The sequence below is a fragment of the Acomys russatus genome, chromosome 19 (assembly GCF_903995435.1).
Source record: "Acomys russatus chromosome 19, mAcoRus1.1, whole genome shotgun sequence".
Lineage (NCBI taxonomy): Eukaryota > Metazoa > Chordata > Mammalia > Rodentia > Muridae > Acomys > Acomys russatus.
This window is the reverse complement of record NC_067155.1, coordinates 60,970,939-61,036,639: the sequence shown is the minus strand read 5'-3', so window position 1 is coordinate 61,036,639 and position 65,701 is coordinate 60,970,939. Positions and strand designations below refer to the sequence as shown.

The window sequence follows — 65,701 nt, the reverse complement described above, 5'->3', positions numbered from 1 at the left end:
AAAATTTTTAAAGCAGATGAGGTGGTGCACGCCTATAATCCCAGCACCCGGTAGGAAGAGGCAGAGGCAGGCGGATCTCTGTGAATCAAAAGCTAGTCTGGTCTACAGAGTGAGTCCAGAACAGCCAATGATACACAGAGAAACCTTGTCTCAAAAACAACAACAAAAACTGAAAGAAAGAAAGATTGACTTTGTTTTGTTTTGTTGAGACAAGGTTTCTCTGCGTAGCCCTGGCTGTCCTGGACTCACTCTGTAGACCAGGCTGGCCTCGAACTCACAGTGATCCACCTGCCTCTTCCTACCAAGTGCAAGAAAGATTATTTTTATTTAGTACTGGCAGGTCTTTTTGCCTGCATGGAATCACTGCATCCATGTAGTGTCAGAAGAGGGTGCAGACCCTTTGGCGGTTGGTTGTAAGATACCACGTGGGTCTGGAAACTAAGCCTTAGCTTAGCCCCTGAAAGAGCAGCCACTAATGCCAACCGCGAAGCCACTTCTCAAGGCCCGAACATCCTCTTGAACATCTATTTTAACTTTTGTCATGTGGTGGCCCACACCTATAATCCCAACACTCAGGAGGGGAAGACAGGAGGATCTCCCTGAATCTCCCTCAGTTCCAGGCCAGCCTGGTCTACAGAGTGAGTCCAGGACAGCCTGGGCTGCACAGAGAAACTCTGTCTAGGGGGAAAAAAAAGTTTACTTTTATTTTTAACCACTGAGCCATCTCTCCAGGCCCTATGTGGGCCATTCTTATTCAAGCCAGTAGAATGTGTTTGGGTGTTTTGCCTGTACAATATTTGCAAGGAGGCCAAAAGAGGCCCCCACATCCTCCAGCACTGGAGCTACAGACACTTGTGAGCCACCACGTACGTGTGAGGAATCAAACCCGGGTCCTCTGGGAGAGCAATGAGTGCCCTTCATCATTAGGCCATCTCCCCAGGCCCAAACACCCTCTGGTATTGTCAAAATTAGGAAGTCAAGAAAGAAAAGGGGAGAGGCAGAAAGAGATGGCACAGAGATATATTATATACATGTATTAAATTGTCAGAGAATAAAATATATATAAGATATATACATAAAATACATATACATACATAAAATACATAAAAAGAATAAAATAGATTTTTTTCTTTCTTTTTGTTGTTGTGATTGTTCAAGACAGGCTTTCTTTTTTTTAACAGTCCTGGCTGTCCTGCAACTCAATGTGTAGAACAGGCTGGCCTGGAACTCACAGAGATCCATCTGGCAGCCTCTGCCTCCTGAGTGCTGGCATTAAAGACGTGTGCCACCACTGCTCAGCACAGTATTTTTTTTTTTGTTTTTCGAGACAGGGTTTCTCTGTGTAGCCTTGGCCATCCTGGACTCACTTTGTAGACCAGGCTGGCCTCGAACTCACAGCGATCCGCCTGCCTCTGCCTCCCGGGTGCTGGGATTAAAGGCGTACGCCACCACGCCCTCAACACAGTATTTTATATTTGAGGGGTTTGTTTTGTTTATAGATTGATTTATTTTATGAGTCTTCGATTTGCATGTACAACTGCATGCCAGAAGAGGGCATCAGATCCCAGTATAGATGGTTGTGAGCCACCACGCAGGTGCTGGAAATTGAACTCAAGACCTCTAAAAGAGCAGACAGTTCTGTAAACCCCTGAGCCATCTCTCCATCACCTTGAGGTTTTTTTTCCTTAAATTTGTTCATTTTTATTTTGTGTGCAGTGGTGTTTTGCTTACATGTCTGTCTGTCTGAAGGTGTCTGATTCCCTGTAACTGGAGCTACCATGTAGGGAGTGGGAATTGAACTTGGGTCCTCTGGAAAGCGGCCATCTCTCCAGCCTGATATATCTTTTAAAACTTTATTTATTTTATGTATATGAGTACTCTATCTGCATGTACACCTGCAGGTCAGAAGAGGCCATTATAGGGTATAGGTGATTGTGAGCCACCATGTGGTTGCTGGGAATTGAACTCAGGACCTCTAGAAGAGCAGGCAGTGCTCTTAACCTCTGAGCCATCTCTCCAGCCCCCTCCAGCCTGATATTTTAAAACTATTTAATGTCACTCAGGAGGCAGAGGCAGGCAGATGGCTGTGAGTTTGGGGCCAACCTGTTCTACAAAGCGAGTCTAGGACAGCCAAGGCTACAGAGAAACCCCGTCTTGAAAAACAAAAAACAAAACTATTTAATGTATACTGAGGGAGAAATAATATAGGGGTTGTTTGCCAACTATCAAAACAAAACAAACCCCAGATCCAACTGTTCTGGAAAGGCCAGGTTACAAACAACCTGGATTCTTTATTCCTGATGATCTATTTCTGCAGCCAGACAGCATATGACATGACTGCTCAATTCTCACTCTAACCCAAAGTCTATGAACCGGAAATAAGCGAATGAGCAGGTCTATGCAATAAAACTGCTGGTACACACGGAAGCCGAGTTTAATAACCACGTGTAACAAGAGCTTAACATTTACTTCAACCACTTGAAAGGTTAAAACCATTCTCAGTTTGAGGGCTACATAAAAGCTCGCACGTATCAGGGAGGCAGGAGAAGAAAAGAGGCCAGTCAGATCAGGCCAACACAGCGCGCACAGAAATGCTGTGGCCTTGTCTGCTGACGCCCCCCCACACACAGCAGTTTTTCTAGCTCCTCCTAGCTATCTTAGCATACGTGTGTCAGCTGTTTCGTGGTTTACAAGCGGGTGGTCTCCCCAGTGAGGTGACACACTTGAGAGCTACTACAACTCAAAAACTGGTGGCTTGGGTTCTGTCTTTAGAAAGTGCTCAATGAATAACTTGCAGAACAGAACTTGAGTGACAAAATCCAAAGGTCACTAAGCTCTTGCAGGGTGGGCAGACCTGAGAGCTCCTAGCATAGTCCACAGGGCCAGGCATTTGAGGGTCCTAACCCACCATGGCGGCAGACAGGATGTCAGGGGTCAGGTGCTCCCCAAATGAAAACTGAGAAGTGAAGCGGGTCTTTACTGTTCCGACTGACCTCAGAGACTCAGACTGTCTATAAAGTTGTACTCAGGCAGGCAAAAGAGAGGCCCAAGCCAAACAGTGTTGGCAAACTGGACCACCAAAACACCCAAAATCAAACTGAAAACCTATTTTAGGAGATGGAGGCTTCTTCCTTCTGCACAGGCTGAACCAGTCAACAACCACTTTCCCTAACTCCCGTTTCCAAGTGGCTGGAGCCGCCACTAAACACACCTCACAGCCCTGGGCTGACTGAAGCAATCCTGCCGACGACGCTCTGGCATCCTTTAGGGAAGCAGGGTTAGAAGTCGCTAGGGCAGGGGAGGTGAGGAGGTCAGGCCAAGGCTAACCAGGCGACTGCAAACGCCTGGGGAAAGGTATTTGCAAGGGAAAGGGTGTCAGGTCAGGGCTTGGACTGAACAGTTTCCAGAAGGGATTCCTTACAGGCTAAAAAAAAAAAAAAAAAAGACAAAAAAGCGACTTCTTACGCAAAACCCACACTTCTGAAACCCTGACACGATTGTAAATTCACTAGAGAGAAAAAAAAAAGTATCAAGACCAAGATCCCCGCGAGTTTGTACACACACTGAAACTTTATAAACTTTTTTTTTTTTTTTTGGCGGCACAGCTTAAGTCTGCAAGAGATGCCCCAGCCTTGTGTCTGACGGAAGCAAAGGCTACCTGTACACAAAGGGGCGCCGCAGGGCTCCCAACCCAAGAGGGGGTGGGGTGGGGGTGGGGGTGGGAAAGCAAAGCATGGCCGAGTGGGGGAAGGGCTGTCAGAAGCCAGAGCCGAGGGAAAGGTGGAGTCAGCAGGTAGGGGCTCTGGCCCAAAGGGCTGCGGAAGCCGGGGGTAGACCAGCAGGAACCCGGCTAAGGGTTGGGGTCCCCGGCGGGCAGGGTCCGGCCAGGCCCAGAATCGGCCGGACTCGATGGACGCCCTTGCCCACCGGGGCTGGGAAAGGGGCGGCCAGGAGCGGCCCCGGCGCCACCGCACGGCCCGGCCCGCCCGCCTGTCCGCCCGCCGAGGGCTCCGGGGCCCGGTGCGGGCGCGGCCCGCCCGCCACTCACTCTCTGTGACCCGGTTGAGGCGCAGGACGTGTTCAGGGCGGATCGCGTCCAGCGCCAGCAGCTCCTGCTCCGTGACCGCGGCCCCGGTGCCGTCGTCGGTGTGTGTGGGCGCCTGCCGCCGCGCCTTGAGCCGGTTCAGGACGCCGCCGCCCGCCTTCTTCTTCTCCTCCTTGCCAGGCACCAGCCCGCCGGGTCCGGCCGCCGACCCCGCGGTCGCTGCCTTCGGGTTCGACGCGCTCATCGCTCCGCCGCCAAGATGGCCGCCACCTCACGGCGCCGTAACTATGGAGAGCGGGGGCGGGGCCTGCGCGTCTGGGGCGGGGCCTGAGTGTATGGGGCGGGGCCCGGGGCGGGGCCCGGGCGCCTGCGGGCGGAACCTACCGGGAGCCGCTTACAGGGTGTCAACTTTGGTCCTTTCAGGTGAGATACCGCTGGACACGGTTACCTTTGATATTTAAAACAAATCCTTTTTTTTTTTTTTTTTTTTTTCTTGGTTTTTCGAGACAGGGTTTCTCTGTGGAGCCTTGGCCATCCTGGACTCACGTTGTAGACCAGGCTGGCCTCGAACTCACAGCGATCCGCCTGCCTCTGCCTCCCGAGTGCTGGGATTAAAGGCGTGCGCGCCACCACACCCGGCTTAAAACATATCCTTAAAAAGCAAATAAATAGGAAGAAAGTGAAATATATTCGTAGTCAAATGAACTTCTGTAGTATAAAGCGTGGGCATTTTTAGAATATGTTAATAGCCATTGTCATAGATTGTTTAAACTGCTTACTGTGCGAAGACAAACTTCAAGATAAAATTTTTCGTTTACACTGCTATCTTTGGACTGGCTCAGGAGTTAAGAGTACTGGCTGCTCTTTCAGAGGACGGGGTTCCGTTCCCAGCACCCAGGTGTCAGCTCACAACATAGACATCTGTAATTTCAGTTCCAGAGGCTCTGACATCCTCTCACACAAGTGATTACTGATCGTGCAGACAAAATACTCATACCCATTAAATAAAACTAAATAAACAAAATAGATTGCTAGTACTAGGTTCCAGCTATGTCAGCCACTGGACTAAGACATTGGCCTAGGTAGGCCACGTGGTCTCAATTGAGAAGAAAGCCCGCGTAATTCTTCAGAACCTTCCATGGTGGAGCCCCCACTTTGCCAGGGTCCACAAGCCTATTCTGTGACTTTTTTTTTTTTTTTTTTAATTCTTTATTTATTAAGTACACAGCATTCTGGCTGCATGTGATCCTGCTGGCCAGAAGAGGGCGCCAGATCTCATTATAGGTGGTTGTGAGCCACCATGTGGTTGCTAGGAATCGAACTCAGGACCTCTGGAAGAACAGCCAGTGCTCTTAACCTCTGAGCCATCTCTCCAGCCCTCTGTGGCCTTTCTTGAGGTGGTTAAGTGCGAAGCAGCTGTGCTCACTCCTGCTAAGAGGTGTAGCAAGGGCACTAGAGAAAATCACGGAAGGTTTCACAGAGGTGAAACTGGACAGGTTAGGGAAAGGTTGTACTCTTTTCTACCACAAATGACTCCTCTCTGGGTTCTGTGTGTGTGTGTGTGTGTGTGTGTGTGTGTGTGTGTGTGTGTGTGTGTGAACTCTGTGCACTCACTTCTCTCCGCCCACCTTTACATGGGTTCTGGGAATCGAACTCAGCTCCGCAGGCAGGTCTGGTCTTCTCTGCTTGCTGTTGTGAAGGATCCCATGTTAGGCTAGTGTGAAATCCAAGCGACTTGCAGACTGTCAACCCAGACATAACTTACACCAGGCCTTACAGGAACCACCTCACCTTATACAAAGATTTGGGAACGACTGTTAGGCCTTCATTGTTCCTAGACAAAAAGCCCGACCCAATCCTACCCAGCTGCCAAGTTCCAATCTGTAAATGTCATCTTGCCTTCTGGTGCTGATTACCAGACCATTCAGGGAGACGTTAATGTGGAAAGAGAATTCAAAGAGGTAGGCGGATCATTGTGAGTTCAGGCCAGCCTGGTCTACAATAAAAAGAGAGAGAGAATTCAACGTCTTTTTTTTTTTTTTTTTTTTTTTTTTTTTGGTTTCTTGAGACAGGGTTTTTCTGTGTAGTCCTAGCAGCAGTCCTGGAACTCGCTCTGTAGACAAAGCTGGCCTCGAACTCACAGAGATCCACCTGCCTCTGCCTCCCCAGTGCTGGCATTAAAGGTATGTGGCACCACACCTGATTCTGAAACCACTCTTTTTTTTTTTTTTTTTTTTCGAGACAAGGTTTCTCTGTGTAGCCTTGGCTGTCCTGGACTCACTTTGTAGACCAGGCTGGCCTCGAACTCACAGTGATCCGCCTGCCTCTGCCTCCTGAGTGCTGGGATTAAAGGCATGCGCCACCACGCCCGGCTCTGAAACCACTCTTAACTCTTAAAAACTCATTAGGATTAGCTGGGCTACAAAGCGAGTCCAGAACAGCCAAGGCTACACAGAGAAACCCTGTCTCGAAGAAAACAAAACAAAAACCAAAAAACCTCATTAAGATGGTGGTGCACAGGGGCTGGAGAGATGGCTCAGTGGTTAAGAGTGCCGCCTGCTCTTCCAGAGATCCTGAGTTCAATTCCCAGCAACCACATGGTGGCTCAAAACCATCTATAATGTGATCTGATGCCCTCTTCTGCAGATAAAGCACTCATATACAATAAATAAATAAATCTTTAAAAAAAAAAAAAAGAATGGTGGTACATGCCTTTAATCCCAGCATTCAGAGGGAGAGGCAGGCAGATCTCTAAGGTCCCTGTGTACATTTTTTTTTTTTTTTTTTTTTTTGGTTTTTCAAGACAGGGTTTCTCTATGTTATTTTGGCCATCCTGGACTATCTTTGGAGACCAGGCTGGCCTCAAACTCACAATGATCCACCTGCCTCTGCCTCCCGAGTCCTTGGATTAAAGGCGTGCGCCACCATGGTTGGCAGAAAGTAGAGAATTACTGCCTTAAACAGTAACTGGCCTCCCTCTGACCCCCAGCTCTGAGTCTCTCCAGCCCCTGTGAGAGGTGTGAGTGTGGCTGCCTTCCAAGGCGGTCCCAACGGTAGCCAGGCAGTCTGCCTCAAATTAGGCCAGGCAGATGGGGCCTTGAGCTGGTGGAGCCAAGGTAAGCTTGATGTCACAGGGCTTTCTCCACAGACAAGGGAGGGCAGTTCCGCTGTTTCTCTAAAGATGGCTTGCCTCAACTCAGCAAGCTGGGGCTGGACGGCAGGCACACCTTGTGGTCTGGGACCAAAGACTAGTAATTTTCCCAGTATCCAAGTTACTTCACTCTGAGGCTGAGGACTGACTTTTTTTTTTTTTTTTTAAGGCATCAATTCATTATTTATATGCTACTTGTTCCCCCTAAAAAATATTTCTAGCATATCCCAAAGCCACATGGTACATGATTGGTGAAGACAGCTTTCATAGCTCTGCATAGGGGTAGCATGTATTGTTTGACCCAGTAACTCCTGAAAGGAGTGTGTGCTGCTTTGAATAATGACTCTCATAGTATCCTATATCTGAATACTTGGTTCCCAGTGGATAGAACTGTTGGGGAAGGGTTAGGAGGTGTGGCCTTGGAGGCACTGTGTCACTGGGGGTAGGTTTAGAGGCTTTTTCTGTTTGTTTGTTTGTTTTTGTTTTGTTTTGTTTTTGAAGACAGGGTTTCTCTGTGTAGCCTTGGCTGTCCTGGATTCGCTTTGTAGACCAGGCTGGCCTCGAACTCACAGTGATCCGCCTGCCTCTGCCTCCCGAGTGCTGGGATTACAGGCGTGTGCCACTGCACTTGGCAGGTTTTGAGGTTTAAAGGCCCACACCAGGCCCTGCTAACTCTCTCTGCATCTGGTTGTGTGTCAAGATGTGAGCTCTCAGCTACTGCTCCAGGGCCATTGCTTGCCTGCTAGCTTACTGCCATGTTCCCTGTCAGGACGGCCACCAAATCTAACCCGCTAAAACTGCAAGCCCCACATTAACTCTCCCTTCTATAATTTACCATGGTCATGGCATCTTGTCACAGAAATAGAAAAGTAACTAAGAGAGTCCTCAAGAAACACAGAGAAGAGAGTACTCAAGAAAACAGGCTGGGCGTGGTGGCGCACGCCTTTAATCCCAGCACTCGGGAAGCAGAGGCAGGCGGATCTCTGTGAGTTCCAGGCCAGCCTGGTCTACAAAGTGAGTCCAGGACAGCCAAGGCTACACAGAGAAACCCTGTCTTCAAAAACAAAACAAAAACAAACAAACAGACACTAGCATATATGGGTGTGCATTGCAGAAATTTGTAGTGAAAAAAAGAAAACAACAACAACAACAAAAACAACCCCCCCCAAAAAAAAAAAAAAACCCAAAACAACAAAAACCCAAGCTCTCAATGTTCACTGTTCAAGGGGGATTGGTAAAATACGCTACAATCTTGTCATACGACTGTGCAGCCCTTCAGATTGAAGAACTCTCTACACTAGTCTGTCTCTACGCAGACTCTAGGATGTATTTAGGGGGGAAAAGAATGATGTGCAGAGAATAGCTACGTTTGTTTAGAAGTACATCATGCCGGGCGTGGTGGCGCATGCCTTTAATCCCAGCACTCGGGAGGCAGAGGCAGGCGGATCGCTGTGAGTTCAAGGCCAGCCTGGTCTACAAAGTGAATCCAGGATGGCCAAGGCTCCACAGAGAAACCCTGTCTCGAAAAACAAAAAAAAAAAAAAGAAGTACATCATGTTGTGCTGGCAGGACAGCTGAGTGGGTAAAGATACTTGCCAAACTTGAGGACCAGAGTTTATGCCTGGGACCAACATGATAGGAAGAAAGAGCTATTTCCTGTATGCCGTCCTTTGAGTGCTACACACATGCCATGATGCACACACACACACAAAATGTAATGAAAAGTTAAAAATACTGCCAGGTGTGGTGGCGCACGCCTTTAATCCCAGCACTCGGTAGGCAGAGGCAGGCAGGTGTCTGTGAGTTCGAGGCCAGCCTGGTCTACAAAGGGAGTCCAGGACAGCCAAGGCTACACAGAGAAACCCTATCTCCAAAAACAAAAAAATACTATGTGAATACATTAGCAGATACATATCAAATAAAAGATACAGATCAAACTGTCATCCGTGTTATCCTGTAGAAACTAAGAGGGACAGAGGCAAGCACGACTTGCCGGGCAGTCAGGTGTTGGAGATACAGTACATCTGTAAATTCCTTGCCTAGTATATGTGAGGCCCTGGGTCTAATCATAAGTACAGTAAATAACTAAAACAAAAAGGCCATTTTCATATTTTGTTCCCAATGTAATTTTTAAAGTTTTTGTTTTGTTTTTTGGGTTTTTTTGTTTTGTGGTTGTTTGTTTGTTTTTTCAGACAGGGCTTCTCTGTGTAACAGCTCTAGCTGTCCTGAAACTCGCTATGTAGACCAGGCTGGCCTTGAACTCACAGCGATCCACCTGCCTCTGCCTCCCAAGTGCTGGGATTAAAGGCGTGTGCCACCCCCCCCCCCCCCCCCCCCCCCACCCCAGTGGTTTTCAGACTTTGAGGCAGGCACTTTTTTTTTTTTTTTTAATTTTTTGAGACAGGGTTTCTCTATGTAGCCTTGGCTGTCCTGGACTCGCTTTGTAGCCTAGGCTGGCCTCGAACTCACAGCGATCCACCTGCCTCTGCCTCCCGAGTGCTGGGATGAAAGGCGTGCGCCACCACGCCCGGCTTGAGGCAGGCACTTTTATCATGGCATTAACAGCACAGGTTTTGGCTGGACGTGGTATTATACACCTATATAACCTAGCACTTGAGGGGTGAAGGACAGGAGTATCCCAAGTTCAAAGCCAGCTTGGGTGACACAGATTTTTGTTCAGGTCCTCGGTGCTGTCAGATAGTCACCATAGGCCCAAAGTTGTTGTGACGATGAAATGTAAAACAGCAACACACAGTGCTGTGTGGATGCCAAGGAGGATGGAACCAGGAAATGGTCCTTCCCCAGGGAGCTCTCCAAAGGCAGAGGGAACACAGGGAGCTGGATGGGGGAATGCAGGTGCCTCCACCAGAGTCAGGGGTAGGCAGAGACAGCTGGGGCCAGGTCTTGAGGACAGACAGGTTCAAGCAGAAGCAGCAAGGAAGTTCACTGAGGACAGCAGCAAGTCTTTCTTTCTTTCTTTTTTTTTTTGGCTTTTCAAGACAAGGTCTCTCTGTGTAGCCTTGGCTGTCCTGGACTTGCTTTGTAGACCAGGCTGGCCTCGAACTCACATTGATCCACCTGCCTCTGCCTCCTGAGTGCTGGGATTTTTTTTTTTTTTTAATTCTTAATTTTACTTATTTGTTTGCTTAATGTGACCTCATTATATAGCCCTAGCTGGCCTGGAACTTGCCATGTAGACTGGCCTCAAACTTCAACCTTGCAGTGATCCACCCACCCTCTTGCTTCTGCTTCCCAAGTGCTGGGATTAAAGTCTTGACCCACCACACGTCCTCAAACATTTTTTAGTACAAGGCCTGAACCAAAGAGGAGGAGGGTTTACATTTTATTACTATAGGTGGCTAAAAACTGAGACTCTTGGGATTGCCCACTCCGGAGCCTCCATTGCTCCACCCCTTCTGCCTTGACCCCTCACCTTTGCTACAAGCTTTCCAGTGTTAGACTATTACCTCTTTCCCTCTATGGAGGCTGGGGGGGGGGGGGTTAGGGGTGTCAAGAATGGAGGAAGGTCTGACACACAGGCTCCAGCCAACTGGGAGCCTGATTTCCTAAGTAAGATTACTATCTACACCCACAGAGAGGTCCAACCCGAGAGTAGCACTTGGCCCAAGACACTCACCAGCCAGTTTCCCTCCCTCTCAGTCCCTGGAGTAGTGCTTTTTCAGGTCCCTTCCCCCTTTGGCAGGCCCCTGCTGTGATGGGACTTAAATAGTAACATCTACCTCTGCTAATAAAGAACTCTACCTTTGAGTGGGCTCTGGGAACAGACTCCATCAACGCTGGCTTTATTCTTAGAGCTGAGTACTGAATTCTGCCATTGAAAGGATAACCCAGCAGGCAGGACAAACTCCCCCTTCATTACACACAGCCAGAAACTTCCATCCCTGTTTGAAGGAGCAGCGGGTATGTTCTGGAGACATATTACAACATTCTGGGCTGGGTGTGGTGGCGCACGCCTTTAATCCCAGCACTCCTCGGGAGGCAGAGGCTGGAGGCTCACTGTGAGTGGGAGGCCAGCCTGCTCTACAAAACAAGCCCAAGACAGCCAAGGCTACATAGAAAACCTTGTCTTGAAAAGCAGCAACAACAAGAGTCTAAGAAGACTAGACATGGTGGCCACACTTTTTAATTTTTAGGGTTTTTTTTTTTTTTTGGTTTTTCAAGACAGTGTTTCTCTGTGTAGCCTTGGCCATCCTGGACTCACTTTGTAGACCAGGCTGGCCTCGAACTCACAGGGATCCGCCTGCCTCTGCCTCCCGAGTGCTGGGATTAAAGGCGTGCGCCACCACGCCCGGCTCTAATTTTTAGGGTTTTTTGAGGCAAAGTTTCTCTGTATAGTCTTGGCTGTCCTGGACTTGCTATGTAGACCAAGCTGGTCTTGAACTCACATCAATCTGACTGGGTGGCCACACTTTTAATCCCAGCATTCAGGGAAGAAACAAGCAGAGCTCTATGAATTGGAGGCCAGCCTGGTCTACATAGTGAGTTCCAAGCCATGCTGGGTACACTCTGATACAAAAGTAAACAAATAGTCCTGTTTTTGCCTTTCTTGCTGTGTGGCCTTGGGCCAGTCACTCTCAAAGGGGAAACATTAACTGAAATCAGAGTAATATCTGTAAAGTGCTTGCCATAGCGTCCAGCTCATTTTAAAGGCGCACCCGAGGAGAGCTATAATTAGAATAGCTGGAGAAATATGGGCACTGGTGGTAGATAAGACAGACTCTAAGCCATGGCTTGACCATTTACTAACCACCCTGAAGGAAATTATTAACATGTTGAGCTTTTATTTATCTTCTAAACAGATTTAATGTACTTTTCCTTCTGTGTTCTTTGTTTTGTTTTGTTTTTGAGACAGGGTTTCTCTATGTAGCTTTGGCTGTCCTGGACTTGCTTTGTAGAGTAGGCTGGCCTCGAACTCACAGAGATCTGTCTGCCTCTGTCTCCCAAGTGCTGGGATTAAAGGAGTGTGCCACCACTACTGGTTCACTTTACTCACTTTATTTTTCTTATATAAAACCCCTATGTGGTAGCCAGCCAGAGCCTGGGTCCTCTGAACAGACTCTGGTGTGGGTTTTCACAAGATGAGCAGTGAATGCCTGATAAGGAGACTTGGTGAACACTGTCTATTTAGAGGTTGGGTGTTAGGTAGCTGTAGGTCTTGGAGATGGCATCAAAAGTGGCCTTGGCGAAGTTGACCAGGGTGGCAGTGCAGCCCCTGGCTGATGTGTAGTAGTCATCAATACCAGCCATCATCAGTAGCTTCTTGGGCACAGGAGCAGAGGCAATGCCAGTGCTTCTGGGGGCAGGGATGAGGATGAGTGAGATGCACCAATACAGAGCCACAGCAGCCTGTCACCTTGCACAGAACAGTGTGTGGCTTGTCAATCTTGTTCCCCCAGTAGCCCCTCCGCATAGGGACGATGGAAAATTTGTCCTAGATGATGGCCCCTGGGATAGCAGGGGCTACCTCCTTGGAGCACTTAACACCAAGACTAACGTGACCATTAGCGACAGAAGCCTTGAACCTTGTCAGCTGGCCAGGCTGTGTCTTGTTTCTGCACTGGCATGATCTTGAGAATCTCAACTTTTAGAGATGCGCTCAGGAAGAAGCCAATAACCTTGGATTCCTTAATGGGCAGGGAGAACAGGTAGATCTCCAAGGACTTGATCTTCATGTCCGTAACCAGGCGGCCCAGCTTAGTGACAGGGATCCACTCCTTGTCCTCGGCTTTACCTCTACACAACCACAGCTCCTAAGACTGCGAATCCTCTGAGGAAGCCTCTGCGGCCTCCTAATCCTGGGGCTGCCAGGCCCTCCTGCTGTACTGGTGTCATCTGCCATTTGGTGTTTCCTGAGGAAGAAGCCATTTTGAGCTTCTTGTACCAATAGCTGTAAAACATGGCTGATAAATTTTAGGGGAAAGAAAAAACCAAACCAAACCAAACAAAAACAAAAAAAACCTTCCTGCATTCTGGCCTTCCACTTGCCAGGAAATGGGAAAGCAAGAGAAATATCCCATGGCTTTGCTTGTAGGTTGCCTCTCAGTAGAGGAACAGGACAAGAAGACAGGTGGAGCCTTTGTAAGTCTTTGAACAGAAGAGTCAGGGCTGGGTATTCCAGTCAGATTCAAACAAAACACGTGAACTTGACTAGTCCTGGAGTGCACTGCTGGTTGAGTGTGTGCCAGTTCATGTTTGGAGGTCAGACACCAGCCTGTGGGGATGCTGGTTCTCTCCTCTGTGTGGGCTCCAGGATCTAAGACAAAACATTAGGCTTGGTAGCAAGGACCATCTTGGTGAGCCATCTTGTTAGCCCCAGGTTAAGAATATCATTGCCTAATCCTCTGTGGTCTCCTGTCCCCTTTCCCACATTACTGTCTACTATTACTTTGGGGGTACACTTACTTACCTAGTGGGGAGTTACCACAGTGCAGAGATCAGTTCTCTCCTTCCACACTGAGGATCAAACTCAGGTTATCAGTTTTGGTGACAACTGAGCCACTCACTATTTAACTGATACGATCTTCAATTCAATCTCAACACAGAGTATCACTGCAAATTGTTTATTAAAACACAAAGCAATGGACAGTGAAAAACATCCTGATTTTTTACTTTTTGGTGGGAGTAGGGCGGGGCATGGAAGGGGTAGAGCCCGATGGGAGACAGCCCAGAAGGAACGACAGCTCTGTCCACCCCTACTGCTTCCCTGGACAGCCAGGTTCAAAGCCCCTCGAATACACCTCGCCACGCTTCTATAAATGATGGTGTGGCCAGTCCGTCTGGCCTCAAAGGGAAGGATGGGAAGGAATAGGAGCCGTGGGGGCTAAGGACCTGATGCCTTCTCTCCGATACTTGGTTCCACACAAAGCAGGAAAGGGTTGATTTTCTCAAAAGCCGGGCTGGACCAAAAGTGGTTGAAGGAGCTTACAATGGACAGCCATCCTACCCCAGGGGAACTTTGTGAAAAGGTAATGTTCCTTGCCTCCAAAGAAGGAACTAATCCAGGGTCAAATTTCTTTTCATTCCCCGGATCATGGCACACCAGGGAGGAGAAGAATCAAGAACATCTCTTTTCCTGGTTTTGCCACGACATCTCTCTTTGCCAAGTCTCCCCTCCCACCTGGCACCTCAACTCTTTCCTGACAGTTGTCCTTTGAAAGGACGGAAAGCACACTTCAGTTTGTTGTTGTTTTTTTCTCATACTGAAATAAAGCACTAAGCTCAAAATAGAGGTGAGGATGGAGCTCGCTTTTCCCAATGCTAAGTGCTCCTATCACACAAGACTGCCTGGATGCAAGCGTGCCAAGGCTCTCTCTGCCAACTTCAACAGGCACTACTGTTTCCCTGGCTGCCGGCACAATCCTGGCCCCTTGTTTTTACACTCCTGAGATGCGCCCGTCCCAAGAGATCCAGTCTGTTCTTTTCCTGCCTATCCAGTCAGTCCCCAAATCTGCTCTTTATCAAGCCATATCCTACAAGGGACTAGCCCTCCTGGGCGCTGACCACCAGCCATACTAGCCATCTACCATCATGGACTCTAGCCCTTGCCCTTCCCCTGTGGTGAAGTCCAGCACAGATAGTTTCATCCCCACGTGAAGAGAAAGCGACCCTGAGCTTTCCGGCATGAGCAATAGGCTTCTTTGAAATGTTCTTAGTGCTCTTTGATCTCTAATGACATCTTCCCTACAAGAGAGTTCTTCTGCAGTCTCTGAGCAGATCCTGGGTGTCTGCAATTTTGCTTGTGTATTCTCAGTCAGTCTTACCTGAGAGTCACTTTCCTCAGAGGCCACAGCAGGAGGCCCTAAGTAACCTCCCCAGCTCTGCCTTTTAATAGCAGGAGCGTCTGTTAGACTCTCACTTGAGAAAGCTCACTTGCTCTCCTAGGTCCTTATAGAGTCACAGGGAAGTGTCATACGTAGCGGCCACAATTCCATTAAGGTACCTCAAGGCAAGAAGACACTTGAATTATATCAGAGGAGGCCAGCAAGGAGAGAGAGAGTGAGAAGGAAACAGCCCCATGACAAGGACTGAAGGACCCCTGCCCAGACTTGAGTCTAGAGGGAACACCTGCCTGACTCAGGGCAGGAGAGGAAAAGGCACTGTGCTGACCCGGGTGGGTCCTTCCCCAGTCCCCAGGGAGGAGAGTGAAACCCATGATCCCTCCCTGGACTCCTCAAGGTGAGCCAGTTTCTAAGGAGAGGGGTCTGAGAGCTAAAAGGAGGAGTACTGCTGCTGTTTTCTCAGATTCTCAGCTAAGACTCTAGACCAGGAGAAATTCCTTAAAACAGAAGCTTCTCAACAAAATGAAAGAGGTCAAACCACAGTTCTAACACTGCTCCCTGGCACAGAATGCAGGTGGGCACCAAACACAACTCAAACCTTACCAGGCCCATCCAGGCAGACGCACGTGAGCCTGAGGTCTCCTCAACGGGAACAAGAAAGCAAGGTCTGGACCTGAAGAGCTGGCCCCTCCAACACCGGCACTTGAAGACTACCTTTGAAAATCTTAGGACCGTGGGCGTCCTGGAGCAGCTCTTCCTCAGGATTGGAGACTTTCCGGAACGACAGACTAGGTTCTGGAGACATGAATCCCACAAATCACTTCTTGGCACAATGTTTAAGATAGGCTGAATAAGACTAAAACAACTCAGTCAGAGGCCAGCAGGCCCCTGACCTAAACCACGCTAGACCTGCAGACTCAACCTAGTTGTCCTTGCTTGTGACTCCCAGAAACGTTAAAAGGACCACACCTCTGGCAAAAAGGAGCTGTCTGCTCCAATCTTTTTCTCTACAGGCTGTATCAGTGGGCTCTAAAATCCTGGGGCAGAGTATAACTCAAACAGAAAACCTGAGCCTCTCCTGCCCAACTCCCTAACCGTTACCACTCACAGCTTCCAATCCCAGGCAAACTCCTTGCACTAGCTCAAAACACAGAGAGGGGAACAAACAGTGCAAAAAGCAAAAGGAACAATGGAGTAACTCTTGACACACACAATACAAAAATAAAAATAAGCGTGCCCCACCCAGCCCCTTTAACCTAAACCTCACGTACCTACTACATCATCTTAGAGGAGGGGAAAAAAAGCTTTCAAGTTCAGCATTATGAGCTAGCTGTCGGCAGCTCTCAGCAGCTCTCACTAGCTGGGCAGGCTTGGCTTGGGGGATGTACCCCAGCCCCCACCATACTCCTTCCCTTCTGTTTCCTCACTTCCTTTCAGTTTTTGTTAGCTACAGAAAGATGTTCCTTCCCGTTTGGACACAACTAGAGAGGAAAGCACCCATCCCTATCCCTACGGGAAGGGGTGGGCTTGGAAACAGAGGCAGGAGCCGGGCCGCTTGGCTTACAGTACCATTAGGAAATGGCCCCAGGAGCCAGGGTTTCCTTCTGAGACTCTGAGTCACCAAAAGGATGAGTTGGGGTGAGGAGGCAGGACCCCTCCTTCCTCAGAGACCCACGCAAACAAGGCAACATGGAGACAGCTCTTCTCCATCTTGTTTAATCTGCTGACAGTGCCCCACAGGTCTGTAAACAGCAATGGACCAGGAAGCAAACCACTGTCAGCAGCCCCACCAGTCAGCACATCTGTTGCCCTAGGCAGGTGGTCCCCAGACCATACCAGTACCTCATCCTGTAGAAGCGGGAACTTTGCAAGCACTCCAGGAAGTGCTCCTGACAGCAACCTCAGGCCACAGCCCTCCAGTTGCCAACTCAGTACCCTAGGGTCAGCAGAAGTTACAGAGAAAATAAGAGGACAGTTCTCAAATGACTAAGTGCTGGCCTGGAGTCATCATTAGGAGCCAAAGTCAAGATATGGCCCTTAAGCCTCTTACTTTGTCACACAGCTCAAATATCTAATAAGGCAAACTCAAAACTTAAACACCTTCCGAAACATGGGCCTGGCCTGAGACTCTATGCCACTCCAACTCAGGCTGAGGCAAATCCTGCTGCCTCTGACCTAGAAAATCCCTTTTATCTCAGCCGGGTTGTTCCTCACTGTGTCTTAACTGACAAACAGATGAAGGTGACCAAAAGAAAGATGGAGGACACAGAAACTTCACCCCCTACAAAGGTGTTTGCTGGGAATTTGAGACAGACACTTTGATGCTAAAGTTAGACACCCAGAGCCGGCAGAACCACAGCTGACTAGGAGTCTTGTCAGGCCCATAGTAAGGGAATGTGACTGCTACGTGGATACGGGGATGAGAGGGCAGTAGAGCATACTATTATGATCAATGAATAAGAAAAACAGCTGGGCTGCTGCATCCAGTCTTAGTTCTTTGGGGCAACTCTAGGCATAAACCCAAACTAGCTGAGGGAGGACAGAAGACATGGGATAAATGAACATCGGATTCTGGACATTCTAAACAGTGATCAGTCACTTAGCAGGGCTCAAGTCTCTGAGGTTGCTAACATAAGCCTTTTCTAATCCAAAGACCAGAAAAGACCTTTAAGGTCAAGTGTTCTGTTGCTGCAGGCTGGAAAGCATCCCTGTCCCCTGGCAGCGAGACCCTATGGAGGAGCCAGTGAGAGCTGCTGGGTCAGGGACTCAGGGAGGGAGGTACCAACAAGGTGAGGTGGTGGAGGGTAAGACACTCAAGCAGAGAGCACTCCAACCCCCTGCCTCCTGCCCATGTTTGACAATAACTTAGCTCTATGGTTGAGAGTGAGAAGTAAGAAGCAATTTCAAATGAACCAGATTAAGAGAAAAATCAAGATCCTCAACAGACACCGAAATCAAAATGATTTGTTATAGTAACAAGCGGTAGGTGATCTGAGGACCTGACAACCACTGGTCGTCTTGGATAGCAGACAGTCCTCTAACTGGCACACATCAAGGAGATGAGAGGTGACAATGGAGACACTTGAGGTGGAGCCATCAATACCACAACCAGAAAGGCTTCCAAACAAGGAAGTGCTGGCTTTCTTCTTTTCCCCTTGTCTGTACCATCCAGCTTATTTGCTTCCACACACATATTCTCAACACCATAACTTCTGAAATCACATCTGGACATAAACTCAGAACACACCCAACTCCCAGTGTGGTCTTCCAGATTATGTGACATCTCCCTGCTGTTTGTTAATGTCTAACCTAAAAAAATAGGAACTGTGACTGCTCGGAGTTCAGAGTCCTCTGTCCTAGGTCTGTAATGAGGGTCCTTGGAGAGGAAGGGCCCACTCACCTAAGTACCCCAGAGATGGAGCTGGGGCCAGCCACAAGGAGCAGGGTGGGACTGAGCAGCTCTAGGACCAGTGGGGGGCGGGGCTGGCTGCCCCAATTCATTCTGCTTCTTCTTGCATGTATGCGTGTGCATGAGTGTGTGTGTTGTATGTGTGTATGTGTGGTGTGGTGTGTGTGTGTGTGTGCGCATGTGTGTGTGTGGTGTGTGTGTGTGTGGTTTGCTCTCTGTTTTGCCTAACCCTGTGATAACACAGAAGCCAGCAGGTCTGGTCTCCTCCCCACCCTGCCCTGCTGAGGATGGCCATTTGCTCTCACAGCCGGCAGAGGCAGAACAGGGTTGGAATGAACACCCCGAAGGCCACCAGGATAGGAAACATGAGGCTGCTGTTGTCCGAGGCGTAGGGACTAGGTGTTCGGGGGCCGGACTGCACCCTGTTCTTGTTCGTCTGTCTTTTGAGATTAGACCCCTCATCATATTCTTCCTCCTCCTCCTCCTCTTCCTTCTTCTCCAATCCTGGATGAGGCTGCAGCTTTGGTACATCTAACAGAAGAAAGAAAATGCCTTTTAAGTACACTAGGACCCACAGCATTTATGTGAGAGTATTCAGAGCAGTAAATGAGCCACAACAGAGACACAGAACCCTGTGATGTATCCAGGGTCCACACAGGGTGGAGTAAACTGGCCCTAACCTAACAGTAGGGCATGGAACACAGTCACGTTCAGATTCTACTAAAAAAGTAGTGCGGCACCTTCCCCACAGGGAGGTTATCGCCCCTTCCTGACTCACGTCTTCAAAGCTCCAAGAGGCCCACATTAGGCAAGGACAGTGATCTGACATTAAAACTTCTTTCAAAGCCTCTTCCTCCTTCTCTAAGTCCACAGTCCTTTTGATTCAGATACTGAAGGGCTAATCCATTAGGCCCTGGCTCCCAGCCTCGCTGCACCTCTGTCCTGACTCCTAAGGAGCTCAAGCAGAGCTCGGTGTGAAATAGCACCTGCCTAAAAGTCACATATGTGCACTGAGCAGGAAGACAGAACAGGAGGCCAGGGCTAAAGGAACAGCGCCATGGTTAAGGGACCTGGCTACTCTTGCAGTAGACCTAACTGCAGTCCCCAGCACCCACATGGTGGCTCACAGCCACGCTTAACTACACTTCTAGTTTCTCTGCTGAGCTCTGAGAACATTGCACACGTGGTGGTGCATATAACACACACACACACACACACACACACAGATACACACACACACCTTATACACATAAAATGTCTAAAAAAATTAAAAGACTGTCCATGTAGTCAAGACAAGAAACAGCACAAAGAAAAGATGGACGAGAATGAGTAAGATACTAGTTTTCTTTGCAAAAATCAGTTGGGAAGCTGGTGGTCCAGGGTAACCAGGACCCTGAGCAAGAAATATATCAAGGCAGAATTCCGAAGCCAACGAGACATTACCAAACCCCACAGGGACTCCTACTTTTGCCTTTTTCTCCAAAAGACTAGAGCTCGCCCCTCAAATGGAACTTAGACACATTTCAGGTAATTCTAGTACATTGTGTGCGTGCGCTCATGAGCTTGAGCCTCGCCATGGTAGAGGTCAGAGGACAGCTTGTGGGACTCGGTCTATCCTCTGCCACGTGGGTCCTGGGGATCAAACTTAGCAGCAGGTGTCCTTACCGAATTAGCGACCTTGCCTGCCTCCAGGTAATTGCGAACAAGTGAAAAATGGTCAAGTTCCGCAAGAGGAACCATTATTAGTCCCAATTCATAGGTCAGTTGAGAATTTCTCAAATGGAGCCCAGTGTGGTAGCACACACCTTTAATCCCAGCACTAGGGAGGCAGAGGCAGGCCGATCTCTGTAAGTTTGAGGCCAGCCTGGTCTACAAAGTGAGTCCAGGACAGCCAAGGCTACACAGAGAAACCCTGTCTTGAGAAACAAAACAAAACAAAAAAGAACTTGTCAAATGGGCTGGAGAGATGGCTGAGAGGTTAAGAGCACTATCTGCTCTTCCAGAGGTCCTGAGTCCAAGTCCCAGCAACCACATGGTGGCTCATAACCATCTATAATGAGATTTGGTGCCCTCTTCTGGAGTACAGGCACACATGCAGACAGAGCACTATGTACATAATAAATAAATAAATCTTTTTTTTTTCTTCCTTCAAGACAGGGCTTCTCTCTGTAGCCTTGACTGTCCTGGACTCGCTTTTGTAGACCAGGCTGGCCTCAAACTCACAGTGACCCACCTGCCTCTACCTCCCAAGTGCTGGGAGTCTCCTGCCCCCCCCCCCACCAATAAATCTTTTAAAAAAAAATGCATTTGTCAAAGAGGCTGGGCAGGTGTGGTGGTGCACACCTTTAACCACAGCATTAGGGAGACTGAAATAGGCAGATCTGTTATGAGTCGAGGACAGTTTGGTCTACATAGTGAGTTCCAGGACTAGATTCTATCTTAAGGAAAAAAAAGGAAAATTTTTATTTATTTTTTGGCAAAGACAAACTGTTGATTAAATGGTATGCACACAGGTCTAACTTTAACCCTTTGTGGCCATAACCACATAACAGTTTGTCATTATCTGTCTGACTGAATTCCCCATAATTTGGCTTTTAGTATTTCCAAAATAAAGGCCAGCAAATGATCTCTAGCGTTCCTCAGCCATTTCCTTCAGCACTAGTCAAGAAGCAAAAAGCAAACACCCTGACTTACCATCCACCGTCCCAGCCATGATGTAAAGTGCACACACTTTGGGGTTGTCGTAGTACCCCTAGGAAATAAGAAAGCACAGTCAGCCACACGGCAGCAGCCCCTTCCTGCCTCCCTCCGACGAGGCGCTGGGACGGTTACCTTGACAAACTCAATGTAGAGCTTCCCCGTGAAGGTCGACACCTCCCCTTGCACGCTCAGCTTCCCTTTTCTGATGCTCATGGGGATGATTTCATCGTGAGCCGTGCTGTGCCCGACACGTTCAAAGATGTCCAAGTCCTTCACCACAACATGGCCATTTAACCGGACATCAAACACCTTCCAGGGTTAAGAAAGAAAGAAAGAAAATGTTAACACCAGCAGCTTCACATCCCTTCAGGAAATCAGACACCATGTACCTGCTTGGGCTTCATAACTTACGGCTCTGGATAGACTCCAGGGTAGCTGAAGTCGTTCACCCAAGCCAAATCAAAACCACTGTCCTTTCCTGCCAAGGAGGTTCCACACTGGCCTTCCAGGGAAAAGAGGAGCCACTCACAGCAAAGGACACAGGGAAGAGGACACAGGGCATAGGGGTCAAGAAGGCTCCCCAAAGGACCAAGCCTGTTACCAGCCCCAAGATAAGTACAGTCCATGGGCAAGGGGACACAGCTCCTCTCGGGTAGGAGGGGCCCAGGTCTCTGCTTTGGCCTCAGAGTACCCAACTGTTTAAAAGCAGCCATGTGCCACTAGCCACGCAGAGTCCTTAGCACGCCTCACCTTCTGCTGAGACTGTGCGAAGTAAACCTCAGCAAATTTCAACACCAGCACGTAGTCCCCCTCCTCCTTGACGGGCACTTCATAGCCGAAGGTCTCCTCATTGTACCGCTCTGTCTGGTACAGGATCTGGTCCTCAGGGCTGGAGCGCAGGATCGGCAGCTTCATGCCATAGTCTGAGGCTGAGGGCAAACAGCAAGCAAAAGCACATCAGAGGCAAGACATAAGGAGCAGAGACCCTTGAGCCTCTAGGGGCATTTCCAGGACAGTACTAACTCACTCTCCCATTAGAAGGAGAAAGCACACACAAAGACAACCAGACAGCTACTGACAGGAAAGAGAAACATCAACGAAACCAAACAGTCATTACTTCAACAGATCATTACAATTGCGTCCCAGGCTAGAAAAGGATGGAAATAAACGAATCTGGTTCTTGATGTAAAGGGAGTGAACTACTGCAAAGAAGAAGGAAGAAGAAGAAAGAAGAGAGAGGAGGAGGAGGAACGTCAGAGAGAGCCGCCTGAATACAGGACAGCCGCAACCATCATCAGTCAAATCAGGTTTTCTCAGTCTCAACCCAACAGGATTATCTGGTCAGGAAAGTCATTATTTATCTGTCTTTACTACAAATAGTATACTAGCTTTGCTTTTCCTTTTTTCAAAACTTTTATTCAAAAAGTTTTCCTAAGCTGAAAAAGAACGGACTCGTAAAGAGGGCAGGTGCTGTGCAGCCCCCTCTGACGCAGTGGTCCACCTTCTTACACACACAAAACTCCACCTCCCTGCTCCTAAACCAACAGGAGGAAAGTCCTAGCCAGGCTCTAGATTGGCAGCACTTGGTGCAGACCTGAAGAAACTAGACTCAAGTGCCTGCACAGCAGCAGGGCCAGCCGCACTGAGGACCACAGCGCTCTGCTGCAACAGTGGCTGCCTTAAGATGCTCAAGGCTCAAGAAGCCATCTTCCCACTTCTCAGACGATGACAAAGGTGAAGGAGCCTCTGCAGCCCTCAGTCCTCCTGGGGACAAGTTGTGCCTTTTTCCACAAACACACTAAACTAGGGTCTTTCCACAGATGACACAGCATCCTCCAGGCCCAAGAGACGCACACCCACGCATCCTGACGAGAACAATAGCCTATGCACACAAGGAGGATCCCCAGTGTCCCTTAAAGTCCCTCCCAAACTAGACAGGAATGTGCCTCTTCTCAGCATGGACTGAAGACTGTAAGGCCACCTTCCACTTGAACATGTGACTCTGAAGACACCTGGCACCTGATCCTTTGACAATGGCAGATCAGACAGCCATGCCACCCTGAAGGTGTCTGAGCTCCTCTGACTCACTCCTAAGAGCATATCCGCACAGCTCTATCCTCCAGACCATCATTTCAAAGCAGAGAGCCCGGTGAAAGGTGAAAGATGAACTACAAGGCCCAGTGGCTAAGGTCAAGCCCTCAAAAAATAAACATAACTGTTAACAGTTCCTGTAAGTGACATTAGCCTTGTGATCAGATGCACGCATGAGACAATGGGACAGGAAACTCACTGTAGTTTTGTCTTTAGACTCTTCTCCCTGTATCTCCTCAGGAAATCAAAGCACAGCTCACAAAGGATGTGGGGCTAACACACCCTCAGTCCCTCCCAAGCTCAAAAGCTCCAGAACACACACCTAAGCAGCCTAAAAGGCTATTCCTCTTTCAACTGAGTGCTAAGAATTTCCTTTTCCCAGGAGGGCTCAACTCTTGCAAACTTGGAACATTAGCTAGATTTCATTTATAGATCCACAGAAAATGTGCATGTGTGGACCTTTTTCTTCCCCCTCACTGAAATGAAGCCTCTAAATTCCCTGCAGCAGTCTCGGTTCCACAGCTAAGAAGACAGCCATGGGAACAAGAGCTAAACACTCTGGGATTACTTTCAACTGTTCTCTCTTTAAGCCCCAAGTAGCTCTCCTAAGAGATTTGCCACAAAGTTCTAAGAGACAGAATAGCAAAAAAAAAAAAAAAGCATTTCTTCCTCATTAGCCTTTATACACTGACAGCTAAACAGGTTTCTTTAAGACAAAGGGGCCGGGCATGGTGGTGCACACCTTTAATTCCAGCACTCACGAGGCAGAGGCAGGCGGATCTCTGTGAGTTCCAGGCCAGCCTGGTCTACAAAGTGAGTCCAAGACAGCCACGACTACACAGAGAAACCCTGTGTGTCGGGGGGAGTGGGGCAGTCAGCACATTGCTAAAGATGGTGCAATACAGCTCAGTAAACCAGAAAGGAAGGAGGCCAAAGTATATCTGATGTATCTGGTACTGCTTAGCTCTAGACAACAGGGTAGCCAGGCCTAGTGGAAAATTCAACCCAGCTTTAGAGTAAAACAGGCCTGGATTTGAACCTGGCCCTGCCACCTACTAAGTGATGCTGAACTAGCTGGTTTTGTTTTAGGTCCATTTCCTCAACTACGGAATGGGGCTATCACTCACTACACAGGACTGTGTGAGCGTGAGATAGAGTGCCCTCCATGGAGACCAAGAAAGACACATAGGAATGCTCATAGGGCAGACACACACACATAGTAAGCACTAGATAAAATATACCTCTGCTCTGGGAGTTTAGAGAACAGCAGCAAACTGTGGGTGCACATCTGCATCTGGGAGGCGGCATGGACAGGTACTGGAAGCTGGGGCCCAGCCTGCTCTACACAGCTAGTTTCAGGCAAGCAGGGTTCCACAATGAGCCTCTGTCCTAATAAATAAGGAACTAAGACGGACGGCAGTGGCACACGCCTGTAATCCCAGCACTCGGAAGGCAGAGGCCAGCCTGGTCTACAAAGAGTTCCAGGACAGCCAGGGCGACACAGAGAAGCCCTGTCTCAAAAAACAAAATAAATAAATAATAAACAAGGAAACGGGTCATAAGAAAAAGGAGGTAATGAAATGAGTTAGAGACCTGCAGCAGAGATGAGCATGAACTTTGTATGGTAGGTAAGACCCACCACAGAGTGCCAAGCACTGCAGCTCACACCTGCAATGCCAGCACTCGGGAGGACTGCCACAAGACCAAGGTCTGCCACAGAGTGAGACCCTGCTTCAAAACAAACAAATGAATCGCTTCTTCTAGGCCCCTGACCACTAGATTCTTTTCTCAATCATTTTTTTTTAACTGAGGTTAGTTTCTAGTGAATAACCCCGATGACAGAGGCAAGGAACTTATGCCCTAAATCCCCCTGTAAACTTCCAGTCCTCGGGAGGCCCACAGAAGCACTCCTTTTAGTAGGAACAAACCTTAGGGTCACAGGCAGAGCAGGCAGCAATGACGGATGGGCTTCCCCACTGCCCTTTCTCCCCCTCCGGTCTCCCTTACTCTCTCCCATGCTCTTACCACCTCCTCAAGGCCAAATCCTTCCTTAGCCAAAAGGCTGCCCAAGAAAGGGTTAAGCAGTAAGTCACCTGACAGGCTCAGCCCTCTGGACACAGGAGCTGACCATTTGTAGTGCATGTAAAAGGGCACCAAGCAGAGAGTGGCACTTTGCCCCCCTCAGGACAGCAGTGCCCGCAGAGGGAAGACAGGCTCAGGGCAGGAGGCAAGGCCCTCTAGCAGGAATCTCTATGAAAGGAAGTTTCCCCTAAGCCAAGCCAAGCTCTCTGTGCCCTTAGCTAAAAGGTAGGGTCTAGTCACAACAGGTGACCAAACCAAAAGCCTGGAAAGCCAGACCTCATGGCACAACCTTGCAAGCCCAGCACCGGGGAGGTAAAGGCAGGGTAGGCAGGAGTTTAGCCTAGGCTACATGGTAAGTCTGGGGCTAACCTGAGTAATGTCCCTTGTCTCAAAACCAACAACAACAAAAAAGCCACACACACCCCAGAATGTCTAATATGCCAAATTTTCTATAGTAGTGCACTCAACTGTTGAACTGAAGCACACAGATACAACATGCCTTGTCCAAACTGTGAACACTAGCTATCCCAAGGCAGAAATGAAATTCAATTAAACATTATGAAGTGTCTTTGGAATCACAAGCCATTGCGTGCCCTAGGCCACTCAGTTGCAAGAATGTTGAACTAAAAAAAAAAAAAAAAAAAGAAGAAGAAGAAGAAGAATGTTGAACTACAAAGAAAATGAGAGAAACAGCAAGTTCAAGATGAGGCCAAACTCTTATCTGAACTATTTTGGCAACAAATACCTGAATTCACTTAGCAGAAAATGAACTTTCCTCAGCATGCTGCGAACAGCATTACAACCACGAGGAAAAAGAAAGGAAACATGCCAGTGCCTCCTGTAACCAACATAAATAGCTACAGAGACAAGGGTCTCCAACTAAGGGGCACCCTGGTCACAGAGAAGGCAGGCAGTGCGAACAGCTGTGCTCTCCTTGGCAGGACCGACTCCTCAACACAGAAGATACAGAAAGCAGGCTGCTCAGTGCAAGTCTAACTTATCTGAGGCCCAGACCTAAGGCCAGGAAACACTACTACCCTCAGGGACCCGCTGGCCCAGCCCAGAGCTGCTAACTCAACCACCCACTCTTACTACCCCTGCCTGAGTGCCGCTCACATCCAGAAGAGCCTGCGGCTGGGGACAGAAGACCTTCATTTCTACATCGCTCCATATGCTAGTGTCCAAAAATGGGACTCCACTATGAAGTCTGTAGGCCTCATGTAATTGTATTTGCTCCAATTACCGACCCCAACCCCGACAGACAGACACACACAGACGCTCTCACTCTCATTTACTTTCTCTCTCATGCACCTGCCCCTAAGGAACTACAAGCTAAGGACAGGAGAGCTTGGCTGGTTGCTGACTAGGCCAAAACAACTAAGCCACCTGCACTGGCCACGTAAAACTCAGAGTCTCTGAGCAAGGGCAGCCGCTAAGGACTAAGCCTGGATGTCCCAGCCACTCTCATGCTCTGTACTGGGGACCTCGTGGGACAATGGAACCTGGGTGAAGCTGGTGTCTAAACGCAAGAAACTATCTGCATACTGCCCTCACCACCGTTATCTCAAGAGTCGAAGTCCACCAACTGTCTGGTTTCCTCTGGGGCTCCTTCCTCTACCCACAACCATGAAGAAAGAGGAACAGTCCACAAAGGAGGCAGCAACGACCTGCTGCTACAAAGTCTGGCCTTGGCTGCCACAACCTAGAGCCCTGACTCAGCGGAAACCAGGTTCCTAGGACCTACGTGCCAGGCCGAAACAAATTCCAGGACACAGAACTTCAGAAACAGCCCCCTGTGCCAAGACCCTCACATGTATGAAAGAAGTAAACTCTGGTCTGTTTTGTTAAACAAACTTTCTCAGTGTAGCCCTGGATTTCTGGCTGACCTGGAACTCCCTATGTAGACCAGGCTGGCCTTGTTCAATCTCAGGAATCCACCGGCCACTGCCTCCCAAGTGCTGAGATTACAGGTGTGTGTTGCCACACCCAGGTAACACACACAACTATCAGGACACAGAAATTGGGAGAAACTAAGTAGAACCCTTCAGCAAACTCAAGCGCCAAATACAGACACTGGATAAAGATGCTGCCTCCTAGTTGTTTAGAAAGGCCTATCACCAACTTGGTGGCTTCTACATCCAGCAAACAGCATCAGTCTCCCAGAACATGAAACAAAAAATACCTTTCTAAGAAGCTTTATGTGTATGGTATTATGCTTGCACGTGTCTGTGCACATGTGTGTCTGGCGACCATGGAGGTCACAAGGCAGCACTGGACCCCCTGGAACTGGAGCTGTGGACAGTTGTGAGCTACCATCCAGGTGCTGGGAATCAAACCCGGGTCCTCGGGAAGGGCAATCAATGCTTTTAACCGTTGTGCCATCTCTCCAGCCCCCAGAATTTCCTTCTGCAACCTGTTTTTCAATCCTACTTAGTAGAAGAATCTAAAGCTGTTTTTCCCTAAGACTGGATTGGGGGTAACCTATAGCCGAAGCGCCCTGGTGCAGAAACCTGAATCCCAGCTAGTCTACTGGACTTCCAGCAAGGCCCAGGAACCTGTATTTTTAACCAACTGCCCTAGCAATGCTCAGACTGACACTGTAAACGGTGTAACTCTGCAAAAACCACTGTTGCTTCATCGGTTAAGTCTCAAGCACTTTCCCCCCTCAGCTAGAATCATGCTTCTCAGGGTTAGCCGGGGCAGGAGAGGGCGTCACTCAAACCTTACATAGGTTGACCACACAGGCAGGGCGGGCGGCTTTTACTTTTAAGCACACAAATTCCAAAGGAAGGTAGGGGAGGACGCCACGGTCAAACTTTCCCGGACCATCCCCTTCGAAGATTCCCTGCTATTCTGGCTAGGAATCAAGCCCCACTCCCGAGAGACAGGGCACGGAAAGCGGCCGATTTATGGGTGGGCAAGAATCTATCGGGAACCGTCGTACTGTAGAGCAGTGCAATCGATGACCTACAACCTGCGAGGCCTCCAGGTGCCAGGCAAAAGGCCACCCTTCGTCTTTACTTTTCCTGCTTGGGTGGCATGAGGGGACGAGAAAGATCTAAATATAACTTCTCGTCAACTCTATGCCTCGATGGCTCTTGGGAGCTTCGAGCCAGATCTGGGCCTTGGGCTCTGGCCAGCTCCCTGGGGGTACTGCAGAGAGAAACTTCGCTCCAAGGATGGAGTGCCGCGGTCGAGAGGAAGGGGCTGGGGGTGGGGGTGGGGGGCGGCTGCGCCCCGCTCGCAGGCCCCGGATCCCCACGGCTCGGCCGAGGGGCTCTCACCTCGGCCCACCCGGCCTTCCAGAGGGTCCTTGCGGAAGTGGATCCCGTGCACGTCCACATGCGCCTCGCCGCCCGCGTTGACTGCCCAAATGACGCTCTCTGGCAGTCCGGCCCCAGCGGCGCCGACCACGCCGAGCCCCGGATCCCGGAGCTCGGGCAACAGCAGCAGCAGCAGCGGCAGTCGGAGAAGCGCCACCGCGGCTGCCTCAGCTGCCCGGGGCCTCAGCATGGCGGCCACCACTGCGGGGGCAGCCCCTGCGGACCCTGGTCCTCGGCCGGCCGCCAGGCCGACCCCGACCTCAGTAAAGCAGCGCCGCGGACCGTCCTGCCTCAGCACCCCGGGACATGTCGCTCTCGGGCCTCCTCCTCCTCCTCAGCCTCGGGTGCCGCCTCCCATCTCGGGAACAACCTACCCCGCCGCCCGGCCCTCAGCCTGGACGCTCCAGCCAATCAGAGCGCCGCCCTAATTAATTACCCACCACCCCGCCGAGAGCGGCCCCCCTATTGGCTAGTGTGCTTGTAAGGGGGCGTGGCCACACCCAGGCTCCGGCCCAACCACCGGGCACGAGAAGGAGCGCGCGCGGAGGGAGGGAGTTCGGTTGAAGCGGCGGTTCGTGCGGAAGTGGAGGGTGCAGCGCCTAGGCCGCCCCGGAATCCCACAACAGAATAGGAAAGGTGGCCTGGGGCGGGGAAGGTTTAGAGAAGGGCGCACTGACACGTCGCCAACACTTCCGGTGCTCCAGATCTTGGGACCGAATCGGCTCTGAAGGGGGCGTTGCCATCTTCTCCATCCCTTCTTTTTCTTTTTTCCCTCAGAAAGCAAGAGCGCGGGTTCCACAGACGAAGCAATGGTTCTCTTCCCCCCCCCCCGCCACCCCGGGAGGCAGACGAGCCGGCCTCTCCCTGAGATGCCACATGCACAGGTGGCAGGACGCGAGTCCCACGAGGATAAGGTCCCGCCCTCACCCCTTAGCGGGCGCGAGGTGTGTGGTAGCGTCCAGGAGGCCGTCCAATCAGAAAGCTCCAACGCAGCGGAAACGCGTGGCCTCTGGGGGGGAGGGGCTCCAGGCTGCCTGCGTCTCCATGGCGACGGTCTCTGGCGGGCCAGAGGACCTGAGGAACGGAGCTAGGGCTTCCTCCTCCCCCTGGAGCGAGTGGTCGTGGGGTGGTGATCGCTGGTGGCCTCGACTACCTGGCACAGGCACGACCCGGGCTCCCTGGTGTGACATTTCACGTGGCGCTCTTCTACGCTAGCGTCCCTGTCCTTGTATCTGCACAAACTTCCATTTTTTATTTTATTTTATTTTATTTATTTATTTATTTTTTGTGCCCTGGGAAACCGGGCTGACTGAGTCTTTGCGTCTCACCGCAAGTTTCTGACACAGCCGAGTGGGAGAAGTTACTCATTTGTTCCATACTTATCCTGACCCTGCTACACGGGTTGTCAGATTGTGCCGACTAAATATAGGAAGCCCGGTTACATTTGATTTTGAGGTTTACAAAGAAAGAAATATTAAACAGCTGTGGGCACGATGACACTGGATGACACATTCCTGTACTGAGTCAAGAGGATTACCATGAGTTTAACGGCCAGCTTGGGCTACAAGAGCGTGATCCTAGCCGGGCGGTGGTGGCGCACACCTTTAACCCCAGCACTCGGGAGGCAGGGGCAGGCGGATCACTGTGAGTTCGAGGCCAGCCTGCTCTACAAAGGGAGTCCAGGACAGTCAAGGCCACACACAGAGAAACCCTGTCTCGAAAAAGAAAAGAAAAAAAAGAGTGTGGTCCTGTCTCTAAAACAAACAGAGGAGGCTAGAAAGATGGCTCAGCGGTTGAGAGCTCCCAGCACCCACATGGCTGCTAACCAAGAGATGGGTTGTGTTGGTCTAACCTTCACTTTTACTGTATGCACGCGGTGCATAGACCATATGTATTAAAGGCCCCGCCAGGGCTTGCCGACGCCCCCCAGCACCCTCTGAGGACTGGTGACCTTCAGGAAGTGGCAGGAACTAGTTTGGGGCTGAGACTGAGCAGGGGTCAGTTCCTTTCTTGGTGGCTTCTCAGTGCCGCCATCCTTTAGATCTTTGAGCCTTTGCTGACCCTACATGGAACCGTCCACTGAGAATTCTTCCCCCAACACTGCACCTCTGTCCTTTGGGAACCTAGGGCCCTGTTGAGCACTGTGTATGTGCTAGGCAGGTTTTCATTCTACCCCTGAGGTACATGGCCACACTTCCTTTTTTTTTTTTTTTTTTTTTTTTTTGAGTCTATCTTTTGCTAAGTTGTCTAGGCTGGCTCTCAAATCTGTGATCCTCCTGCCTCAGCCTTCTGAGTTGCTAAAATGACAAGCCAGGCCTCTGCTACCTTGCCCAGCTACAAAATATGCTTCCCATGGAAAAATGCAGGCAACACGAAAAGGAACTTGAAAAACGATCACACACCCAAGGTCAGGACTATAGCCAAGACAGGCCCTGACAGCCTCTTCTTAACAGCCATTCGTTCCCACCCACTTGACTTTCATAGCCACCCCAAGAAGCTGAAAAACAGGAAATGTCCCCCGTTTTATGGATGAGAAACTAAAAGAGTTGAGGAAGGTTAAGTAATTTGTGTAAAACCATACAATGGTGTTGAGTGTTTAATCTACTCATGTTGTGATCCTGGCTACCTATGAGGCCATATTTGATGCAAATTACAGCTCTACCAGGTATGCCTGTGTTACTTGGGTAAAGGAATTCACCTCTTTGAGCCTCAGTTTCCCCCTCTGTGATACAGAATAATTGTACATATGTCCTAAGACTGTGAGACATAAAAGAGATATATTTTAAGTGAGATTAAAAGGAGCCGGGTGTGGTGGCCTATGCCTTTAATCCCAGCACTCGGGAGGCAGAGGCAGGTGGATCTCTGTGAGTTCGAGGCCAGCCTGGTCTACAAAGCGAGTCCAGGACAGCCAAGGCTCCACAGAGAGACCCTGTCTCGAAGAAGAAGAAGAAGAAGAAGAAGAAGAAGAAGAAGAAGAAGAAGAAGAAGAAGAAGAAGAGATTAAAAGGAGCTTTAAAAAAAAAAGTCATTTGTTAGTGGGGGGTAGGGCACATAGGGGCTTGGGTGTGGAGGTCAGAGGACAACTTTCAGGAGTCAGTTCTCTCATCATGTGGATCTCAGGGATCGAATCTGGTTGTTGAGGCAGAAAGCACCTTTACACCCTAAGTGATCTTACCGCCCCGCCTTTTTATTTTATTTTTAGAGGAACCCTCATTGAAGCCAGGCCAGCCTCAAACTCAATACCCCGTTGAGGGTGCCAGCCCAAGAGCACTGTGTAACCATGGGTACATAGCTAAGTGTCAATAAATAAGTTTTAAGTATTTGGGGGCACACAGACCTGGATTCAAAGCCCACTTTATGCTTTTTAGATCTATGTGGAACTTGGGGGGGTCTTTCTCCCCTCAGAGCCCCAGCTTCCTCATCTGATGTAATTAGAATATCCACACTCAGGACTTTGAGAAATCCTTAGACGAAGGCCTGGCTCCTAGATGGTGTTTAGTACACAGTAGCTATTAATCATACAAGAAGAAATCACTGTAACATGCAGTGCTGGCACTGTAATAGTAGAAACGGCCTGGTGAACAGCCCAGGCTAAGGAGTTGGGAAAAACCCTTCTACCCAAGGGAGGGAAAAGCCAACTGGAACCAGAGTTCAAAAGTGGAAAACGGAGCAGCTGTTTATGAGGCCCTGGAGGCAACTTCACCTTGACCCACAAAACCAAAAAGAGGTGTGTCTTCCGGTAGAGATAAGAATCCTCAGAACAAAGCATGCTACTAATTAAGTCTAGTCTATTTAAAGTAAGCGGGATATTTCCCCCCTTAGGATAAGCTAACAATAAAAGCTACAAAGGAAAACAGGTGGGTGGGGACCACTTAGCCTCCTACTTGGTCAACCATGTAGTTCTCCCTTGTGAGGTGGGTGGTCTGGTCCAGAAGCCAAGTTTTTTCACGTTGGGCCCCTTGGAAGACAGATCCCAGAGGCATCAGAGCCACCCAGAGAGTCAGAGAACCTGCCCACAGCACCCCTTAGCCTCCAGTTAGGCCGGGAAACTGGGACAGAGAAACCCTACCCAGGTCTCCACCTTCAAGGGAAAGGAGGCTGGACCTGCAGGCCTTTGCTTCCCAGAGGAGGATATGACTCACCAAAGAAACTGACAGGGCCAGTATGACCAGGTGTGGGGACAGAAAAAGGACCCATCTATAGCCTTAGGCAAGTCACTTTCTACTGTGCTTGGTTTTCCTCGCCTGAGAAGTCAGTCATCCTTAGTGCTGACCGAAACTTCAGACAACTGGGTTTAAGTGTTAAGTGACAAAGTGAGTTGAGATGGGAATGCCAGGACTTTTGTGTTTTGCTTAAGACAGAATCCCATGTATGCCCCTGGGCTGAGCGCAACTTGTTCCGTAGCTGAGGATGGCCTTGAACTCCCGTTTCCACCTCTGGTGTGCTGGGGTTGCAAACACACTCGACCATGCTCGCTTTCCAGAGTGCTGGGGATCGACCCCAGGGCTTCATGAACACTGAGCAAGCGCTGTCCTGAGCTGTGCACTCAGCAGCCAGGGCAGTCTTGTTTGCTTTGTTTTGCATTTGGGGGCAGGGTCTTGCCTTCTGCCAGGCTGGCATAGAACCTGTGACCTCATGTCTCACGGCCTCCTGAAAGCTGGCATTATAGCAATCTGAAATCCCACTTCCCTTCTTAGGTGCCACGTGACACCCTCACTAGGACAGGTTAAAGCTGTGCTGTGGGCTTTCTACCTTTCTTCCAAGTCAAGAGGAAGACCTTAAATCTAGCTTAAAAAAAAAAAAAAAAAAATCCAGGCAAAGAGAACTGTATGGGTAAAGGATTTGAGTCACACCCTCTAAGCACCCTGAATGCGCTTTTTTTTTTTTTTTTTTCCGAGACAGGGTTTCTCTGTGCAGCCTTGGCCATCCTGGACTCACTTTGTAGACCAGGCTGGCCTCGAACTCACAGCGATCCACCTGCCTCTGCCTCCCGAGTGCTGGGATTAAAGGCGTGCGCCACCACGCCCGGCCTGAATGCGCTTTTTTGTTTTGTTTTGTTTTCTTTTTCTTTTTTGAGATAGGGTCTCACTGTGTAGCCCTGGCTGGCTTGAACTCACAGAAATCTGCCTGCCTCTGCTTCCCTAGTGTTGGGATTAAAGGGATTCCCCACTTCTTTCCTTCCTTCCTTCCTTCTTTCCTTCCTTCCTTCCTTCCTTTCGTGTGTACAAGCGTAGGTATATCATGCATGCCTGGTGCCTTCAGAACTCAGAAGAAGGTGTCAGATCCCCTGGAACTAGAGTTACAGCAGTTGTGAGCCCATATGTGGGTGCTGGATAGGCAACCTGTGCCCTCTACCAGAGCAGTAAGTGGAGTCTTCTCTCCAGCCCCTAAAGGAGCCCTGTCTTTGTAACCACCCCCCGCTAGGTACTGCTGACAACAGAGAATGAGGCCAGAGGGGGCGTATTAGTTTCTTTGGCATAGTTGTGACCAAAATGTCAGCCATAGAACCTCCAAGCAGGAAAGGCTTGGTCTGACTCGGGCTTTCAGGCGGGTCATCCCAAGGTTGCTTGGCCCCACAAATTTTGAAAAAACATCATAGAGTACAGAAGAACATGTGGTGGAAGCAAGCAGGGAGTGGGTGAGAGAAGACACAACAGGTTACACCCCCCATCAAGCTACTTCCTCTTGCCCCCCAGATTCCCACCACTTCCAAAAGAAAAGCTGCCAGGTAGGAACAGGTGCTGCATCCTTTGGGGGAACATTTTTTTTTGGGGGGGGGAACATTTTAAATTTTAACCAATACTCAGAACTCCATCGTTAGTCTTGAAGTGATAGTCAGCTGAAGGCAGGAGCAGGTGACACCTCAGGGAGCGAGGGGACAGTCTGGGTCTGCAGTCTGAGCTTGCCAGGTACAACTGGACCAGAGCCGCCTTTCGGACCACGAGGGATTAGAGACAGAGCCCAGATTTGAGCGGAGATTAGCATCACTGTCCATGGGAGCTTCCCGTATGGATATTAATCCCACTGAGGCTGGAGAGATGGGTGCACGGTGGAGAGTGATTGCTGCTCTTGCAGAGGACCTGAGTTTTGGTCCTTGGCACCCAGGTCAGGCAGCTAGTAACTCCAGCTCCAGGGGAATCTGATGCCCTCTTCTGGATCCTGTGGGCACAGCACTCACCCCTGCAACAGACAACCCACCCCAACTTTGCCACCTCACACATGCAGGCATGCCCATGCTCATACACAGACAGACAGACAGACAGACAGACATATAATTTAATTTTTTTTATTGGAGTTGGAGAGAGTGGCTAAGAGCACTTACTGCTCTTGAAGAGTATCTGGGTTTCCTTTCCAGCGTCCAGCCCTCTGTAACTCTAGTCCCAGAGGACCCAACATACTCTTCTGGCTTCTGCATATGCTGTACACACATGCATACATGCAAGCCAACACTCATATGCATGAAATAAAATATTTTAAAAATAGCCAGGCCTGGTGGCGCATGCCTTTAATCCAAGCACTCGTGAGACAGAGGCAGGTGGATCACTGTGAGTTGGAGGCCAGTCTGGTCTACAAAAGTGAGTCCAGGACAGCCAAAGCTACACAGGGAAACCCTATTTGGAAACAAACAAACAAGCAAACAAAAAACCCAACAATAAAAAACAAATCCAAAAAACCCAAAATCTTTTAAAAATAATGAATCTTTAAAAGTGAATTTCTTTTTATTAATAAAGATTTATTTATTTATTTTGTATACAGTGCTCTGCCTCCATGTGTGCCTGCACACCAGAAGAGGGCACTAGATCACATTATAGATGGTTGTGAGTCACTATGTGGTTGCTGGGAATTGAACTCAGGACCCCTGGAAGAGCAGACAGTGCTCTAACCCGCTTCGCCATCTCTCCAGCCATAAAAGTGATTTTCATGACCATCTTCCCCATCTTTTTTCCTCTCACGTTGAGGAATGAAGACACTTGGGAGGAGGCAAACATAAGTGAAGCCACAACAGTAATGGCGAAGGCTGTAACAGTGGTCACCAGGTGTGCTTACAGGCAGGATTCCATGGCCTTCAAGCCTACATCGTCCCTGAGGCTCCACAGAGGATGAGCTTCAGAGCTAGAATCGAGGGAACCTCAAATTCCTTGTGTAAAACTACACTGGCAGGCAGGCCATGGTGGCGCTCTCCCTTAATCCCAGCACCTGGGAGGCAGAGGCAGGTGGATCTCTGTGAGTTCAAGGCCAGCCTGGTCTACAAAGTGAGTCTAGGACAGCCAAGGCTATGCAGAGAAACCCTGTCTTGAAACACAAAACAAAATAATTTTTAAAAATACAAATAAAAAACTACACTGGCTTCCCACATAACCCAGGAACTTTCCTAAGAGCTGTACATCTTTTTTATTTCTCTGTTTTGTATGTGTCTGTATGTTGGTTTGTGCTCATGGGTTCAGTGTCTAAACTCTTAATTGCTCAGCTGCTTCCCCAGCCCCTCCATCTTTGTTTTTTAATTGTATTTTTAGTCTATGCACTTTATTTTATTTTACAGGTTCTTATTTTGCTTTGTTCTTAGAAAGTTTTGTTTTGTTTTTTGGTTCAAGCATTTATTTATTTGGGGGGGGGTCATGCCATCTCATACTGGGGGTTGGTGGGTCAGAGAACAACCTTCAGGAGTCAGTTCCCTCCCAGCGACTGAGCCCTGGTCATTAGAACTCTGCGGCAGGCTCCTTTGCAAGTTGAGCCTTCTCACTGGCCCTCTTGCTGGCTTTGATGAGCTGGGGGTGGAGGGCAACTCACCAACCTGCGGCCTCTGTGGATGATAAGGAAATGCTCTAACCACTAAGCAACACCCTAGCAATTTTCAGTTTTCTCTTAACTTTTAAATTACATTTTATTTATGAGAGAGACAGACAGACAGACAGACAGACAGAGAGTGCTGTAGTTGTGATGGTGGTGAGACAGACAGACAGACAGACAGACAGACAGACAGACAGAGAGTGCTGTAGTTGTGATGGTGTAAATATGTGATGGTGGTGGTGAGCGTGGTCTGGGTGTGAGTGTATGTGATTATTTTGTCATATAGATATATATATATCAGGCTGCTTTCCACTTCACAGCACTCCCCGTCTCCATCTCCTGAGTGCTGGGATTACAGGCATGTGCCACTGATGCCCACCTCTGCTAAGGTAACCCTTGGAGCTCCCCCAGGAGAGAGGTATTAAAGGACTGTTTTGCCTGTAAGAAGGAACCCAAAGAGCCTGGTGGGTGGGAGGAGCGAGATTGCAAGGGCGGAGCTAAGACGCAAGGGCGGAGCTAAGATGCAAGGGAGGCCGCCTGCCCCTGACTTCTTGCCTGAATATTCACAGTCCTTTCAGCGGGGCCTGACTGTTTTCTCAAGTCCCTTTATCACGGCTGCTGTGTTTATGGTGTTATGAGGCCACACACTAGGTATGGAGATGACCCAGCTTATGGTCTGCTCCGCTCTCTCCTTGGCAGGTTTCTGGAGGGCTCCCCCTGCCAGCCGACAGAGCTGTCTACAAGGGGCTCTTTCTCTTCAAATTGCCCTACAAGCCATTACATCTCTGAAAACCACTGATCTGCAGTCCCTGGGCAGAGCTAAGCCATTGGGGAACAAGCAGGGCTGCGGGCCTGCCGAGAAGGGCACAGAGCCAAGGGCTTAGTCTCAGAATTGGATTATTAGAATTTGGAGCTCCCAGCTCGCCTGGCCTCCGGGACACGGAGATTACCCAGGCATCTGGCTGGGGCCCACAGGCCTTCCCACATCTCCTGATCTGCCACGCCTAAGTAACTGGTCCTCCTTCCTCCGCGACCACCTGGGGGCACAGAAGGCTCCATCCACCTCGCTACTCTCACCTTTGCTTCCCTCCCCCGCGGCCCCCCAAGCCTGCCTCGGGGGCCTTGTGTAGCTGGAACGTTACCGTGGAGTTCTGTGGTCCACAGACGGTCAGCATCCGGAGTCATCTGAGATCGTGTCCAGGATGGAAAATTACGGCCCTTACCCCAAACACTGGCATCAGAATCAGAGGTGGGTGCAGATCTGGGACTTAGCGAATCCTTCAGGTAGGCCGGTGAGCCGGCTCAGTGGGTGAAGGGTCTTGTGGCCAGTCCTACCAACTTGAGTCTGAGGGCCAGGAACCACACGGCAGGAGGAGGGAACTGACTCCCGAGAGCTGCCCTCGGACCTTCACCCACATGCCCCCACACAAACACATGTAATTTTCAAAAAGAGTCCTTGAGGTGGTTTTGTTTTGTTTTGTTGTTTTTCGAGACAGGGTTTTCTCTGTGTAGTCCTTACTGTCCTGGACTCGCTTTGTAAACCAGGCTGGCCTCGAACTCACAGAGGTCCGCCTGCTTCTGCCTCCTGAGTGCTGGGATCAAAGGCGTGCGCCACCACACCCGGCTTGACCTTGTTCTTTATTGTCCCCTCATTACACAGGAGGAAGCAGGTCCCGAGAGGAAACCCAACAAACCCGAGGAGGCCTAACTGCCACACAGCTGCCAGCCCGCGCTCATCCTTGCAGGGTGACCTGCGGGAGAGCATTCCTCACCTCACCAGTGCAGGGCAGCCCTCCTCGCGCCCTCTGTGGGTCTGTCTGCGTGTGCTGCCTTCATCGCAGGGTCACGCTCTGCAATCATACAGGAATGGGTTTCCACCAAGTCCGCCTCCCGGATCAGCCTAAAGTCTCCCGGAAGTCAGGAGGCGGCGCTGCCCCTGCCAGGTGCTTCCCCAGCACTCAGCTCCTATCATAACCGCGTCTCTCCTGCCCTCTGCGTGAGCCAGAGCTGTGGAGATCCAGCTCGGCTGACAGAGGGCTTGCTTTGCTTCCCTGAAGCCCTGGGTTTGATCCTCAGGACTGCGTAAATCAGGGGCCATAATGCGATCCCGTAGCACCAGCACTACTGAGGTGGGGGATCAGAAGGTCAGAGCTGGAGAGGTGCCTCATAGGTTAAGAGCACTGACTGCTCTTTCGTAGGACCTGGGTTCGATTCCTAGCTTGGCAGCTTATAATTGGTAATTCCAGTTCCAGGGCATCTGGGCCCCCTCTTCTGGTTCTGTGGGTGCAAGGAATGTATACATTGGAGAGGCATACACGCAGGCAAAACACCTGTGCTGGTAAATAATAGCAGTAGTAGTAGCAGCAGTAATAATAATAATAATAATTATTATTATTATTATTATTATTATTTTCAAGCTCATTCTTGGCTTAGTGAAAAGCCAGTTAGAGATTCTGTCAATAAACAAAGGACTGAATCTTTTTTTTTTTTTTTTTTTTTTCTGAGACAGGGTTTCTCTGTGTAGTCTTGGCTGTGACAGAGATCCACTTGTCTCTGCCTCCCCAGTGCTGAGATTAAAAGTGTGCGCCACCACGCCTGGCAAGAACTGAATCTTTTGGGGGGCAGCTGACGAGCTAAATAACCACAGCAGTCTCCCTCTTAAAATACACCAATTTCCCCTAATTCCCAGCACTCAGGAAGCTAAACAGAGAAACCCTGTCTCAAAATAAAATTAAATAAAATAAATCACCAAATTTTTGACTTATGTAATATATGGGAACGAAAGTTGCTAGGTATATATAGAATACTCAGTCGATTTATGTAGCTGGCAAGAAAATCCATCCAGTTCTGGGCACACAGGTCTTGGGAAAAGGTGACCTTCCTCTAACCAGGCCCAAAGCAGAGAACACCCTCATCATCCTGTTTGTTTTTGTTTTTTTATTGGTTCTGAGATCAAAGGGCTAGGCGAGCTGGGACCGGCATAGAGCTCAGGAGGGCGCTGAAAGGCTCTGCCCTGGGGCAGACATGCTGTGTGGGGGTCTGCTGGCGGGCTCCCTGGCCCACCCAGCCAGCAGCAGCGGCTGGGCACATGGCACTCGGCGCCCTGCATGTCCTCTACCGGCACTGTGGCCTCCTCGCCGGCGGGCGCCCCCTTTTCCAGTTGCAGGAGTGGTGAGTCTTTCACAGTGCGGAGGGGTGGGGGTCCGGGGTGGGCACCTCCCCCGGGGTGCAGGCAGGCCCCATCCGCCAGTACATCCTGGGCTCTCTCAGCAGCTACTGCGGGGTGAGGCGAGCTCGGCTCGGCTCTGCTCCCCGCCTGTGGGAGTTGGCAGTCCTGGAGGAGCCCCTGGGCGGCCTCAGCGAGACATCATCCGGACAAACTCTGTGAGGGGACAGACAGTGGCCGTCAGGAGCCAGCACAGGCCACCGAGTCTCCAGGCCTCTCCTAGTCGCCCCTGCTCGGAGGCTGTGCTGTCTGCCACCCCCACGCTGCATCTTTGCAAAGCAGCTCTGAGTGGCAGGCAGACCTGGCCCCTGCAGCCATCCCCAGAGCTCGCCCCCTGATGGGGAGGCCTCACTGCGCGCCCAGTCTGATACTTACAGCGCAGTCAGTACTTAGGATTATCACTGTTTTGTGGGGTTTTGTTTGTTTGTTGGGTTTGGTTTTTTGTTTAGTTGGTTTTTTTTTTTTTTTTTTTTTTTTTGGTTTTTCGAGACAGGGTTTCTCTGTGTAGCCTTGGCCATCCTGGACTCACTTTGTAGACCAGGCTGGCCTCAAACTCACAGCGATCCGCCTGCCTCTGCCTCCTGAGTGCTGGGATTAAAGGCGTGCGCCACCTCGCCCGGCTATTGTTTAGTTTTTTAATTCATTGACTCACTCAGGGACATCTTAGCTGTGCCCAAGTTTTGGCAATTGTTAGTAAAGTAGCCATAAGCATCTATATTCAGGGGTCTACACTGACATACACTTTCAACTCATTGGGATAGTCTCTCATTTATTTTTAAAAAACATATATATATATATATATATATACACACATACATACGTGTGTGTGTGTGTGTGTGTGTGTGTGTGTTTGGTTTTTTGAGCCAGAGTTTCTCTGTGCAGACATGGCTGTCCTGGAACTGGACTCACTCTGTAGACCCAGCTGCCCTTGAAACTCACAGAGATCCACCTGCCTCTGCCTCCTGAGAAGTGAGATTAAAGGCATCCACCGCTGCCACCACCACCGGGCTATCTTTTCTCTCTCTCTCTTTTTTTTTTTTTCCTGTGTTTCTTTTTTCTGGGTTTCTCTGTGTAGCCTTGGCTGGCCTGAACTCGCTTTGAGACCAGGTTGGCCTCAAACTCACAGAGATCCGCCGGCCTCCACTTGCCTCTGCTGGGATTACAGGTGTGCTGAGCCACTGCGCCCGCCTGGCTGGCTCTTTGTTTTCAATTGTGCGCGTGCTGTGGTCTGTGCATGCTGTGAGTGCAGAAGAGGCCGTTAGGTGCCCTGGGGTTGGAGTTCCGGGCTGTTGTGGGCTGAGGAATGTGAGCGGGTCGGCAACAGTCAGAGTGTCAGGTGCTCTTAATCCCTGAGCCACCTCTCCAGCCTTTAGCCGAGATTCCGGATCCGACTGCGGAGGCTTCTACCCACTCTGTCTTCCCTTGAAGGCAGGCTGTTCCCAAAGGGGACCTCCTGAGCCCTGTGCTCTGGGCACGTGCCAGCACCCATACATCCTGGCTTTCTACGCAGAAGGCAGGTTCCCAGAGCATGAGAGGAACATGTTACTTCTTTCTTCCATCTCCCACAGTGCCAAGAATGGGGCCACCCACAGGGATGAGCAGCTGCTGAAACTCCAACCTGCCTCTGTACCCCGGCTCTGCTTTCAAATAGTTAGGCAAGTTAGTTTGCTTGTTTGTTTTGAGGCAGGGTCTCTCTAATGTTGCCACTGTGCCTGGCTTTATCTTTTCTTCTTTTCGTGTGTGTGTGTGTGTGTGTGTGTGTGTGCGTGTTTTCGAGACAGGGTCTCTCTGTGTATTAGCCTTGGCTGTCCTGGCGACCAGGCTGGCCTTGAACTCACAGTGATCCATGTTCTCAGGTTTACCCTGAAAAAATAACGGCGAGAGCCATAGCATCATGAGATTAAAGAGGTAATGACATAAAATGACCCATGACAAACACATGGTGTGTATGTAATAAAGGGTTGTGTGATTTTTATCAATTTCTTTAAAAATGCCTGCCGATTATGTCAGGTGTGTCTTGTTGGCTGACACATTTAATCCCAGCCTCAGGAAGCAGAGGCAGGTGGATCGCTGTGATTTTTAAAAGCAGCCTGGTCTAGACCAGTGGCTCTCAATCTTCCTAATGCTGAGACCCTTAAATATAGTTCCTCATGTTGTGGTGAGCCCCTGACCATAAAATAATAATAATAATTATTATTATTGTTAATTTTGGTTTTTTGAGACAGGGTCTCTTTATGTAGCCTTGGCTGTCCTGGACCCACCTTGTAGACCAGGCTGGCCTCAAACTCACCACGACGCGCCTGCCTCTGCCTCCCGAGTGCTGGGATTAAAGGCGTGCGCCACCACGCCCGGCTCAAATGTCAGGCCATCTAGGGCTACAGAGTGAAACCCTGTCTCAAAAAGAAAGAAGAATAGCTGCCTAGTGAATATTATCTATATGTAAGGTGGTTATTGTGCAGGAAATGTTGAGATAAAGAACACTCTGGGTTAAACCCTGTCTCGAGTGATGGGATAACAATTGAGTTGTAATCTGAATAAATTAATAAAATAAAATTGAAAAAATAAACCCTATCTCGAAACAAACAAGCAAACAAACAAAAGAACACTGGCTTAGCCAGGTGGAGGTGACGCACACCTTTAATCCCAGCACTTGGGAGGCAGAGGCAGGTGGATCACTGTGAGTTCAAGGCCAGCCTGGTCTACAAAATGAGTCTAGGACAGTCAAGGTTACACCGAGAAACCCTGTCTTGGAAAACAAAGAACACTGGGCTCCTCTTCTCTCAGAACGGAGCAGGGCAGCCACTGGGTACAGGGTGAGGAACAGGCATGAGGGATGGGCTTGAAATGATACAACGGCCAGAAAAGAGGAGGCTCAGTGTGCAGCAGAGAGCCGAGGTGCTCTGGGGAGCACTCCCTCCTCTGGGGAGCATTCCTACTACTGGGTCTTGGAAAATGAATAGAATGTCACTCAAGGGTGAACGAGATGGCCCAGGAGGTAAAGGCACTGCCAAGAGTGAAGACCAGAGCTCGAGCCCCAGGACCCGCTTGAAGGAAGAAAAGAACCTAACTCCAGGAGGTTGGTCCTCTGACCTTCACACTCGTGCCATGGGATGTGTGTGTGAACACACACAAACACACACACACTCGTCAACCAATTATTGCAATTAAAACAATTTCTCCCAAGTGGATGATAAAACGAAAGGCACCTGGCACAAAGAATGGCCTAGTCACGGGAAGGCCTTCCGGGCTCACATATCTTGAGCATTTCAAAGTGAAGCAATAGTGGATGCTGTGACTGGGAACGTGAGCTGTGGGGTCAGATGTCAGGGGTCAAAGGTCAGGCTGAGGTGTGGTGCTCAGAAAATAGTGGGCAAAAAGACAGACAGGGACAGTTGGACAGACGGGCACAAGGATAGACGAATGTATGAATTGATGGATCCAGGATCGATGCAGAAATGACCGAACAGACAGGGAGATCAGCGGAAATACGAAGACAGCTACAGACAGCTGGAAGGAAGCGTGTGACTATAAAATAAAAACACAGAGGCACCGGTGGACATGGAGATGTGGGCGGGAACACGGCTACTGAGGTGAACGCGTGGGTGGGTATGCTGCGGGAAGGACGGATACGCGAATGGATCGATGGTTGTATGGATGGCTTTCGGAGACGATAAAAAAAACCTGAATAAACAAATTAATTAATAAAAAATGATTTACAAGACTAACAAACAAACAAACAAAAAACCTGAACGGACATCTGCACAGACGAAGAAATGAACGGGTGAAAAATATGGGTGATGGACAAATAGATGGATACACAGACGGAGACGGGGTGGGACCAGAGGATGCCCAGGTAAGATGGGAAGGAAGAAGGGAGAAGAGCAAGGCACAAGGACTCAAGTCGGCGGACACACCCCCCGTTTCCAAGCCCCGCCTACCTTCAAAGTCCACTCGTCCATCCCCATTGAGGTCCACATCGCGGATAATTTCCTCTATGTCTCGGTGTCCCACCTGATGACCCAGAAGCTTTCTCATGGCCTCCCGTAGCTCGCTAGTGCTTATCTCCCCATCGCCATTGGTGTCAAACTAGAGAGTGGGAAAGAGGGTCAGAGGGTTGCGTGAGTGGATGGGCAGCGGGCCTCAAGGCTGGGCAGTGTCCCCAGGGCCAAGGGACTAGGACCAGGACCCGGGACTCAGCATGCCCCACCCCATGCACCACCACCACCTGCCACTCACCTCCCGGAAGGCGTCTCTCAGTTCCTTTACACCGATCATATCTGCTGTCTCTGCCAGGAGTTTAGGTCCCATTAGTTCCACAAAGTCATCAAAATCCACATGGCCACCCACTGGGGCAAAAAAGAAGGGACCAAGTTAGTCTCAACCCACCCATTGCCAGACTCTCACTAAGCAGACTCCTTGGTCTCTCTTATCTCAAGAGGTGGAGCAAGAAACCAGCTGACAGGGATTAATTAATAGGAGGAACTTTGAGTTGAAGGGTATTTAAGACAGCGTGGATAAGAAGGGGCTTTTGAGCTTTTTTGAAAAAAATTTATTATGTATACAGTGTTGCACCTGCTTGTACACCTGCACACCAGAAGAGGGCGCCAGATCTCATTACAGATGGTCGTGAGCCACCATGTGGTTGCTGCAAATTGAACTCAGTATCTTTGGAAGAGTAGCTTGTGCTCTTAACCTCCGAGCCATCTCTCCAGCCCCATGGGGGCTTTTGAGCTTTGAGCTACCAAGCTCTTTGGCTCTTAACTCTTGGCTTTTCCCTCCTGGCCTGTCAGCTGAACTAGTGAGCTTCTGGGGCTTTTTCCTCTGAGACCTGAGCTGAGTAGGAAGGTCAGCTGGGTGCTTTCTCTGCCTCTCTGAGCTAGCAGGCTTTCACCCCAGCATCTGGCTCCTGAGTCTTTATGGGTAAAAATCGAACATTTGGGATGTTCATTTATGACAACACTGTCTCCATCTCCCCACTGCTGACTGTGGCAGTCTGGGATGTGTGCTCTCAGCAGTGGGGGTCAGGGGAAGAGACAGGAGGATCCCTGGGGCTGCTGGCCAACCCCTCCCCCATATCCGCGAGCTCCAAGCATGTGCAGCCAAGCCTGGTTTGTGCGTTCCTGAGGACCGAACCCAGGGCTTTGAACCTGCTAGGCAAGCGCACTACCAACTGAGCTACATCCTGTCCTCAGTGTCCCCGGTCTATATGAGCTCCTTAAGGAGGCGTACACTCCACTGCCCCTGCGTGGGCCCTTCTCCTCCCCACTCTCCTGCTCCCTCCTTTATCTAACAAGTGCCTCGAACCCAGGTCCCTGTCTCTGTAGAACCCAGATAAGCAAACAGGCTCTCGGAACACTAACAGTGTCCTCTGACTTCTTACTGTAAGCCAGGTTTTAGGCTCACCCACGTCCTAGCATTTCTATCATCTCGTTACGAACTGTTTGTAACTGGACCACAGAACTGGATACAGGAGCTGAGCCCAGGCCTGCATGACCCAGAGGGCAAGGGACTCACGGTTCATGTTGATCTGCTGGGAGAGCTCTATGAGCTCCATCTCAGTGGGCATGTAGCCCATGGTGCGCATGCAGTTCCCCAGGTCCCGGCAGTTGATGTAGCCGTCCCTGTCCTTGTCAAATTCTCGAAAGGCCTCTCGGAGCTCTGGGGGGGAAGCGAGTGGGGGTGGGGCAGATGCGGTCAGAGATGGGACCCAAAGACCGTCTAAGGTAAACCGGGCGTGGTGGTGCACGCCTTTAATCCCAGCACTCGGGAGGCAGAGGCAGGTGGGTCGATGTGAGTTTGAGGCCAGCCTGGTCTACAAAGTGACTCCAGGACAGTCACGGCTACACAGAGAAACCCTGTCTTGAAAAAGCAAAAAAAGAAACACAAAACAACAAAAAACAAATCAGAGCCAGGCATGGTGGTGGATGCCTTTAATCTAGCACTCAAGAGGCAGAGGCAGGCGGATGTACGTGAGTTTGAGGCCAGTCAGGTCTACAGAGTAAGTTCCAGGACAGCCAGAACTATACAGAGAAACCCTGTCTCAAAAAAAACAAAAATAAGCCAAAAACAAAAAACAAAGAAACCCAAACCCAAAACCCACCCACACTTTCTTTGGGGTTGAGCTGCCCTTTCCCATGAGGGCCTGACTTTACCTTCAATCTCTTCCGGTCGTAATGATCTGTCCTGAAAACAAGAGAACACATCACATTAGCTGCAGCAAGAGACCTCGGACTTACAATATGCCCACCCAGTGGGGCATCCAAGTGGCAGCGGGCACAAGGTGGGAGGTGATGGGAACCGAGCAGAGGTCTGTCTGGACCTTGAGGGGAAAATACGCAGTCCCCAAATCAGAGGATATTAACAGAGGTACCCCCCACACAACAGTCCCCGCATAGACTGGGCCACCGAAGCGCTGCATCCTTCTCCAGACTCAAGAATGAGTTGGGAGCAAAGCCAGTCCTGAGGCAAAAACCTGTAAATAAAATAGGGCCGGGGTGGGGGTGGGGGAAGACATCAGAGAGCCAAGAGACCACCCCATGGCACCAGGAGGAGCCTAGCCGCAGAAGCCTGAAGGATGATGGGAGGGGGTGGGGCTACAGGAGGAGAGCAGGTAGAGGCCATGCAGGCAACCCCAAGAGAAGAAAGGGGGGAGGTTCAGGGTATGTGATGAAGAGCTGGAGCCTGGGCACTGGCCCCACCTTCCTCCAATGTGACCCCATGCCTGTACCCTCCCCCATTATAGGACACAGCATAGGACCTGGGGGCTGCCAGTTTCCAAAACACGCATCTGCATCCTTTAGCAGGACCCCTGTCCCCATAAGGAGCCAAGCCCCCCAACACCCCCCCCCACCCCCCCCCCCCCCCCCCGCATCCAGCTACTAAAACTACTAGAGAAAGCCTCCGAAAAGCAAGTTTAGAGGAAGCGTGGGGAAGGTTCCTAATGGTGACAGCCGTTAACCCAGGCCTGCCCAGGAAAAAGACAGGATATGAGAGGCATGTTTCAGCTCTCTGCCTCAGGTGGGGGAGTATGAGGCGGGTCTGGCTACCCTAAGGAGGCTCACAGCAGGTAATGGCTCCCCACATCATTAATAATACAGACATAAGGAGTGCTATAGTGAATGTGAGGCATCTCGGCTGTGCACAAAAGTTGTCTCAGTCAGTGGGGCCAAGAAGGGTGGAGACAGTGGCACCTCGGAGACAATGGCGCCCAGAAACAATGGCACCAGGATACGGGCACCCCGTCAGAGGGTTGCGTCCAAAGGAAAAGGTTGCGTTGAAGTTCACAGTGAATGCGAGTTTGGAATGCGCAGGCAGTAGACTCCTCAGGTCCCTGCCAGGGGGGCATGGGAGGGGATGGGGAAAAGTTGCTCGAATGGAAGTGGTCTCCGTGGTGACACTGCTGCAGGGATTTTCCCTTAAAAGGCTGGCAGAGCATATGTGGCACAAGGGTCACTCCTGCTCTCAGACAGAAATATATGTTCCGGGACATTCTTGGGTAGCCAAAGAGATGTGTTTCCGTGTACGATATTAACAGTAAGTGAAAAATAACTGAGTACAGTCATCCCTCACTATCAGTGGGGGACCGATTCCAGAAACCCCAGGCACGCCAAAAATCCAAAGATGCTCAAGTCCTTTACATAAAATGGCATGCTGATTTGCATATAATTTACATACCTCCTCCGGTATGCTTCCGATCGGGTGGAGATGACTTATTCTATTTATACAATGCAAGTGCGGTGTAAATAGTTGCTGTACTGTTGTATTGTTTAGGAAAAGGTGAACAAAAAAATAATCTGTGTGTGTTCAGGGCAGATACAAGGTTTTAGTTTCTATTTAAAAATTTTTTTTAAAGATTTGTTTTTATTTGGTGCATATGAGTGTTTTTCCATGTGCACCACCTGCATGCCTGGTGCTCACACAGGCCAGAAAAGGACGTAGGATCGCTTGGAACTGGAGTTACAGACAGTTGTGAGCTTCAGGTAAGTTTTGGGGAGTAAACTCAGGTCATCCCTGAGAACAGCAAGTGCTCTTAACATCTAGGGCTCGAACTCCAGATGCAAGGTTTTGAATGTTTATTTTGGGGTGTGTGTATGTGTCAGAAGACAACTTATAAGAGTCGGTTCTTCCAGCACTTGGGAGGCAGAGGCAAGCGGATCGCTGTGAGTTTGAGGCCAGCCTGGTCTATAAAGCGAGTCTAGGACAGCCAAGGCTACACAGAGAAATCCTGTCTCAAAACAAAGCAAAACAAAAAAAAAGTGAGTTCTTGCCTTCCAGCGTGTGAGTCCTGGGGATCGAACTCAGGTCATCGGATTTGTTACCAAGCACTTTTATCTGCTAAGCCATCTTGCCAGCCTCAGATGCCAGTTTTTAAAATATTATTTTTTGATCCACTGTTGCTTGAATCCCCAAATGTGGGGATCCAAGGAAAAGGGGAGCTGACCTTACATACAAGTGCACACAAGTATGCAAACTACATTCAGTGGGATCAGCTACTGAGCTAGAATCAGTCTTCCCCACCCCCTCAACCCAACCCCCAACCCCCCCTCCTCCCAGGCAGCTTGCTGCTCTTCCTGGGCTGAGGTCTTCCGCAGGTCTGGGGAGGAAATTCACACTGCAGACCCTCAGCACAGGCTCTTCACTCTTTTTGTGTTCCCAGATCCCAAGCAAGGCACTCCTTCACAGTAAGCCTGCAACAGCACTCCTGGTGGCCGCTCCCAGGCTCACACTCCGGCCCCCAGCCCACCTTAAGGGTAGTAGAGGGACTTGTGTTGTGTTCTGGAGTAGTCAGGGTTACACACTGGTACAGGCACCAATCCCGGGGCCGGGGAGGGCAGGCAGCCTTGGGAACATATCTACTCCCTTCCAAGTTTGTGCAGTTGGGAGAACCCAGAGCCAGACAGAGCCGGGTGCAAAGCTTGTAGCTGCTACCTCCTAGGCGAGGGTCACACACTTAGTATGTGAAATTCAATCAGTGCAATCTACAAATGTTTGTGTCCATAACAGCCCATCACCCACTTCTCTATCACAACTCAGGATGCCTGTAGGGGGATGTTCAGCACAGTAGCCACCAACCACACATGGCTACTTATATCTGAATTGGAGGGCTGGGGTGTAGTTCAGAAAATCCATAGCATACTCAAGACCCTAAACTCAATCCTCAGCAAGAACAGAGCTTTTAGCCGGGCGTGGTGGCACGCGCCTATAATCCCAGCACTCGGGAGGCAGAGGCAGGTGGATCCCTGTGAGTTCAAGGCCAACCTGGTCTACAAAGCGGGTCCAGGACAGCCAAGGCTACACAGAGAAACTCTGTCTAAAAAAAAACAAAAACAAAAACAGAAAACAAACACACAAAAAAACCCCAGAGCTTTTAATTAAAATAAAATAAATTGCGTCAGCCTCAGTTTCCCCACATGTGAAATGGGGGTGATAGAAGGTACCTGCCTCCAGGAACCGGGGCTTCCGTGAGGCAATGCACCGAGATACTTGGCATAGCATTGCTTTCCTCACCATACGGTGGGTGCATTGTAAAGTATATGCTTATTTATTTATCTATGAATGTGCAGGTGTGTGTGTGTGTGCAGACATGTGTGAGGGTGTGTGTAGACAGAGTTAAGTGTGTGTGCACAGGTGTGTGTGAAGGCGTGAGAGCTCATGCATGTGTACATGGTTGCATATGCAGGAATGCACAAGTGGAAGACAGGAGTCAACCTTAGATGCTGTCCCTTTCACCATATATTATATAACTCTGTGTGTGTGTGTGTGTGTGTGTTTGTTGTTGTTGTTTTGTTTTTTCGAGACAGGGTTTCTCTGTGTAGTCTTGGCTGTCCTGGACTCGTTCTGTAGGCCAGGGTGGCCTCAAACTCACAGCGATCCACCTGCCTCTGCCTCTCAAGTGCTGGGACTAAAGGCGTGCGCCACCACCTCCCGGCTACCTTATAATTTTTTTAAGTTATGGGTTATTTATGTACACGTACATGAGTGCAGGTGCCTTTGGTGGCCAGAAGGTGGCAGTAGATCTCCATGGAGCTGCAGTTAGAGCCAGTTGTGAGCTGGGAACTGAATTCAGGTCTCCTGAAATAGCAGCACCACTGAGCCATCTTGCCAGCCTGTCCCCAGCCCCATCCACCTTACGGTTTGAGACAAGGTCACTCACTGAGACCTGAGGTCCACTGGTTTTAGGCCTGTGAACCTCAAGGATCTTCCTGTGTCTGACCCCCAGGATTTGGCTGGGAATTACAAGCACCCATCACCATACACAGCTTTTTAGTGGGTGTGGGGACTAAACACAGATCCTTTACTATCTCTCGGCCTCTGCTTTTATAGTTATTTATTTATTTTTGGTTTTTCAAGATGAGGTTTCTCTGTGTAGCCTTGGTATTACTTTGTTTGTTTGTTTGTTTGTTTTTCCAAGAATTTATTTATTTATTTATTTTGGTTTTTTGAGACAGGGTTTCTCTGTGTAGCCTTGGCCATCCTGGACTCACTTTGTAGACCAGGCTGGCCTCGAACTCACAGCGATCCGCCTGCCTCTCCCTCCCAAGTGCTGGGATTAAAGGCGTGCGCCACCACGCCCGGCTACTTTGTTTTTAAAACATTTTTTGTAAAGATTTATTTTATTTTGTATGTGTATGCGTGTTTTGTCTGCACAAATATATGTGTATGGTATGCATGCCTGGTGCCCATGGGGGTCAAAGAAGACATTGGGTCCCCTGAGGCTGGAGTCACAGATGGCTGGTAGCCACCAAGTGTGTGCTAGGAACTGAACCCAGGTCCTTTAGAAGAACAGCCAGTGCTCTTAACCATCAAGCCATCTCTCCACCCCCCTTCCCCCGCTTTAGTTATTTCCCGGTGGTTGATACAGACTCGCTTTGGAGACATGAGCGGGAGACTTCCGGGATCAGACCGTCAAGTCGGGGGTTTGAGCATAGGGCCGCTTTCCTTCCCAGCACCTCCACACGCCCTATGAAGCCAAGTTCTTCTGGCTGCACTGGGCCGACTTACGTACAGGTTGTCTGTTCTCAGCGAAACCCTTTCGGAGGAAAATGCAGGCCGGACCCAGCAGGTTGTGCATGACGGCACAGTTCTGGGCCAGCATCGCGAGGGGTCCAGGAAGCTCACCGCCATCTGCCAGCCCGTCCTCACTTGTCTGCACCACCATGTAGCTGCTCTTCTCCTCCCGGTGCATCTTCAGCCAGCACCAAACAAACCAAAAAGAGAGGTGAGGAGGAGTCACCTCCCTGTTCCCCGGGACCCTCCCAGCACCCGGCCTGGCTGCTGAGTCTAGAAGATCCTTGAGAGTCACGTGCTGAAGTTCTGAGGGCGTTAACGCATACAAGGGCAGGGATCTAATTGTCCAACTGGTGGAGAATCCAATCCTTGGCTGAAATAGTTGTCCCGTGAAGAGCTAGACGTGATGCTTGAAGTAGGATGCACACACACACACATACACACACACACACACACACACACACACACACACACACACACATGCACACACATTTATATACAGAGAATCGTACACTGTGTGCATGCAGTTCAGAGGGAGGCAGCTACCCCTAACTCAAGAGTGTCACACAGAACCATGTCCTTTCCCCAAGTGTTCCCAGGGTCCCAGCTTAACCCCCAGGGACCTACATCCTGTCTCCCAGCCCTGATGGAATCAGACCCTGCCCTAGCTGGAACTGCTCCCCGTCCTGCCCCCCAGTCAGGACAGTGAGCAAAGTTGGTTAACAGCATCTGTAAGGAGGTCACAAGCAGATGCCATCGCTGACAAAGGAGACAGGTAAGTGGTGAGAGGCAGGGATGGGGCGCAAAATGGATGCCGTGTCCTAGCTCTAAATGGGTGGCCCTACTCACTGCACTCAGGCCCACAGGTGCCAAGTCTGGCTTTAAAAGCACCAGTGGGTCAGACAAGATCCACTGGTACCCAGATTCCACCTGCTTGTGACGGCATGACTGGGCTGTCTTCCAGCAATTTTCCTTTCCTCCCTCTTTCCCTGGCTCCATGCCCAGGCTGGCTTGGCCTCCTAGACCTCAGGAGGCTGAGGCAGGGGCCTTGCCGGCTGACCGAATATAGCTATGCTCTTGGGCCGTGGCTGGCCTTTCGTCCTCCCTGCTGATTCCCACACAGTTATAAAAAGTCAGCATTGCCCCTTAGGACAGAAGCAGTGTCCAGACACAACATGCGGCTAGACCTGGGCCTCCCAGCACTGTGCCTTGCAAGGGACACAGCCTCTCTTCAGTGTGGGAGACTGTCGCAGAATCTTCCCAAGGACAGGCAGGGTAGCTGGGAGAGCTCTCTGCCTGAGACCCAGCTGTATGCTCACCATCCCAGCCAACCTCTTCCAACTAAGCTGCCTTTAGCTAAACAAAGGTCACATGTGGATGGGGGCAGCTTGTTCTGTTGGGTCTTCCCTCATCTGCCTGTCCTCTCATGCTGTGCTTCTCCCTTAAGCCTTCGTCTGGGGTGGGGGGCGCTGTTGGTAGAGACATGTTTTTCTAAGTCCTTCCAACACCCCAAACCCCTTCTAGACCTAGAGAGGGAAAAACAGTATTTCAGGTCCTCAAAGGGGACGCAGTGACTCAGACCAAGGCTCAAGGGTCAGTTGTAAGAGACCTCTCAGCATGACGGAAGTCAACAGAACCAAGGCCCATTCTAGCTCGAATCTCTGCTCCACCGGCTCACACTTCTGGACCTATGTTGGAGCTAATAAGGACCAGAGAACCCTCCCCTCTAAGAAGCAGCAGTTCATGACAAGTCTGGGACTGGATGGGTGAAACCGGCTTCAGGACGTAATCTTATTGGAGATGTTTGTGGAAAAGCAGACTTTCTGTTTCTGCCTGAATCGCACACATGCTGGCTCAGGGGATGCACAGCCCAAGAAGAAGGAGGAGGAGGAGGAGGAGGGGGAGGAGGAGGAGGAGGAGGAAGAGGAGCAGCAGCAGCAGCAGCTGCTGGCACAGAATCCTAACAGGGTTTAGTGCGTTGGTTCTATGCACCATCTTAGGGAAAGCTCTGGCTCTGCCACTTGCTGCTGGCTGTGTGACCTGGAGCAGCTCCTCATCTCCCTGTGCCCCTTGTGCATCCTCCTTGTATACCTGGGGGTAGCCATCTGTGTCCACTAGGCTCTTGTGAGCATCTAATGAACAAGCTACTGCCTATACAGTGCTTTGCATGGTGTTTGGAACACAGTAAGAGCCAAATAAATGAAGTTGCCGTAGTTACGGCAAGGATGCCGCCACCAGTGATGACACTGGTAGAGCAAGTTAAGAGATGTCGGGAGGCAGAAGGCATTTTACTTCCGGCTCCAGAGGAAGTGGGGGAACATCTGCTCATCAGCAAAGAAAGGAGAAGGACAGAGAGGAACACGCTCCCACCAAGAATAAACCAGTGGTGGCTGGGGAATTTCCACTGCTTCTCTTGATTATAACTCTGCCTGGCACCAAGTTGCCCCAGGAGGCGGCCGTTCTTCTCCAGCCGGTGTTGATGGCACCTGACAGGCTGGTCCTGCTCAGCTTGGGGCCCGAAGCAGAGGCTACCTATTCCCATGTCTAGCTTGCACTCAAGAAGCAGAACCAGGGGCCAATAATGTCTGGCCCGGAACCAGGAGAGGCCAGCGTATTAGAGAAATATCGTGACCTCTGGCTCGCTAACAATACAAGCTGGCCGGGGCGGGGGAGGGTGGGGGAGGGGGGAGCACACACAGGTCAAAACTTCCCCCGGTCTGTTCATGGTCAAGGAGAGCTTGAAGGGTGTGTGCTTAATGAGGTGGGGGGGGGGGGCATTTTGCTGCACAGGGTAGGAAATCCGACCAGACGGCCTCGAAGGTCATATTTTGGAATTTATGAATAACATTTCTGGCCGTGGGAGAGAGAAAAAGCGTGCTCGAGATATAGCAGGTCTGACTTCACACAGTGCAGGCTCCAAATCCCAGCTCTGCTTGCTAGTGACAAGTGTGACCTCGGACATTCTTATCTCTGTGCCCAGCTCCCTGCTCTGCAAACTGGCCGAGAGGATATTCAGTAGAAAAGAGCAAGTGAGATGGCAGCTGTCTCCTATGTTGTTAACTAACCCAGAAAGAGAAATGCTGTTTAAGATTTGTGATGACTCATCCAGTGGACTCCGAGCCTCGCCCGATGCACGGTCGCCCAGTGGTAGAGGCACAGGCCTAGCATGCAGGAGGCTCTGGGTAATGAATCCTAGCTGAGTGTGGGTGCTCATGTCTCTGCTGTCTTTCTAACAGGCATCAGCTAAGACAGGAGGATCTTGAGTTCCAGCCTAGCCTGAGCTACAGAGCAAGTTTTGGGGCCAGCCCGGGCTACAAACAGAAACCTCATCTCAAAAAACAAAAACAAAGCCACGTTTCTGGTCTATCCTTCCGCTCAGATGACATTGCTAAGGACAGCGATAATCCTAACACATGTCTCGGACTATCCACCTGGCCCTGGGCAGAACGCACCATCATTTTGAGCGTTAAATATTAGGGGCTGGGCCTGGTGATACACACCTTTAATCCTAGTACTTTGGAGGCAGAGGCAGGAGATGTGTGAATTTGAGGCCAGCCTGGTCTACACGGTGAACTCCTGGCCAGTTATGGCTACATGGTGAAACTTTGTCTCAAACAAAACAAAACTAAACTAAAATCAAACCAGAGAGAGAGAGAGAGAGAGAGAGAGAGAAACAGACTGAGAAGAAAAAAGAAAAAGGTTCAAGTTGAGCTTGCCTTTAATCCCAGCACTCGGGAGGCTGAGGCAGGCGCTTCTCTGTGAGTTCGAAGCCAACCTGGCCTTCAAAGCAAGTCCAGGACAACCAAGGCTACACAGAGAAACCCTGTCTTGAAAAAAAAAAGAACCAAAAAAAGAAAGATTCAATATTATGAACCAACTGTACTGGCTCACACCTGTACTCCCAATTCTCAAGATGCTGGGGCCTAGGTTTCAGAGTAAGGCCCCTGTTTCTAAAAGGCAGAACAAAACAACAAAAGAGCAACACGGCAGGCAAGGGTGATGTATAAGGCTCTGGGATGGATCCCCGTTGATACACACCCTCTGGGAGAGGTAGGTAGCTGTCAGCAATTGGTGGGCAAAGGAACTAAGTCTCGGAAAGGTAAGTAATTTGTCCCAGATCACATGGCCAGAAAGAGGAGACTATGTGGTCTGACATAAGCCCTCAGCAGAGGGAGAGATGTCAGGAGGCAAAGGGCCCTCGAGCTTAGGACCCGCTGCGTTGGCCTTCGCCTGTGATCCTCTCATTCGGATCAGCTCCCCGAAATCACTTCAGAGGCACAAGCCTCCCCTAAGAGAACCACAGACCGTGAGACACAATGGAAGCGCCAGGCCTCGGAGCAACCCAAGGAACAGCGAAGATTAAATGGAATTTGATGTGAGCAGCTTAGCCAAACGAGGAAGGCGACAGGCTAAAAAGCCCAAAGTGCCCTAAATTGAGAGACCAGAAACCTAATGGGGGAAGATGGGATGGGACCTGAGTGAAGGCCCCACAGCCAATCCAAGACCGTACGTAAGTCACCTGACCCTCCAATCCCCGCCCCCCTCAATTGGCAACCACATTTCTTATTTGGAAAATGAAAACACTAGAGGCAAGATATCTTTCATCAGTCTATGACTTGACTACGGGCTAGCAACGGGGGTAGAGGCCCCTGGAACAAACACACTGTGGATGCTACCCAGACCTTTCTAAAGACGTTCGAGGGAGAGAAACCCTCGCTTTCCCCAAAGGAATCCTTGCAAATGAATACTGTCTTGGAGTATAAGCAATAAACCCACTCAGAAAAGAGACACTCAGATAGACTCCTGACCCACATATCTCTTGGGCACCCTGTTTCTCAAAAGAAGCCATCTTGGGCTCTCAGATGACCTGGTCCGATGCGGTTCCTTCAACCCCACAGGGTTCAAGTCTTAAATCAGTGGTTCTCAACTGCTGGGTCTTGACCTCTCCAGCAAACTTTTATCTCCAAAAAATATTTACGTTACGACTCATAACAGTAGCAAAAATAGAGTTATGAAGTAGCAATGGAAATGACTTTAGGCTGGGGGCGGGGTGTCACCACAACAGGAAGAGCTGTGTTAAAGGGCCATAGCGTTAGCGTTAGGAAGGTTGAGGACCGCTGGCTTAGAGAGCACAGACCCTCTGAGCCTGGGACCTGCTCCTGAACGGTCTGACTCTTTAGGGTCTAGGGTGGCTACGTACTGATATCCTGAGACTCCAGCCTTTACACGCTACACTCCAGAAGCCCCAAAGTCACATGAATTCTTTCTTAGCTCGTGTGTAAATCCCAACTATTGGCCTTCCCAGACCCCACTACCCATCACCCGGGGCAGTCTTAAGGCCTAACTTTAGCTCTGAGTCCGCCTAGAACGTAAGAATCTGCGTGCTGATTGGGGGGGGGGGGCTGTCTTGAAGTTGGAATGGGGTTATGGTTGTGGACAGACACCCTGGGGAGGACAGAGACCGCCAGCTGCCCACCCGTTCCGTGCCCTCTGAGGGAGGCAGCAAGATGCCGCCTCCAACCTCAGCCCTAGGACTTGGGGGGCCCCCGAAACATACCTTTCTCGAGAGGTTTCTTAACGGTGACTTGACACAGTTGCCCATCCCTACACTGACGCAGCCCCTTGGGCAGTCTCTGGGTCCATGAAGGAGGCTCCTGGGGGACCAGAAGACCTCGGTTCTGGGTCACCGTCAAGCCCAGCCACTCTCTGCCGACAACCGCTCTTCCTCCAGGACAGAGCTGAGCCCCAGCGCGTGCGTGCTCGTCTGCCTGGCTGCTCCTGATGATATTTTTATTTTTTATTTTTTTTTTTCTTCTTCTGGTGGTTTGGATGTGTGTTTGTGTGTCTAGGTTTAACTTTCTGGTCACTTTCTTAAGGAGACAAAGGCAGAAGGGGAAAGTGCATGGCACTGAAAAACATCCCCCCAGAGAGTAGATTGGCCGCTGGGAAGCCTTCCGGATCATCAACATCAGATTAGAGCATTAGAGCTGAGTCCCCTCTCTGCTTTCCCTTCCCTCAGCCCCTCCTTTCCACGCTGCCAAATATGCAGGGAAATTGCCTTGGGGAGGGGGACCTAAGGTGCCAGCTGTAGCCGGGGATTAGGCCAGCAGACCCAGAAGGGGGAAAGCTGGCTAGTTTGGGCCCCCAAAGCCAGGGTGCCTCACAGCGCGTGCGTGCACACACACACACACACACACACACACACACACACACACACACACACACCATACACATGCATGCACACACAGTGCCCCAGGGAGATGTACGCCTCGCCTGAAGAGCACCGAGCCGGACAAGCATGCCTCATCAGCCACTGGCAATTCCGGCTGGATGGACAGCAAGGTGGTTCTCAGTTGAGGGCCTGGGAGATCTTGTGACGTCTCTATTACGCTCCGTTTTCCACACTTGCCTCACCGTTGACACGGAACGAGGCTCCAGGGCTGACGGCACAGCTGCACTCGGCTTCTCCCTTATGCTCCCTCTGCTCTGTAAAAGCTCCCTGACCCTCGGGAAAGCAAGAGATGGCTCTGAGGGGAGCGGGATGAAGACGGAGCTGGCACACAGGGGATGGCCAAGGTCTCTGGTCTTTTTCATCTTCTGCCTAATCCTGACCAAGAGTCTTTCACTGGCTTCGTTCGAGTCCAGAACAGGGAGGCTGCCCTTTAAAAAAAAAAAAAAAGGTCCTCCAAGTCCCACAGCAGGAACTTTACAAATGACTGGATATTCTTGTCCCGCCAACTTCTTGCTTTGGAGAGAGAATCCTCACGCCTCCGGATGTCCCGGTTTGAGAGCTGCAGTTGTAGGCGGATACCCACAGAAGCGGTCCTGTTTTCTTGCATCCAGCTTTTCCCCAGCAGGGGGCACCAGAGAGAGCGATCAGGAGGTTGACTCCGGCCCAGGCCTTGATGCAACCACAGACTTCGTCCCAGACTGCCTCCTCTCCCAGAAACTTTTGTCCTGTTTGGTTGTCTAGTCAGAACTCTCATGAGGGAAGTTGGCTGGGTGCGTAGCCCAGTGGGTGGCACAAGCTTCCTCCTAGAAGTCTCCTAGGAGACTGCTGGCTGATTCACTATGGCTGTGGTGCTGTGTGCCGGTGCCGCCTTGGAATGGTTTCTTTGTGTTTTTTGTTTGTTTTTCGAGACAGGGTTTCTCTGTGTAGCCTTGGCTGTCCTGGACTTGCTTCTCACTCTGAGTGCTGGGATTAAAGGCGTGTGCCACCACGCTCTGCTTGAAGCTGTTTCTTGATGCCTTGTTTGGACCATATGCCTGGAGGAGGGGGGTGGGGAGAGGCCCCTCCCTGAGGGCAAAGGAGGAGCCTGAGTGGCAGGAAGGAGGGTAAAGATGCCAGGGAGCACCAGGCGGGATGGTGGTGGCCCGAACCGTTAATCTCAGTGTCAGGAGGCAGAGGCAGGTGGATCTCTGTGAGTTGGAGGCCAGCCGAGTCTACAGAGGGACAGCCAAGGCTACACAGAGAGACCCTGTCTTGGAAAACAAAACAGAACAGATGCCAGGGAGCTGGGAAGGGAAGAACAGGCAGTTTACAAATGCACAACAGCATGAAGGAAGCACTTTGCTGGTCCAGGGGCCAGGGCCAGTGGCCTCTGATAAGCAGGGAAGGGTCGTCGAGGGTCTGAGGTTGAGCCCTGGCTCTGTCTGTAATCACCTTCCTTTCCTGGGCTTCGGTTTCCTCCGTTAGAAAATGGGACTTTCCCTGGCTGGCTAATAAAGTGCACACAGGAAAGCCTGTGGTACATAATACGCACTGATAAGTAATTATTGACGTGCAAGGGGGAAGTATCCTTTGCCCAGTGTTTATGTGCCGGGTGCTGGGCTTGGCTCTGGGGACACTGAGGAGAAGCAGCAGGAGTCACGAGGCAGGGAAGGGCCGGCTGTTTAACTATCACAGATAAAGGCTAAGAGAGACGCAGACACTGTTGGAGCTTCAGTGGATGTAGGTAACTCTCTGAGTTACCGGGTCTGCCTATTCACTAGGTAACGGGGACTTGTAGACCTGCAGTTTGCATCAAGACCCGCTGAGAAGGGCTGGGAGATGGCTCAGTGGTCAGGTGCACTGGCTGCTCTTGCAGAGGACCGGCGTTTGGCTCCCAGCATCCACATGGCTGCTCACAACCACTGTAACTCCGGTTCCAGGGGATCCAATGTCCTTTTTTCTGAGCTCTGAAGGCACCAGGCACATGTGTGGTATACATACTTGCAGGCAGGAAAAGCACTCATACACATAAAGTAAAAATAAACGAATCTTTAAAAAAGAAAGAAAAGACAAAGGACTCACTGAGGACGTGGTTCAGAGCTTGGAACGCTGTCGAAAGGGCCTGCCCAGGACCTGATTTACACTGGACTTTTGGAGCTTGTTTCTCAGACTCTCCGAGAACAACCCCCACCCCACCTCTCTTAAGCTTTTACGGATAGCTAATGAAACGGTACTCACACAAGGCTCCACCCAGTGTCTGGCACCTAAAACCTGTCCCCTTCCTCTGCCTAGCACTGATCTTAAAGGGCCAGCTGCAGCATCCGTTCATTAGCCATTTACTTAGCACTGGTGATTCCTGCCCCCTGCAGGCCAGTCCCCGCCATAACAGGTGCTTTATCGACCTTGGCTACGTGTGCCTCTGTCCTTGGAAACAGGAGACAGAAGACAGCAAAACCAACCACACGCTTTAAGAAAGCCCATTCCGAGGGCGGGTAGGATCGCTCAGTGGCTCAAAGTGCTTACTGCTGAGCCTTAGAAGCTGAACTGGATCCCTGAGACCCACAGGCAGGAAGGAGAGAACCAACTCCTGAAAGTTGTCTTCTGACCCACATGCACACACATGCACACAGGTTTGCACACACATACATGCACACTCACATATGCACACACAAGCACACATGTACACACACAGGCATGCATACAAGCACCAAGCACGCGCTCGCACACACACATACAAAAGCATGCACACTAGAGCGAACACACAGGAACATTTTACTTGTTCATTTTTGTTTGTTTGATGGTTCAGGGTCTCACTGTGTAGCCCTGGCTGTCCTGGAACACACTGTGTAGACCAGGCTGGCCTCGAACGTCTATAACCACCTGCCACCACCTCTCAAGTGCTGGGATTAAAGGTGTGCACCACCACACCTGGCATATACATGATTTAAGTAAATGAATGTTTAAAAATTCAAAGTCCATTCTGCTTTGGGCTAAGAGTAGGGTTGACACTATTGAGGCTTAAGGTCAGCTAGGGGTCCAGGGGGCCTGGTTATGGGGTAATGGGGTTTTAGAGTCTCCTGCCACTGGGCTAGGCTGAGCAGTGGGCAGGTTTGACCATCCCTAGAAGATGGTTAGCGTTTCCTTTAAGAATGGAAGAGCACTTTGTCACCTCCCCTCCTCATGTACACATTGTAGAACCACCCTCTAATGGAATAATAGCATTAGAGGGTGAAAGGGACAAGCCTGTTGCTGCTCAGCTCTGATTAGCAGAGGGTGGGCCTTAGCATATGAACTGGGGTGACCACCACATGCTCAGGGTGAAAGCTTGGGTACAGCATGAGGGGTGCTCTGTGGACACCTTTTTTTCTCTTGGTCGAGACAGGGTTGCTCTGTGTAGCCTTCGTTGTGCTGGACTCACTTTGTAGACCAGGCTGGCCTCGAACTCACAACGATCCACCTGCCTCTGTTTCCCGAGTGCTGGGATTAAAGGCGTGTGCCACCAGGCCTGGCTTTCTGTGGACACTTCTAATGATGGTCCCTTCCCAGCCAGCATGGTGCCACTCCGGTGGCAGGTGTTACCATTTATTTACTATGTGACCTCTGGCAAGCACTGCCCTCTCCAGAGCCCATGTCCTCATTTCAAAAATGGAGGGCTGATGACGCCAGCCGTCCCAGGTTGCTGTGGAGATAAGAAACACAGACTCTGACAGTGGGCTCCGGGCTGACGTCTCGGGTACCCACGCTGATCATCAGCAACAGCTGGAGACAAACACAGACATCCAGACAATCCCAGAGGATGCTCATCCAACTGACTCAGCTACTTCTACCATCCAAGATTGATGCAAGCCGCAGGCCGACCTCCTCGCACCTCATCCCAGACCTCACAGGAAAGGCAACAGAAAAGAGCCGGTGGGGGCAAGAATGGACATTCAGAGGCCTCATCTTCAAAACACAGGTGTCACATGCCTTTGATCCCAGCACTCGGGAAGCAGAGGCTGGCAGATTGCTGTGAGTTCGAGGCCAGCTTGGTCTACAGAGTGAGTTCCAAATTCCAGACCAGCCAGGGCTACACAGAGAAACACTGTCTCGAAAAACCAACCAAAACAAAACAAAACAAAAATGTAGGTTTGATGTAATTGGGCCCACAGGACCCAAACCCTGACAGCTGTGGCCTCTCTGCATCTATACCATAAGATAGGAAAGCCAGGTAGCCCAGACCCGGGTAACATCAGTCACTCAGTCACTCACAGATACTGCGCTCCTTTTATGTGCTGTGTGCACACTGGGCTGATCCCTCAAGATTAAGAGAGATGTTTCCCTACGGTAGGACCAGAACTGGGTATGTGTGTGTCTTATTTGCATTTGTCTTCTCAAGCTTTAGAGTAAGAGCAGAGGGGCTGGAGAGATGGCTCAGTGGTTAAGAGCACTGACTGCTCTTCCAGAGGACCTGGGTTCAATTCCCAGCAAGCACATGACAGTTCACAACTGTCTGTGACTCCTGTTCCAGGGGATCCGACACCCTCACAGAGACATACATATAGTTAAATACAAATGTGCATCAGATAAAAATAAGCAAATTTTAGGGTAGGAGCAGAAGGTGTGTTCATATTACAGTTTCCCAAGACCCAGATGGCCATGTCCTGCTTACTCAAGGTCACCTCTCTCACCACATAGTCTGCCTGAGCAGCTGGGTGACGTGCACTTAGCTGGGAGAGTGAGGGAATGCTCACTAACACTGAGGTTAAAAGCCTTCTTCAGCCAGCATGAAGGCACCTTCCCTTACACAGCGCTTATCCAGACAAGGCTCTTTTAATGACGATTAATGAGAGCGTCACATTGACACAGGCTGCTGCTCTGCTATGAGCCAGGCCTCTGACATCCTTCATCTAGTGTGAGCCCCGCCACAGCTCTGCCAGGTAGTTTTTCCTCAGTCTTATTTCTGGATGAATAAACCAAGGCCAAGGAGAGACATTTCTGCCAAGGTCACAGAGACACAAAGTGACAAAGTTGGAAGCTAGGGACCCTACTACCCTGCCAGTCACCACGGCACACCTCCACCTGACAGCCACCCTGTCTCCCTGCAGGCTGTCCCCAGAGGAATCTTAATCCCCACTCGCCCCCAATGTGCAGCCTATCTTGATACCTCTAGGGTGCCCAATCTATTACAACAGAAAGAATGCAACCTTGTGGTTAATCATCACCAGCACCAACACAGATAGAGCCCTATCTCGGCGGCACACAACGGACAGAGCTCTATGCATACGCCTGTACAAATCATTTCATCTCCCAAATTCTCTTTGAAATACTATAATTGATTTTTTTTCAAGTGAATAAAAGCCTTGATGAAATTAAGCAATTCACATAAGGGGGGGAAAGGAATAAGCAGATAGGTAAATAAACAAAATACATTTTGCCTTAAGTGGATCCATCTGAAATTTTCTGTATTCAGGACCCCATTTTGCCTTCTCTTAGTCCCCACCCTGTCTCGAAGGACAGAATGTTCGAGGCAGAAAAGTGGTGTCACGGGAGACTGGAGGCTCTGACACACACAAAAAAACCCATACTGGTTTTGTTGTCCTAGATTGTTGCTGTTTGTTTGCTATCCGCATGGATCCCTTGGAGGTGTCACCAGGAAACTCAAAGCTGTGCTTGTGGGGGTGGGGCGGAGAGGGAGAAGGTCTGCAGCTCTCAGAGGCAGGAGCTCCCAGTAGGAGGTAGTAAATATTTCATGGGACCTTCCAGCTCCTCCTGACTCAAGTGACCCTGTGACATTTCAGAACACGGGGCTGGAGAAGAGTCTCCACTTAATGACTGACTGGGAAGTTGGAAGGACTGAGGAGCTTGTTCCTGACCGGCTAGGCCGGTGCAGGCAGACACTGCAGGAGTAGGAAGTGGGGTTCTTTTCCCAGATAGCTGGCAAATCAGCCCGTGACTCGGCACCTTCCAAACTGCTAGGTCATGGACTCCAAAACAGCCCAAACCTTGACTGCTTTCTCTGCGGCTCCCTTCCTAGTGTACCACCGATGCCTGGGGAAAGTAGGTGTTCAAGAAATGCTTGGTAACTGAGCGAATCGCAACCCCCCCCCCCCAAATCACAATACAGCGCCTGGATCACAACCCAGTCCTTGTAGCACACACCACTGCAGTGAACATCTCCCTCGGCACGCAGCCAGGCTATCTCTTTCTCACAGGGCTCTGCATCCAAACCTCTACTCCTGCGCACTGTTTCCGGTTCTCTCTGCGAAAGGCTAACGAAGGCTCCCTGCAGGAACAAAGTCATGAGCCCGCTGGCCCTGTCACACCATCACAGCAGTCCCGTGCAACCCGAATCCACGTGCAGCTGCTTTCATCACACAGCCCCACCTGCACGAGCCACTGCAGAGTAGTATTTTGAAAAGGAACGCACAGATCTGAAGCTAAACACACTCGGCCTCCTTGTAGTGCTGATCCCGCACAGCCAGCCGGGAGCTTGAGGTGACTGGTTTCTTTGCGCTAGATCCTACCACAGAAACGCTTAGACACCCCCCCCCCCCCCCCCCCCGCCTTCCGAAACCATGCTAGCGTTCTGACTGCGCCTCTGCAGAACTGACTCCGTGAGTTCGATTCGATTACCGACTCGGAACTAGAGGAAATCTTGGCTTTGTTCGGAAGTTCACAGGTTTCCTGTCTCCCCAGCGACACAATTCCACACTGTAGCCTTGAAATGAAGCTGACGAGGCTGTTTGTAAACGCGGGCTGACTGCAATCCTTGCCGGCAAAGGCGTGCGGAAACAAAAGGAGTCACTCTTGACCTCTGAGTGGCCTTCCTGACCCTAGAACACACACCACCTCAGGCTTGCGCTTATCCCAGAATTGCCTACCTGCCACCCAGATGGCATCTCTGGAGTACCATCTTCCTTAAAACACTCCAAAGTTCCAGAGGGAGCTGCGGCTCTGGACAGACCCTCCATGCCTGCCCAGACATCTCTTCTCCTCCCCATTTTTCTAATCCCTTAACTTTTTCCAGATCTTTGAGCATACTCTAGATAACGGCTGGTGTAACACGTCTGCAAGCAAGTCAGCGTACTCTCGGGCCCTCCCCTTTGCTGCCCAGACCCCAAGCCCTTTGCTCTTTTGGGTTGCCAGAGGCCAGAGGAGCGGGTAGGCGCCACTCACGACCCCGGGAAATCTCCCTGAGGATAGCGGAGGTCGCTCCTGCAGGTGCGAGGCAGGCTCGGCGCTGCCTAGGAAGAGGCCCGGAGCGTGGACAGCGCACAGGGTGCTGAATCAGACACGGGGGTGGCGGAGCGCCAGGGCCGCGGGAGGACAGGATGAGGTACGCCCGGACCGGACAGAGGTCCGGGCAGAACAAGCAGGGCCAGGGACACGCCGCCGCCGTAGGGTCCCGAGCGCCGGTGCCCTGAGCGCGGGCTAGGGGCGCGGCCCTTACCTGGCCGAAGGCGGAGCTGAGTATGGGGCGCAGCCGGTGGAGGAACGGGTCCGTCTCGGAGGCGCCAGCGGGAGCCGGGTCCCCGCGACCCCGCGATCGCAGGGAGCCCCGTAGACCGAGCGCCGGCGCCAGCCCCCGTTCCTCCCCGTCGCGCCCGCGGGCCGGCGGTAGCGTCTCCCGGGGCCTGCAGTGCGCCTGGGGCAACCCACGCCGGCTCCCGCGCGCGCCCTCGTCGCGCGGCACGGGCCGGCACAGGGGCCTCCGCGAGCTGGGATCCCCGCACGGTGGCGGCGAGCCGGGGCAGGGTCCAGGCAGCCGGCGGCCACGCAGCCCGGGGTCCCGCGCAGAGCTGTGGCGGGGAGCCCGGCTGCCCCCGCTCGCCGCCGCCGCCTTGAGCAGCGACGTCTTGGACTCGCTCTTGGCGATGTGCGAGCTCATCGCGGCGGGGCCCGCGCTCGCATGGCCCGGCGGGGGTGGTGCGGGGCCCCCGGAGAGCAGGGAGCGGGGTGCCCGGCGGGAGCCGAGCCCGAGGACGCGCTGCAGGCGGGCGCCGTCCCCTGGCCGCTTAAATGCGGCCCCGTCGCCGCCGCCCATGTGACAGCGCAGCTTCTGCGCCCGGAGCCCCGAGCTCCCGGCGGCCGGCGTTGCGGATCTGGGGGGGCAGCCTGCTGTCCCCCAAGAGCCCACCCCCGGCTCTCCCGCGGCCCAGGTGCCGCTGCGCCCCGCCCCTCGCCCCGCCCCGCGCACAGGGAGTCCCGCTTCCGGGCGCCTCTGGTGGCCAAGGGGGCGCTGCGGCACTGAACACGAGCAGGAGGGAAGGGGCTGGGCATCTTCCCCCAGGGAGACTAACTGAGCGGGCCAACATCCCCCAAGGAGACTGACAGAACCCCTTATCTGCTTTTTATCATCATGCCCAGAGGAACCCTTGTTGCCCGGGATCGGCCAGTCGCCCCCAGATTCAAGCAAAGGTGCACTTCCCAGAGAGAACAACTTTGGTAATAGGATCAAAGAAGTGCAGGGCGCTAGGCAGCCAGGATGCTTGGCGCTCTGTGACACCACCCAAACGCAGGAGCCAGATGACCTGAAAGGACAACGCTGGAAGGAATGTATCTGTGCATCATTTGATCCACCTTCCACAGAGCGCAGTGAGACTAGAATTGCCCCGGCCAAGTCAGCCACAGAATTTACAGTTGTCACAACCGAAGACTCAGGTGGCATCTGGCTGCTTTACCTGTCCCGGAAGCGCCTGGTGGTGATCAAGTTTTGGGTAAGACCCATTGGCTGCGCGCTCGCTCGTTTCTGAACCCAACAGCGTCCTGCCCTTGGTAGGCGGCCAGGAAGTCACACTGGGCTGGTTTCAATCTCAAATCCCAGCTCTGCAGCTTGCCATCTGGGTAGCTTTGAGCAAGTGTCATCATCCACTTCCCTGAGCCTGCTTTC

General features: G+C 50.8%; 3 protein-coding genes across 5 annotated transcripts in view; all 3 read right to left on the bottom strand.

The window, feature by feature from the left end:
- Unc119b (unc-119 lipid binding chaperone B) overlaps nucleotides 1-4,325 on the bottom strand; it is a 10,732-nt gene extending 6,407 nt beyond the window's left edge. Inside the window, exon 1 of the mRNA XM_051161653.1 lies at nucleotides 4,049-4,325. Within this exon, the coding sequence (XP_051017610.1) occupies nucleotides 4,049-4,289 (241 nt within the window). The 5' untranslated portion in view covers nucleotides 4,290-4,325. The remainder of the gene's footprint in view (nucleotides 1-4,048) is intronic.
- Nucleotides 4,326-18,616: 14,291 nt separating this feature from the next.
- On the bottom strand, nucleotides 18,617-28,952 carry Mlec (malectin). Its single transcript, XM_051161673.1, has 5 exons — nucleotides 28,562-28,952; nucleotides 21,855-22,033; nucleotides 21,237-21,413; nucleotides 21,099-21,156; nucleotides 18,617-18,935 (listed from the first exon to the last, which is right to left on the bottom strand). The coding sequence occupies exons 1-5, from the start codon at nucleotides 28,788-28,790 to the stop codon at nucleotides 18,706-18,708; spliced, it is 873 nt and encodes a 290-aa protein (XP_051017630.1). The 5' UTR covers nucleotides 28,791-28,952; the 3' UTR covers nucleotides 18,617-18,705.
- A 10,367-nt stretch (nucleotides 28,953-39,319) lies between these two features.
- Cabp1 (calcium binding protein 1) lies at nucleotides 39,320-64,940 on the bottom strand. 3 transcript variants are annotated; one of them, XM_051161657.1, is made up of 6 exons: nucleotides 64,262-64,940; nucleotides 45,767-45,797; nucleotides 45,129-45,272; nucleotides 43,851-43,960; nucleotides 43,553-43,700; nucleotides 39,320-39,770 (listed from the first exon to the last, which is right to left on the bottom strand). In XM_051161657.1, the coding sequence occupies exons 1-6, from the start codon at nucleotides 64,853-64,855 to the stop codon at nucleotides 39,745-39,747; spliced, it is 1,053 nt and encodes a 350-aa protein (XP_051017614.1). In that variant the 5' UTR covers nucleotides 64,856-64,940; the 3' UTR covers nucleotides 39,320-39,744. The 3 variants fall into 3 exon arrangements, with proteins under 3 accessions (XP_051017614.1, XP_051017612.1, XP_051017613.1); XM_051161655.1 differs by lacking the exon at nucleotides 64,262-64,940 and adding an exon at nucleotides 50,620-50,815; XM_051161656.1 differs by lacking the exon at nucleotides 64,262-64,940 and adding an exon at nucleotides 50,616-50,757.
- Nucleotides 64,941-65,701: the final 761 nt, after the last annotated feature.

Coding starts and splice junctions, on each gene's coding strand:
- Mlec (XM_051161673.1), bottom strand. CDS start 28,790: ATGCTGAGGCCCCGGGCAGCTGAGGCAGCCGCGGTGGCGCTTCTCCGA. Junction 22,034..28,561: donor GGAAGGCCGGGTGGGCCGAG/GTGAGAGCCCCT, acceptor GTTTGCCCTCAG/CCTCAGACTATGGCATGAAG. Junction 21,414..21,854: donor TCGCACAGTCTCAGCAGAAG/GTGAGGCGTGCT, acceptor TAACCCTGGAAG/GTGTTTGATGTCCGGTTAAA.
- Cabp1 (XM_051161657.1), bottom strand. CDS start 64,855: ATGGGCGGCGGCGACGGGGCCGCATTTAAGCGGCCAGGGGACGGCGCC. Junction 45,273..45,766: donor ACGACCGGAAGAGATTGAAG/GTAAAGTCAGGC, acceptor CTTCCCCCCCAG/AGCTCCGAGAGGCCTTTCGA. Junction 39,771..43,552: donor TGGACGAGTGGACTTTGAAG/GTAGGCGGGGCT, acceptor GTCCCCTCACAG/AGTTTGTCCGGATGATGTCT.